The sequence below is a fragment of the Aulostomus chinensis genome, chromosome 1, assembly GCF_037954235.1.
Source record: "Aulostomus chinensis isolate RoL2024-O1b breed Wild chromosome 1, RoL_Achi_v1.0, whole genome shotgun sequence".
Taxonomy (NCBI): Eukaryota; Metazoa; Chordata; class Actinopteri; order Syngnathiformes; family Aulostomidae; genus Aulostomus; species Aulostomus chinensis.
In genome coordinates this window covers 44,347,826-44,419,914 of record NC_141320.1, presented here as the reverse complement: position 1 = coordinate 44,419,914, position 72,089 = coordinate 44,347,826, and the positions used below count along the sequence as shown (strand labels likewise).

The 72,089-nt window shown below is 42.2% G+C and overlaps 2 long non-coding RNA genes and 3 other non-coding genes across 5 annotated transcripts; 2 read left to right on the top strand and 3 right to left on the bottom strand.

Moving 5' to 3' along the window:
- Window positions 1–19,586: 19,586 nt before the first annotated feature.
- trnaa-ugc (transfer RNA alanine (anticodon UGC)) lies at window positions 19,587–19,658 on the top strand. Its single transcript has one exon. It is a non-coding gene; the product is annotated as a tRNA-Ala (tRNA).
- An 11,928-nt stretch (window positions 19,659–31,586) lies between these two features.
- On the top strand, window positions 31,587–31,659 carry trnak-uuu (transfer RNA lysine (anticodon UUU)). Its single transcript has one exon. It is a non-coding gene; the product is annotated as a tRNA-Lys (tRNA).
- Window positions 31,660–34,118: 2,459 nt separating this feature from the next.
- trnal-uag (transfer RNA leucine (anticodon UAG)) lies at window positions 34,119–34,200 on the bottom strand. Its single transcript has one exon. It is a non-coding gene; the product is annotated as a tRNA-Leu (tRNA).
- Window positions 34,201–52,536: 18,336 nt separating this feature from the next.
- Window positions 52,537–54,929, bottom strand: LOC147271808 (uncharacterized). The gene is made up of 3 exons (XR_015115798.1): window positions 54,817–54,929; window positions 54,067–54,513; window positions 52,537–53,977 (listed from the first exon to the last, which is right to left on the bottom strand). It is a non-coding gene; the product is annotated as an uncharacterized LOC147271808 (long non-coding RNA).
- Window positions 54,930–55,397: 468 nt separating this feature from the next.
- LOC147271807 (uncharacterized) lies at window positions 55,398–57,192 on the bottom strand. Its single transcript, XR_015115797.1, has 3 exons — window positions 57,126–57,192; window positions 55,595–55,732; window positions 55,398–55,472 (listed from the first exon to the last, which is right to left on the bottom strand). It is a non-coding gene; the product is annotated as an uncharacterized LOC147271807 (long non-coding RNA).
- Between the last annotated feature and the right edge of the window lie 14,897 nt (window positions 57,193–72,089).

Genomic DNA, 72,089 nt, shown 5'->3' with positions numbered 1-72,089 from the left:
AGCATCATTTTGAGTTTATGAGCAATTCTCACGACATCACTGTAGCATTGAATTGAGTTCATTAGCAACTCTTACTAAATGACTGTCAGCATCACTTTGAGGTTGTTCGAAACTCTTACTACATTACTGTAAGCATCACTGAGTTTCTTAGCAACTATCACTACATGACTGTTAGCATCATCTTGAGTTCATTAGCAATTCTTCCAACATCACAATCGCAATATTTTGAGGTTCGGAGCAACTTTTACTACATTACTGTCGCATTATTTTAAGGTTCGTAGCAACTCTTACTACATGACTGTCAGCATCACTTTGAGGTTGTTCGAAACTCTTACTACATTACTTTAAACATCACTGAGTTTCTTAGCAACTATCGCTACATTACTGTTAGCATCATCTTGAGTTCATTAGCAATTCTTCCGACATCACTGTCGCATCATTTTGAGATCTTTAGCAATTCTTCTGACATCACTGTCGCATTATTTTGAGGTTCGTCACAACTCTTACTACATGACTGTCACCATCACTTTGAGGTTATTCGAAACGTTCACTCCATTACTGTTAGCATCATTTTGAGTTAATTAGCAATTCTTACTAAATCACTGTCGCATCATTTTGAGATCATTAGCAATCCTTCTGACATCACTGTCACATTATTTTAAGGTTCGTAGCAACTCTTACTACATTATTGTTGCATTATTTAAAGATTCGTAGCAACTCTTACTACAAGACTTTCAGCATCACTTTGAGGTTATTCCAAACACTTACTACATTACTTTAAGCATCACTGAGTTTATTAGCAACTACCACTACATTACTGTTAGCATCATCTTGAGTTCATTCGCAATTCTTCCGACATCACTGTCGCAATATTTTGAGGTTCGTAGCAACTCTTACTACATTACTGTCAGCATCACTTTGAGTTTATTTGCAACTATCACTACATTACTGTTAGCATCATTTTCAGTTCATGAGCAATTCTCACGACATCACTGTTGCATTAAATTGAGTTCATTAGCAACTCTTACTAAATGACTGTCAGCATCACTTTGAGGTTTTTCGAAACTCTTATTACATTACTGTAAGCCTCACTGAGTTTCTTAGCAACTATCACTACATTATTGTTAGCATCATCTTGAGTTCATTAGCAATTCTTCCGACATCACTGTCGCAATATTTTGAGGTTCGTAGCAACTTTTACTACATTACTGTGGCATTATATTGAGGTTCGTAGCAACTCTTAGTACATGACTGTCAGCATCACTTTGAGGTTATTCGAAACACTTACTACATTACTGTAAGCATCACTGAGTTGATTAGCAACTATCACTACATTACTGTGAGCATCATTTTGAGTTCATGAGCAATTCTTCCGACATCACTGTCGCAATATTTTGAGGTTCGTAGCAACTTTTACTACATTACTGTCGCATTATTTTGAGGTTCGTAGCAACTCTTACTACATGACTGTCAGCATCACTTTGAGTTTATTAGCAACTATCACTACATTACTGTTAGCATCATCTTGAGTTCATGAGCAATTCTTCCGACATCACTGTCGCAATATTTTGAGGTTCGTAGCAACTTTTACTACATTATTATTGCATTATTTTAAGGTTCGTAGCAACTCTTACTACATTACTGTCAGCATCACTTTTAGTTTATTAGCAACTGTCACTGCATTACTGTTAGCATCATTTTGAGTTTATGAGCAATTCTCACAACATCACTGTAGCATTGAATTGAGTTCATTAGCAACTCTTACTAAATGACTGTCAGCATCACTTTGAGGTTGTAAGAAACTCTTACTACATTACTGTCAGCATCACTGAGTTTATTAGCAACTATCACTACATTACTGTTAGCATCATCTTGAGTTCATTGGCAATTCTTACTAAATCACTGTCGCATCATTTTGAGATCATGAGCAATTCTTCCGACATCACTGTCGCATTATTTTGAGGTTCGTAGCAACTCTTACTACAAGACTGTCAGCATCACTTTAAGGTTATTCGAAACGTTCACTCCATTACTGTTTGCATAATTTTGAGTTCATGAGCAATTCTTTCTAAATCACTTTCGCATCATTTTGAGATCTTTAGCAATTCTTCTGACATCACTGTCGCATTGTTTTGAGGTTCGTAGCAACTCTTCCTACATGACTGTCAGCATCACTTTGAGGCTATTCGAAACACTTACGACATTACTGTAAGCATCACTGACTTGATTAGCAACTATCACTACATTACTGTTAGCATCATTTTAAGTTCATTAGCAATTCTTCCGACATCACTGTCGGAATATTTTGAGGTTCCTCGCAACTTTTACTACATAACTGTCGCATTTTTTTGAGGTTCGTAGCAACTCTTACAACATGACTGTCAGCATCACTTTGAGGTTATTCGAAACGTTCACTCCATTACTGTTACCATCATTTTGAGATCATGACCAGTTCTTCTGACATCACTGTCGCATCATTTTGAGATGATTAGCAATTCTTCTGACATCACTGTCACATTATTTTGAGGTTCCGAGCAACTCTTACTACATCATTGTTGCATTATTTTAAGGTTCCTAGCAACTCTTACTACATTACTGTCAGCATCACTTTGAGTTTATTAGCAACTATCGCTACATTACTGTTAGCATCATTTTGAGTCCATGAGCAATTCTCACGACATCACTGTAGCATTGAATTGAGTTCATTAGCAACTCTTACTAAATGACTCAGCATCACTTTGAGGTTGTTCGAAGCTCTTACTACATTACTGTAAGCATCATTTTGAGGTTATTCGAAACGTTCACTCCATTACTGTTAGCATCATTTTGAGTTCATTAGCAATTCTTACTAAATCACTGTCGCATCATTTTGAGATCTTTAGCAATTCTTTTGACATCACTGTCGCATTATTTTGAGGTTCGTAGCAACTCTTACTGCATGACTGTCAGCATCACTTTGCGGTTATTCAAAACTCTTACTACATTACTGTAAGCATCACTGAGTTGATTAGCAACTATCACTACATTACTGTTAGCATCATTTTGAGATCATTAGCAATTCTTCTGACATCACTGTCGCATTATTTTGAGGTTCGTAGCAACTCTTACTACATTACTGTCAGCATCACTTTGAAGTTGTTCGAAACATTCACTCCATTACTGTTAGCATCATTTTGAGTTTATTAGCAATTCTTGCTAAATCACTGTCGCATCATTTTGAGATCTTTAGCAATTCTTCTGACATAACTGTCGCATTATTTTGAGGTTCGTAGCAACTCTTACTACATTACTGTCAGCATCACTTTGAGGTTGTTCGAAACATTCACTCCATTACTGTTAGCATCATTTTGAGTTTATTAGCAATTCTTGCTAAATCACTTTCGCATCATTTTGAGATCATTAGTAATTCTTCTGACATCACTGTCACATTATTTTGAGGTTCGTAGCAACTCTTACTACATTATTGTTGCATTATTTTTAGGTTCCTAGCAACTCTTACTACATTACTGTCAGCATCACTGAGTTTATTCGCAACTTTCACTACATTACTTTTAGCATCATTTTGAGATCATTAGCAATTCTTCTGACATCACTGTCGCATTATTTTGAGGTTCGTAGCAACTCTTACTACATTACTGTCAGCATCACTTTGAGGTTGTTCGAAACATTCACTCCATTACTGTTAGCATCATTTTGAGTTTTTTAGCAATTCTTGCTAAATCACTGTCGCATCATTTTGAGATCTTTAGCAATTCTTCTGACATCACTGTCGCATTATTTTGAGGTTCGTAGCAACTCTTACTACATTACTGTCAGCATCACTTTGAGGTTGTTCGAAACATTCACTCCATTACTGTTAGCATCATTTTGAGTTTATTAGCAATTCTTGCTAAATCACTGTCGCATCATTTTGAGATCATTAGTAATTCTTCTGACATCACTGTCACATTATTTGAGGTTCGTAGCAACTCTTACTACATTATTGTTGCATTATTTTTAGGTTCCTAGCAACTCTTACTACATTACTGTCAGCATCACTGAGTTTATTAGCAACTTTCACTACATTACTGTTAGCATCATTTTGAGTTTATTAGCAATTCTTGCTAAATCACTGTCGCATCATTTTGAGATCTTTAGCAATTCTTCTGACATCACTGTCGCATTATTTTGAGGTTCGTAGAAACTCTTACTACATTACTGTCAGCATCACTTTGAGGTTGTTCGAAACATTCACTCCATTACTGTTAGCATCATTTTGAGTTTATTAGCAATTCTTGCTAAATCACTGTCGCATCATTTTGAGATCATTAGCAATTCTTCTGACATCACTGTCACATTATTTTGAGGTTCGTAGCCACTCTTACTACATTATTGTTGCATTATTTAAAGGTTCGTAGCAACTCTTACTACTTTACTGTAAGCATCACTGAGTTTATTAGCAACTATCACTACATTACTGTTAGCATCATTTTGAGTTTATGAGCAATTCTCACGACATCACTGTAGCATTGAATTGAGTTCATTAGCAACTCTTACTAAATGACTGTCAGCATCACTTTGAGGTTGTTCGAAACTCTTACTACATTACTGTAAGCATCACTGAGTTTCTTAGCAACTATCACTACATTACTGTTTGCATCATTTTAAGTTCATTAGCAATTCTTACTACATTACTGCAAGCATCATTGACTTGATTAGCAACTACCACTACATTACTGTTAGCATCATCTTGAGTTCATTCGCAATTCTTCCGACATCACTGTCGCAATATTTTGAGGTTCGTAGCAACTCTTACTACATTACTTTCAGCATCACTTTGAGTTTATTAGCAACTATCACTACATTACTGTTCTCATCATTTTGAGTTGTTGAACAATTCTCACGACATCACTGTAGCATTAAATTGAGTTCATTTGCAACTCTTACTAAATGACTGTCAGCATCACTTTGAGGTTGTTTGAAACTCTTACTACATTACTGTAAGCATCACTGAGTTTCTTAGCAACTATCACTACATTACTGTTAGCATCATTTTAAGTTCATTAGCAATTCTTCCTACATCACTGTCGCAATATTTTGAGGTTCGTAGCAACTCTTACTACATGATTGTCAGCATCACTTTGAGATTATTCGAAACACTAACTACATTACTGTCAGCATCACTTTGAGGTTATTCGAAAGTTTCACTCAATTACTGTTAGCATCATCTTGAGTTCCTTACCAATTCTTCCGACATCACAATCGCAATATTTTGAGGTTCGTAGCAACTTTTACTACATTACTGTCGCATTATTTTGAGGTTCGTAGCAACTCTTACTACATGACTGTCAGCATCACTTTGAGGTTATTCGAAACTTTCACTCCATTACTGTTAGCATCATTTTTAGTTTATTCGCAACTGTCACTGCATTACTGTGAGCATCATTTTGAGTTTATGAGCAATTCTCACGACATCACTGTAGCATTGAATTGAGTTCATTAGCAACTCTTACTAAATGACTGTCAGCATCACTTTGAGGTTGTTCGAAACTCTTACTACATTACTGTAAGCATCACTGAGTTTCTTAGCAACTATCACTACATGACTGTTAGCATCATCTTGAGTTCATTAGCAATTCTTCCAACATCACAATCGCAATATTTTGAGGTTCGGAGCAACTTTTACTACATTACTGTCGCATTTTTTTAAGGTTCGTAGCAACTCTTACTACATGACTGTCAGCATCACTTTGAGGTTGTTCGAAACTCTTACTACATTACTTTAAACATCACTGAGTTTCTTAGCAACTATCGCTACATTACTGTTAGCATCATCTTGAGTTCATTAGCAATTCTTCCGACATCACTGTCGCATCATTTTGAGATCTTTAGCAATTCTTCTGACATCACTGTCGCATTATTTTGAGGTTCGTCACAACTCTTACTACATGACTGTCACCATCACTTTGAGGTTATTCGAAACGTTCACTCCATTACTGTTAGCATCATTTTGAGTTAATTAGCAATTCTTACTAAATCACTGTCGCATCATTTTGAGATCATTAGCAATACTTCTGACATCACTGTCACATTATTTTGAGGTTCGTAGCAACTCTTACTACATTATTGTTGCATTATTTAAAGATTCGTAGCAACTCTTACTACAAGACTTTCAGCATCACTTTGAGGTTATTCGAAACACTTACTACATTACTTTAAGCATCACTGAGTTTATTAGCAACTATCACTACATTACTGTTCGCATCATTGTGAGTTTATTAGCAATTCTCACGACATCACTGTAGCATTGAATTGAGTTCATTAGCAACTCCTACTAAATGACTGTCAGCATCACTTTGAGCTTGTTCGAAACTCTTACTACATTACTGTAAGCATCACTGAGTTTCTTAGCAACTATCACTACATTACTGTTAGCATCATTTTAAGTTCATTAGCAATTCTTACTACATTACTGTTAGCATCATTTTGAGATCATTCGCAGTTCTTCCGACATCACAATCGCAATATTTTGAGGTTCGTAGCAACTTTTACTACATTACTGTCGCATTATTTTGAGGTTCGTAGCAACTCTTACTACATGACTGTCAGCATCACTTTGAGGTTATTCGAAACTTTCACTCCATTACTGTTAGCATCATTTTTAGTTTATTCGCAACTGTCACTGCATTACTGTTAGCATCATTTTGAGTTTATGAGCAATTCTCACGACATCACTGTAGCATTGAATTGAGTTCATTAGCAACTCTTACTAAATGACTGTCAGCATCACTTTGAGGTTGTTCGAAACTCTTACTACATTACTGTAAGCATCACTGAGTTTCTTAGCAACTATCACTACATGACTGTTAGCATCATCTTGAGTTCATTAGCAATTCTTCCAACATCACAATCGCAATATTTTGAGGTTCGGAGCAACTTTTACTACATTACTGTCGCATTATTTTAAGGTTCGTAGCAACTCTTACTACATGACTGTCAGCATCACTTTGAGGTTGTTCGAAACTCTTACTACATTACTTTAAACATCACTGAGTTTCTTAGCAACTATCGCTACATTACTGTTAGCATCATCTTGAGTTCATTAGCAATTCTTCCGACATCACTGTCGCATCATTTTGAGATCTTTAGCAATTCTTCTGACATCACTGTCGCATTATTTTGAGGTTCGTCACAACTCTTACTACATGACTGTCACCATCACTTTGAGGTTATTCGAAACGTTCACTCCATTACTGTTAGCATCATTTTGAGTTAATTAGCAATTCTTACTAAATCACTGTCGCATCATTTTGAGATCATTAGCAATCCTTCTGACATCACTGTCACATTATTTTGAGGTTCGTAGCAACTCTTACTACATTATTGTTGCATTATTTAAAGATTCGTAGCAACTCTTACTACAAGACTTTCAGCATCACTTTGAGGTTATTCGAAACACTTACTACATTACTTTAAGCATCACTGAGTTTATTAGCAACTATCACTACATTACTGTTCGCATCATTGTGAGTTTATTAGCAATTCTCACGACATCACTGTAGCATTGAATTGAGTTCATTAGCAACTCCTACTAAATGACTGTCAGCATCACTTTGAGCTTGTTCGAAACTCTTACTACATTACTGTAAGCATCACTGAGTTTCTTAGCAACTATCACTACATTACTGTTAGCATCATTTTAAGTTCATTAGCAATTCTTACTACATTACTGTTAGCATCATTTTGAGATCATTCGCAGTTCTTCCGACATCACAATCGCAATATTTTGAGGTTCGTAGCAACTTTTACTACATTACTGTCGCATTATTTTGAGGTTCGTAGCAACTCTTACTACATGACTGTCAGCATCACTTTGAGGTTATTCGAAACTTTCACTCCATTACTGTTAGCATCATTTTTAGTTTATTCGCAACTGTCACTGCATTACTGTTAGCATCATTTTGAGTTTATGAGCAATTCTCACGACATCACTGTAGCATTGAATTGAGTTCATTAGCAACTCTTACTAAATGACTGTCAGCATCACTTTGAGGTTGTTCGAAACTCTTACTACATTACTGTAAGCATCACTGAGTTTCTTAGCAACTATCACTACATGACTGTTAGCATCATCTTGAGTTCATTAGCAATTCTTCCAACATCACAATCGCAATATTTTGAGGTTCGGAGCAACTTTTACTACATTACTGTCGCATTATTTTAAGGTTCGTAGCAACTCTTACTACATGACTGTCAGCATCACTTTGAGGTTGTTCGAAACTCTTACTACATTACTTTAAACATCACTGAGTTTCTTAGCAACTATCGCTACATTACTGTTAGCATCATCTTGAGTTCATTAGCAATTCTTCCGACATCACTGTCGCATCATTTTGAGATCTTTAGCAATTCTTCTGACATCACTGTCGCATTATTTTGAGGTTCGTCACAACTCTTACTACATGACTGTCACCATCACTTTGAGGTTATTCGAAACGTTCACTCCATTACTGTTAGCATCATTTTGAGTTAATTAGCAATTCTTACTAAATCACTGTCGCATCATTTTGAGATCATTAGCAATCCTTCTGACATCACTGTCACATTATTTTGAGGTTCGTAGCAACTCTTACTACATTATTGTTGCATTATTTAAAGATTCGTAGCAACTCTTACTACAAGACTTTCAGCATCACTTTGAGGTTATTCGAAACACTTACTACATTACTTTAAGCATCACTGAGTTTATTAGCAACTATCACTACATTACTGTTCGCATCATTGTGAGTTTATTAGCAATTCTCACGACATCACTGTAGCATTGAATTGAGTTCATTAGCAACTCCTACTAAATGACTGTCAGCATCACTTTGAGCTTGTTCGAAACTCTTACTACATTACTGTAAGCATCACTGAGTTTCTTAGCAACTATCACTACATTACTGTTAGCATCATTTTAAGTTCATTAGCAATTCTTACTACATTACTGTTAGCATCATTTTGAGATCATTCGCAGTTCTTCCGACATCACTGTCGCAATATTTTGAGGTTCGTAGCAACTCTAACTACATTATTGTTGCATTATTTTAAGGTTCGTAGCAACTCTTTCTACATTACTGTCAGCATCACTTTGAGTTTATTAGCAACTATCACTACATTACTGTTAGCATCATTTTCAGTTCATGAGCAATTCTCACGACATCACTGTTGCATTAAATTGAGTTCATTAGCAACTCTTACTAAATGACTGTCAGCATCACTTTGAGGTTTTTCGAAACTCTTATTACATTACTGTAAGCCTCACTGAGTTTCTTAGCAACTATCACTACATTATTGTTAGCATCATCTTGAGTTCATTAGCAATTCTTCCGACATCACTGTCGCAATATTTTGAGGTTCGTAGCAACTTTTACTACATTACTGTCGCATTATATTGAGGTTCGTAGCAACTCTTAGTACATGACTGTCAGCATCACTTTGAGGTTATTCGAAACACTTACTACATTACTGTAAGCATCACTGAGTTGATTAGCAACTATCACTACATTACTGTGAGCATCATTTTGAGTTCATGAGCAATTCTTCCGACATCACTGTCGCAATATTTTGAGGTTCGTAGCAACTTTTACTACATTACTGTCGCATTATTTTGAGGTTCGTAGCAACTCTTACTACATGACTGTCAGCATCACTTTGAGTTTATTAGCAACTATCACTACATTACTGTTAGCATCATCTTGAGTTCATGAGCAATTCTTCCGACATCACTGTCGCAATATTTTGAGGTTCGAAGCAACTTTTACTACATTATTATTGCATTATTTTAAGGTTCGTAGCAACTCTTACTACATTACTGTCAGCATCACTTTTAGTTTATTAGCAACTGTCACTGCATTACTGTTTGCATAATTTTGAGTTCATGAGCAATTCTTTCTAAATCACTTTCGCATCATTTTGAGATCTTTAGCAATTCTTCTGACATCACTGTCGCATTGTTTTGAGGTTCGTAGCAACTCTTCCTACATGACTGTCACCATCACTTTTGAGGTTATTCGAAACACTTACTACATTACTGTAAGCATCACTGAGTTGATTAGCAACTATCACTACATTACTGTTAGCATCATTTTAAGTTCATTAGCAATTCTTCCGACATCACTGTCGGAATATTTTGAGGTTCCTCGCAACTTTTACTACATTACTGTCGCATTTTTTTGAGGTTCGTAGCAACTCTTACGACATGACTGTCAGCATCACTTTGAGGTTATTCGAAACGTTCACTCCATTACTGTTACCATCATTTTGAGATCATGACCAGTTCTTCTGACATCACTGTCGCATCATTTTGAGATCTTTAGCAATTCTTCTGACATCACTGTCGCATTATTTTGAGGTTCGTCGCAACTCTTACTACATTACTGTCACCATCACTTTGAGGTTATTCGAAACACTTACTACATTACTGTAAGCATCACTGAGTTGATTAGCAACTATCACTACATTACTGTTAGCATCATTTTAAGTTCATTAGCAATTCTTCCGACATCACTGTTGCAATATTTTGAGGTTCGTAGCAACTTTTACTACATTACTGTCGCATTATTTTGAGGTTCCTATTAACTCTTACGACATGACTGTCAGCATCACTTTGAGGTTACTCGAAAGTTTCACTCCATTACTGTTAGCATCATTTTCAGTTCATTAGCAATTCTTACTAAATCACAGTCGCATCATTTTGAGATGATTAGCAATTCTTCTGACATCACTGTCACATTATTTTGAGGTTCCGAGCAACTCTTACTACATCATTGTTGCATTATTTTAAGGTTCCTAGCAACTCTTACTACATTACTGTCAGCATCACTTTGAGTTTATTAGCAACTATTGCTACATTACTGTTAGCATCATTTTGAGTCCATGAGCAATTCTCACGACATCACTGTAGCATTGAATTGAGTTCATTAGCAACTCTTACTAAATGACTCAGCATCACTTTGAGGTTGTTCGAAACTCTTACTACATTACTGTAAGCATCATTTTGAGGTTATTCGAAACGTTCACTCCATTACTGTTAGCATCATTTTGAGTTCATTAGCAATTCTTACTAAATCACTGTCGCATCATTTTGAGATCTTTAGCAATTCTTTTGACATCACTGTCGCATTATTTTGAGGTTCGTAGCAACTCTTACTGCATGACTGTCAGCATCACTTTGAGGTTATTCAAAACTCTTACTACATTACTGTAAGCATCACTGAGTTGATTAGCAACTATCACTACATTACTGTTAGCATCATTTTGAGATCATTAGCAATTCTTCTGACATCACTGTCGCATTATTTTGAGGTTCGTAGCAACTCTTACTACATTACTGTCAGCATCACTTTGAAGTTGTTCGAAACATTCCCTCCATTACTGTTAGCATCATTTTGAGTTTATTAGCAATTCTTGCTAAATCACTGTCGCATCATTTTGAGATCTTTAGCAATTCTTCTGACATAACTGTCGCATTATTTTGAGGTTCGTAGCAACTCTTACTACATTACTGTCAGCATCACTTTGAGGTTGTTCGAAACATTCACTCCATTACTGTTAGCATCATTTTGAGTTTATTAGCAATTCTTGCTAAATCACTTTCGCATCATTTTGAGATCATTAGTAATTCTTCTGACATCACTGTCACATTATTTTGAGGTTCGTAGCAACTCTTACTACATTATTGTTGCATTATTTTTAGGTTCCTAGCAACTCTTACTACATTACTGTCAGCATCACTGAGTTTATTCGCAACTTTCACTACATTACTTTTAGCATCATTTTGAGATCATTAGCAATTCTTCTGACATCACTGTCGCATTATTTTGAGGTTCGTAGCAACTCTTACTACATTACTGTCAGCATCACTTTGAGGTTGTTCGAAACATTCACTCCATTACTGTTAGCATCATTTTGAGTTTTTTAGCAATTCTTGCTAAATCACTGTCGCATCATTTTGAGATCTTTAGCAATTCTTCTGACATCACTGTCGCATTATTTTGAGGTTCGTAGCAACTCTTACTACATTACTGTCAGCATCACTTTGAGGTTGTTCGAAACATTCACTCCATTACTGTTAGCATCATTTTGAGTTTATTAGCAATTCTTGCTAAATCACTGTCGCATCATTTTGAGATCATTAGTAATTCTTCTGACATCACTGTCACATTATTTGAGGTTCGTAGCAACTCTTACTACATTATTGTTGCATTATTTTTAGGTTCCTAGCAACTCTTACTACATTACTGTCAGCATCACTGAGTTTATTAGCAACTTTCACTACATTACTTTTAGCATCATTTTGAGATCATTAGCAATTCTTCTGACATCACTGTCGCATTATTTTGAGGTTCGTAGCAACTCTTACTACATTACTGTCAGCATCACTTTGAGGTTGTTCGAAACATTCACTCCATTACTGTTAGCATCATTTTGAGTTTATTAGCAATTCTTGCTAAATCACTGTCGCATCATTTTGAGATCTTTAGCAATTCTTCTGACATCACTGTCGCATTATTTTGAGGTTCGTAGCAACTCTTACTACATTACTGTCAGCATCACTTTGAGGTTGTTCGAAACATTCACTCCATTACTGTTAGCATCATTTTGAGTTTATTAGCAATTCTTGCTAAATCACTGTCGCATCATTTTGAGATCATTAGCAATTCTTCTGACATCACTGTCACATTATTTTGAGGTTCGTAGCAACTCTTACTACATTATTGTTGCATTATTTTTAGGTTCCTAGCAACTCTTACTACATTACTGTCAGCATCACTGAGTTTATTAGCAACTTTCACTACATTACTTTTAGCATCATTTTGAGATCATGACCAATTCTTCTGACATCACTGTCGCATTATTTTGAGGTTCGTAGCAACTCTTACTACATTACTGTCAGCATCACTTTGAGGTTGTTCGAAACACTTACTTCATTACTGTAAGCATCATTGAGTTTATTAGCAACTCTTACTACAGGACTGTTAGCATCATTTTGATATCATTAGCAATTCTTCTGACATCACTGTTGCATTATTTTGAGGTTCGTATCAACTCTTGCTACATGATTGTCAGCATCACTTTGAGGTTGTTTGAAACTTTCACTACATCACTGCTGCATCAGTTTGAGATCATTAGCAATTCTTCCCACATCACTGTCGCATTACTTTGAATTTATTAGCAACTCTTGCTACATTACTGTCAGCGTCACTTTGAGGTTATTCGAAACTTTCACTACATGACTGTTAGCATCATTTTGAGTTCATTAGCATTTCTTCCAACATCACTGTCGCATTTTCTTGAGGTTAGTAGCAACTCTTACTACATTACTGTTGCATTATTTTAAGTATCGTAGCAACTCTTACTACATGACTGTAAGCATCACTTTGAGGTTATTAGCAACTTTCTCTACATTACTGTTAGCATCATTTTGAGTTTATTAGCAATTCTTCTGACATCACTGTCGCATTATTTTGAGGTTATTAGCAACTCTTACTACATTACTGTAAGCATCATGTAGTTTATTAGCAACTCTCACTACATCACTGTGAGCATCATTTTGAGTTCATTAGCAATTCTTACTACATCACTGTAACAAAGTTGTTTCTATGGCAGTTCCCAAAGAGGTAGAAAATGATCCAACACTGTATTTAGTTCATCAATGTACTTCTTTAATGTTAGTGACGGATCCGGGATCTCCTGCTCATGCATCCCAGGCAGAATCAATGACTTAGCTGCAAGTCACCTTTTTTGAACTCTTGAACATCTGGAAGTAGTTAAAGGGGTTTTACAAGGGGGTCCCACAAATCTCCTGAGCACCAGGATTAGTTGGTACCGTTCCGACACCAGGAAGGAACTCATAAATAGTGGAGATAACACAGATAGACATTCCAAGAACAATTGTCTTTTAGATCTACATAAGCTTATATCATGTATATGCTTGACTTGTAAGTATGCGTGAGTACAAAGTATTATTAAAAGATAATATATAAGACAACAGAAAAACACTGAATATCAGTCAATGAAGAGAGCTCTGGACCCAGGTGCTTCCATCTCGGAGGAATGAACAGCTCCCTTCCCTCCAGATACCTGCTGCCATACAAGAGACACAGCGAGGGGAACGTCAACCCCCCCCCCCCCCCCCCAGAAGAACAGGGTCCTGAAGGGCTTGAGATCCTTTAATAAGCCAAGAAAGGGATTCCAGTCATGTAAGTGATTTCCTTTAGAGTCCCAGATATTCTGAGGTCACAGAACTGTAAAATGCTAACATTCTAATCATGATCTTACTAATTAATTAGCAAAGGAAAGGAATCCGGCCATGTCAGGGATCTCCTTTTATTCTGTAGAATCTCGCTTAGTTTCTTTATTGTTTGAGCGTTCTCCTGTTCTATGTTTCTCTTATTTATCTTTTTTTGTGATTTAATGTGAGTTCTTCAGAAATGAGCTAATGGAAATATATGACTGTGCAGCTGAAGATGACCTGTTGGTTTCTATGTTTCTCTGCAAACGTCAGGCAGAATGTGGAAGAGCGTCACAGCTGAGACGATTAAAACCTTAGAGAATGTTTGCTCATGTTGTAAAAGTGCTATTCATGCAGAATAGGATGCTTATTCATGGACGTTAAAATATATTTGGGTCAAACCACAGGAGCTGAAGTGTGTACCCTCATGCTCCAGGTCTCAAAGTTGTAAACTTACTTTGTGGTTGGCAGATTGATGTTTGCGTATGTTAATTTAAATAATCTGAACTATTTGACCTCAACCTGGGCGACTATTCTGAGATTTTGAGAATTCTTGGATGTGACATGACTCTACCTCCAATCTGTATGTCCCCTCCCCACGGTGATCAATAGCTGACTGTTCCTCAGAAACACCAGAGAACTTCTGATTCTCTATGAGTGCTGTAACTTCTCTCTCATGCATGAATAAAGTGTGTAAGGTTTGAGAAAGAGACCACGCCTCCTTTCTGTTCACTGCTCCGCCGGACGACCCCCCCACGCAGGGCCACTTGACCACAATTAATGGCGACGAGGATGGGATCCTAAACACCTGAGGTTACAGACTCGATGCAACGACTCCACTGATCATGTAGACTGGTAGGAGAACACCTTTTACCAGTTACAGCAGCAGACTCCCAATAGCAAACCTACTCAGTCCTCCACCTCTGCTTGAGCAGCTGCTGCTGCCAATGATGATCTCCAAAGTCCTGTTCCGTCACTTGGTGAACTGTCTAAGCTTCCTAAAAGAGAGCAGAACTTGTCTGCCTCACTCTCTCCCACTGCTCAATGGAGCCCTGCATTTAGAAGAAGAACTAGAACCTGGAAACCTAGGATACCAGGACAAAAATGTGTTAAATGATGAAGGAGAAGAAGTGATTAATGAAGAGGATTGTATCCTAGAAGAGGTAGAGGGGTTGAAGGCCAAGACCAACAGGAAGAGGAAACTGGCACCCCAGACCTCAGACTCCACAGGGCCCCAGACCAGGACCGCCTCTGAACCTGTGGCATCCCCCTCAACAATAGGACAGCACTTCAGTGTCTTCCAGTGTGCAACAATGAAAATGAAAAACAGAAAGTTGTAACTGAATGCTCTCAAATAACTCTAACTGCTGAACCTAAAGTTGAATTATCAGTAGATGGAAAATCTGCTGAACTCTTAGGGGACACAGGTGCAACAGTTTCCACCATTAATAAGTCAGATGCTAACCGTGTAGGATTAGTTCCTACTTCTGAAAATATAAAAACAGTAGCAATTGCTGGAGTTACTATGCAAAGTCCATTGGAGCACCAGCCAAAGTTCAGTTTGGACTCATTTCATGAGAGCATCCATTTGTAATCACTGATAACTCACCAAGTAATCTATTGGGTCGGGATTTGTTCACCAAGTGGCGTGCAACTATTCATTGTTCTCCTGAAGGCGTTCATAGCACAGTCCCTGACCATGATTCTGAATGCTTCTTCAACATGCTACAGGCTGTAAATACAGGATGCTATTATTCTCTCATGTACTCCTTTTCAATCAGAAGCTGACGGTGTCCTGGATTCAGACGGATGATTTCTTAGCAGGAAAAGAAGACCTGCCAGATCATTCCAGGTTAACAGGTTTACAAGACCTCCATGTAACTCTACATGTTGATATGACAGGAACGGATGTTGCCTACTTCAAACTGTTAGACCCAAATATGGGATCACAATTCTCTGTGTTCTCAGATACTTTGGCAAGAACCCCAAAAGGTGTTTTCTATTTACCAAACGTTGGAGGTTTGGCTTTGTCACTGTTTCAGGTTGATAAAACCTCGCCCCATATTTCCGTGGCTGTTGTAGAAGGAATAGAAGCACAACGACTCGGCCCTGTAGCACATTACATGACTCACAATTCCCCAGAGGAAGGGTTTTTATGATGACATCATGTGTGTACATGTGTGTATGTATATATATATGTTTTGACTCTACACATGGACACAAACTGTCCTGTTGCATGTGGCTGTATTGTTATTGGAAGACAAGTCATGGCCAGATAGTTCATCAGTCGGGGTGGGGCGAGAAGATGAGGTTGCAGTATGTTAATTGGAAAATCGTGTGTGTCTGTGTGTGTGGTTGTGTGGTTGTGTGTTATGGTTCACAAAATAAAGGAAAGACGATTAAGTCCCATTTATGTTTATTATGATTGTAATTAATTTACCAAGAAAAGGGTTTCAGTCGGCTCACATAAATATCTGCAGCCTGAGAAATAGAATAACAGAAGTGTCCCAACTCTTGTCCTTGGATATCCGTCTATTGGCAAGATCACAAACTCACCTTGATGATACATTCAATGAGGATGCACTGGGAATCCAGGGGTACAATATTTTTACAAGAGACAGGAACAGCTATGGAGGAGGTGGAGCAGTTTATGTACAAAATCACATTCCAGCAAAAGAAAGATTGGATTTGATGGCTGCAATACTGAAGTGATCTGGGTGCAAATCAGTCTACCTCATGTTCAACCATTGCTTGTAGGGTGTGTCCAGACCACCAAGTGCAAGGTTTCATGTTAGATAGAGGACGCCATCTTGATCGAGACATTTATTTGCCTGGAGACACAAACATAGATTGGAACTGGTCCACTTCAAGAGAAGCTGCGATGCAAGAACATGTAATTGAACACAGATGGTGGAAAGATCAACAAGAGTGTTCTAGGAAAGATGGTGCGAAAGTGAAACATGCACAGACCACATACTCCCAAACTGGAGCTATTTCTGTTCCAAAGCATTATCTAGACCAGTGGGGTGTTCTGATCAGAACCGAGTGGTAACTGCAAGGAAAGGACATGCTCCTCTAAGAAAATATACAGTCAGGAATATGAAATCACCCTGGGTGGACACAGAACTAAGAGAAGCAGTGAGATGGAGAAATGAAGCAAAACAGGCAGCGATAATATCTGGTTTTGAATCGGATTGGCAAATCTATACAGAAATTAAGAAATTATGTTACTTCTCGGGCTGCACGGTGGTGCAGTGGTCAGCACTGTGGCCTCACAACAAGAGGGTTCCAGGTTTGAGTCCCGGCTCGGGCGTGGGATCTTTCTGTGTGAGTCTCCATGTTCTCCCTGTTCCTGCGTGGGTTCTCTCTGGTACTCCGGCTTCCTCCCACCGTCCAAAGACCTGCAATTGGGGACGAGGCTGATTGATTCTCTAAATTGACTGTAGGTATGAATGTGAGTGTGAATGGTTGTCCGTCTCTCTATGTTGGCCCTGCGATGGACTGGCGACCTGTCCAGGGTGAACCCTGCCTTTCGCCCGTTGACGCTGGGATAGGCTCCAGCCCCCCCGTGACCCTTAATGTGTAGGAATAAGCAGAAGAATCCGATGGATGGATGTTACTTCTCTTTCTTCTTTTTATTACTATTCACCACAACTGGGTTCCATTTGCAGTCGTTCAAAATAATAAAAACACAAGAACACACCTGAGGTTCCTTTTTAGCTGGAATTTTCCTTTCAGAGCTTTCAGAGTGAGGAGAAGGATTTTAAACTGTGTTCTGGATTGGTGATGTGGTCTCTCCTCCTAGTTCCTGTCTATGCACGTGCAGCTGCATTCTTGAGCAGCTGCAGTCTTGAAGGGGAGGTTCACTTTTCTGGACCTTTGGCCTTCCCAGCTCACCCAGGGTGCTCCCAGCAACTGGAGACAGTTTTGGACCCATTGGGTCTGGTCCTGCTGACGCTATCTGCAATGCTAGTGCTAGCGCGAGTAGATAGGCCTGCCATTTAAATACCATCTTACTCACTCCACAGCACATTCCAGGCGACTGAAATAAAACTCCAGAATATCAATTTAAAGTGTTTGTTGATAGAATCATTCTGGGGAGGAAACTTTTAGTACATTGCAGTTCTTTTTGAGGGACAAACCTCAGATTTCAGGTGAAATTTTACCTCTCCTCTAGTCGGTAGAAGTGGGCTCACGTTACAGCTTCAGAGGACTGATATGCTACTGACTGAATGTATTCCTCAGCCATTGATGAGTCGGCCGATATTTATCTATAATATATATTTATATATCCAGTAACTTCTACCAGTGCTGTCCTCTAAAACCAGGCTGAAACCCTCAAATCAACTCTTGCTATGGAGGAAGTCACTCAGCTGATTAGCAGCTGCTTTCTCCAGGATTTTAGAGAGGAGGGGAGGTCAGCTATCAGTCCATAGTTGGCTAGAACCTCAGGGTATCCACAGCTTCCCTGACCAGGACTTGAACCCTAGGCCGCAGCGGTGAGAGCACCGAATCCTAGCCACTAGACCATCAGGGACCACACTGAGCTCTCCAACAACAGACACTATAGACAATGACTCAAGAACACAGGACTCTGTTGTCTCAGCTTGAGATGCAGAGGGTCCACCAAGACCACCAGACACCTCAGCCCCCTAAAGACAGTCCACCCCCAGGATCCTGCCCCCCTCTGCTCCAACTCAGCCCTCCATTCATAACTGACTTTGTCTCAGTCTCTTCACAATGCCAGTCACTGAAACACTGACAATGTGATGGGGCTTCCTGTCTTTACTGCATTTTCTTCAAGGCTCACAACTGCTACTTCCTACAGTCGTTTCTACTGTGTACTTGTACTACCAGTTGTTATGAGCAACTGTGGATTTCTAAATATTCCAGTCCTCAGTTTGCAACTGTATTGTGATGATGGGTCAGTTTAGAGCTGTCAATCAATGTTAATAATTGATCTTAGCATCTGGAGATTATTTTAGGAACACAAATACTTTTACTTCATTCTAAGGATGAGCAGACGTTCAATATAATTCTCATTTCCTGGTCAAAGACTCCTGCTAGTCAGAGAGGATCTGGGCTGGATTGGAAAGCTTCTGAGAGGAAAACCTTCACTCTGGACTGGACTGAGAACGGAGCAGCCTCAGCTTCCTGGAGCCTGACTTGCCTCTGTGGTCTAAGGTTGTGTGGGCTGACATCACAGTGAAACTCCTGAGATCACAGAGCCTTTGAGATCACAGGCTGACTTCCTTTTTTCTCTAAAATGAAGAATAAAAATGTTGTGTCTGTGTTTGTGTTCCTGCATCAGTTAAACAGTGACTTTGACAGAGGGAATGTAGCTCAGTGGTAGAGCGCATGCTTTGCATGTATGAGGCCCCAGGTTCAATCCCTGGCATCTCCAGCTGGTCCTTTGGAGCCTTCATCTTAACAGCTAAATTGATCCTTAAATGTGACAACAGTTGATAACAAACTACCAGAAGAGAAACCAGTCTGTTGCATATCAAAGTATTTGTAGCAGGGTCAGTGTGACTGTGAGCCTTCATCGTCAGCATGAAGGAGCTGGTTTTATTTTTGCTGGGGACATCCCACACACAGCTGCTCTCAGTTCCAAATGTGTGTGTCCTCACTCCTCCGTCCTCCTGCTGCCCTCAGAATACAGACACAATTCAACCTGGCAAGTTTGGAGCATAGAAGTGCTCCTGAAGAGATGTGTGTCAGCCCACAGCTGGCTGTTCTTACCTGGAACCTCAAGATGAAACTGCTTCCACAGATTGGAAATGAATCTGATGTTGACTTTTGGACAAATCACCTGTTCATCAGTTCATCATCACTTCCATCCATTTTCTACTGCTTATCTTGTTATAGAAAGGAGTCTATCTGCTGTGTGACTGAGGCAGTTACTGTGAGCTGCTGCATGTCTCAGTGTGTGTGTTCGGGGGGGGCTGTGTGTGACTGGTCGGCTGCCAAGGATTATTGATGAGATCAATCATGATCAGCTCTGAGATCACGGCACAGAAGAAGGAGACTTTTTGATTTTTGGGGGTTCAGTTTCTAAGTCAGACACATCATCACAATTTGAAGTTTTCCTCCAGTAAAAAACAAAACAACACAAAACCAAACAAAAACATGATTTGACTTTTGATGTCTGCATTTTTTGGAAATTGTGAGTCCAACAAGCAGGAGGCCGTTTGAGCTTGGAAACTGTGAAGCATCACCAGTAACTGCTGGTTAATTTACAGGTGTTTCCTCCAAAAAGTTTAAAATGAACTCGATGCTGAATCCCTCGTCATCATTACTGAGCTGCAGAACTGGTCCATGCAGGAGGCTGAGCAGGTCTTCCTCTCTGGTCCAGTGTCTCAGACATCTGCTGCAATGTCTCAGAATACTGCCAGTGCAATGAAGAGAGTGTTGGCTGACTACAATGGCAATGCCAGAAAACAGCAGCATGACATTTTTGTAGATGTTTGCGTCCAGGTATGAAGGTAGAATGACAGGCCCAATGTACAGTAAAACATCCTAAATCCGGTTGCTTTCCACCTATCAAGTTCCCTCAGTGTTCAGGTTTCCTGGCAAATTCTACAGGAGTATGATTGCGTAAACCTGTCAAACAGTCAGACATCCGGTTGACAAGGCCGGCAGGTAAAGGGAATTTGAGAGGCCCCCTAAGCCAAATGTTCAGAAGTGTCCTTACAGCACCCAAGCACACTGAATGCATAAAATCACCTGGGACCTGAGATACCATCCCTATGCTTAAAAAAAACACGATGGCAGCAGATTGTACAATAAAACATTTTATCGTGCATTTTGTTCAAAACCTGACCATAAAATGGCTCGTCATTGAGAGTCTAAACATAAAGATAGGCCAGATGTGGCTGGAGCAGTTGCATTCCTAAAAGGCTCTAAAGAGCGAAGGATTCAGTTGGCTATCTTAAGGAATAGGGGGAACCGTATCCACAATGGTGACGTCCTCAAACAGGGAAAAGGACTGAAGGGTGACTGTCTCATTCAGGTTCAACCCTTTGTTAGACTCTATTAAGTCACTGACTCCCAAACTCTGTAATCCTCCTTAGTAGCTTTGGTTATTGATGATCTGCAATGGTTAGTGGGGGTGGAGCCTATCCCAGCAGCCTTCAGGTGAGGGGCGGGGTTTATCCTGGACAGGTCACCAGTCCATGGCAGGGCCAACACATAGAGACAGATTGATTATAAAAATGTTCATCCCCAGTTTGAAGTTAGAGACAGGATTTAAGTGTGGAAGGTTTTTGTATCTTCAATTTAATTCTAAGTGTTGTAAACTGTTTCTAACAAACTCTACTGTTCAACAGTCAAAATGTTTTCTAACCAAGCTGAATGCTCTCATATACTTTTCAAAGTTGAGTTTCTTTCATGTCCTCCTGAGATCAAAGACAGAATTCTAGGTACAAATAAATAAACAATAAAAGCCCTGATGACATCATCATCAATTCTGTCTTTGATCTGGAGGCTCTTGCTTTCTTGCTTCAAATAAAAACCATTGTTCGAGGGAAAAATCTGCATATAAACACACAAACAAACACACACACAGACACTCTCTCACACACACACACTCACTCACACACACACACACACACACACACACACACACACACACACACACACACACACACTCCCAGTCACTAACCCATATTTTCATCACTTAAACACCACTGGAGTATTGAAAGAGATTCCACATGTTGGTCAACCAGAGAAGCTCCAACTGGTGAAGGTCATCCAACCCTGCATGAAGGTCAACCTCCATCATCTGCTGCTCATTAGCAGGGACTTAGCTCCAATGGTAGAGTGCTAGCTTAGCATGTGAGAGGTAGAGGGATCCATGCCCTCCTTCTCAGAATACTTTAACTTGTTCTGTTGATCAGAGGAGCTGCTGGGTGATGAATGCTGATGTTTGTCCACTGCTGTGATAAAGTGTCCCCTGTTACTGAGATGAGGACGAACACCTGCTCAGGTCAAAGCTGCAATCAAACCAGGGACTCTGAACCTCCCACACAGTGAAGGAGTTTGTCCTGCAGGTTGATGGACGCTTTGAAATTCCTTCAACATTGATTACTTTCCTGTCTCCTGCTGAATCAGCATCCAGAACCTGGTCAAGAGGAGGCTGAGAGCTCAGGAGGTGATGTGACGGCTGGTTGGACAACTCAGCAGTTGGTTTGAATTCTGATTTCCACCTCTTTTTATCAGATTCACATTTCAAAACAACCAGGTTTATTTGGCTCCTTTCTTTTAGCAGAGGATGGTTTTGATCCATCAACCGCTGGTTCTGGCCCAGCTCTCTTCCTCTGCTCCTCTCTGCTTGACCATCTATTGAACAGGTCTTGATTTAGGAGAGCAGGATTGAGACAAGAACAGGAATGTGAGTGTTGAAGGTTCACAATTTGGCTCTGAAGCCTCAGCAGGTAAAGATTCATCTCTTATTTCAGAGGTGATTTGAAGAATTCATTGTTGCTGAACTGTTGATGCTTCAGTCTCTGGACGTTCACTGGTGGAATGTTTGTGGGTCAGAGGTGAAAAGAGGACAAGTGATGTCATCACCTCCAGCTGAGACCTGCCAGGTGGTCCTGCTTCATTCAACTCTGGTGCCTCTGCCACTGTCCTGACTGGTGAGGCTGACAGCAGGTTCTCTCTCATCTAAACTCTCTGTTTACAATGGAGGCTGAAATCCTTGTGATTGGTGGTTCAGTCATCAGGTCTGTTGAACTCCCAGGTGCCATCACCTGCTGTCTTCCTGGTGCCAAAGTTGTGGACATTATTGAATGTTTGAGGGTCAGAGGTGAAAAGAGGACAAGTGCACCTGTTGTGTGTGATGGGGCACCAGCATGGAGGAAGTTGTCAAACATTTCCAGCTAAACAGCAGGAAACTTCATGTAAAGAATTAAAATGATTTACTTCAGTGTTTAACTCCCAGGCCTCTGTAATAAAACCCAAGGAACAACTGACCACCTCACCATGACTTCACCCTGATAACCAGGAGGTAACCTGGTAGTCAGAGCAGCGGTGCTCAGGGCTGTGGACTCAGAGGAGGGTTCTTCTTCTGGTCCTGGGGTTGAAGACATCAGCAGCCTTGTTGGAGTCAACTGGGATGTTCCTCTCAACAGACAGCAGCATTAAATCAGAGAGCCTGTCTGCTCCATGGCTCCTCCTGAGCTGGTCCTGGATCAGCTTCAGTTTGGAGCGTCACCGTTACACTGGAGCAGAGGTCACTGGCAGTGCTGCATATACTGGGAGGAGCCTGTGGCTCTGGGTACACTGTGCCCATGTTGTTGGCTTGAAGGCAGCTCAGCGTTACTGCACATTGTTGAGTGACAAAAACAGCCAACACCTCCAGCACAGAGAGGAGAGACCTGCCACACCTCTCCAGAGACCTGGGACATGATGGCAGTGGTGGGATTTGAACCTACACCTCCTCAGAGACTGGAGCCTTAATCCAGCACCTTAGACCACTCAGCCACACTACCTTACTGAGCTGTTTCGTGAGTTGGTCTGCTAAAGGCATGTTGAAGAGGAAGTAACAATGATTTCAAACTTATTCTGAAGGGTGACCCCTTCCCTCCACGGTCACAGGAAGTGACGACAGCGCCGCTAGAAGAAGCCAGGAAAGAAATGGAAAAAGGACTCAATTTAAACAGAGCCTTTCTACCTCAGCAGCCATGCTAGCAAACCCCCTTTTGTCTGGTTTGGACAGACAGACAGACAGACAAACAGACAGACAGACTACTTTATTAATCCCTTTTGGACGTTCCGCGAGGGAAATTCCACTCTCCTCAACATACATTCACAGCACTGTTACAATAGATTAGACTAAAAATAGCAAAGAAGAGAAAACAAAGACTATATATATATATATATATATATATATATATATATGCATATATACACGTGCCTGTGCCTGTGTGTACCTGGATGGTTATGTATATATGCATAGTGACAGGAATAATCATAATATTAATTGTTCTTAATTGTTATTATAACAATAATAATAATAATAACACTAATAATGATGATGATATCATATAATAATGGTGATGATGATATAATATAATAAAATATAATAGTTATAATAATAATAAAAATAATAATAATAATAATAATAATAATAATAATGTACAGTCTCTTATATTACACGAGTGTCCGGTTGTTATTGGGTTAAGCTAATGGTGCTCAGCCCTCTCCTACAGTCCTTCTGTTGGCCCTCCCCCCCTCCAGTGAGGAGTTTAACAGTTTAATGGCTCGGGGGATGAAGGAGTTCTTCAGTCTGGTTGTTGTTTGGTGACTGTGGATGAACACACAGGAGAAGTTGAGCATGAATCTGTGTTCCTGTTCACTTGAATACATGCAGGAGCAGCAGGTGGAAATACTACTGTTTATTTTTGTTCTGATTTCAGAACTGTTGACACAACGGTGTCAGATTAAAGCATCTCCACCTTCCAGATGCTGGTCTCCTTCTGGGGTCCTGACTGACCTCCATCTTGTGTTCTGGATCCACCTGAACCCAGCAGCTCCAGATCCCTTCACTCCCTTACAGGGATAGAAAATGGCTGCTGGATGGAAGTCCCCCAACTGTGGCTGTTCTGAAACTCTTCTCCTCAGTCACTCCTGAGTTGACACTGAGATGGAAACTCTGGACCAAGTCAGATCAGCTGTTCTGAACCTGATACTCAATCAGTTGTGAGTATGTTCACCTTGAGTGTCACATGTGTACAACCATGACAAAATGACATCATCAATGGAGCCCTGATACCACGAATCACCATGACAACAACAAACAAAATAACAAGTTATTTCACTTCAATTCACTGAAACAAGACCTTCATATATTTATGATGACATCACCAATATGAGCCTTCCCAGTCTGTCAGGGGGTAGAATTCAGTCACCACCAATGACATCAGAGTCAGAGTTTAGAGATCAAAGACAGACATTAAAGTCTCTCTGATAAAACAAAAATATAGTGTAGTACACTGGAAAAGAATATTGCAGTATATTAAATATGATGTTTCCATGGAGGGGCAGTTTGACTTTTTATTCTTGGATGCATTTATATTTTAGAATCAGAAAGGCAGTTACAATGACATCATCAAGACAAAACCTGGTGTTACAAAGGTGAGGTGAACAATTTTAACAGTCAATCCCAAATTTAGGCCTGAAGTTAGAAAATAATATTAGCTGGCTAGCAACATTAGCTAGTTAACGTTAGCAAGCTGGTGATATTTAGCACCATCAACTAGTTAAACAAGGTCAACAGCTGTTATGATGATGGTCACATGATTTAACCTTCCTCCTGTGTGACCTGTTGGAGGTTTTAAATGCAGCAAAGAAGCACATCAATTTGTTGACTGCATCAAGTCTTTCTGACTTTGTCAAGAACCTCTAGTTAAACCAAATCAAACCAACAAATGTTGTTCACTGAATGATCAAATAGTGAGGGTCTGTCTGGACCAGTTATCAAAATAAGATGATAAAGCAACATACAGAGCCAAACCTGGAGTCAGAAGTGCACTGTCAGCAACACTGCCAGCAGCTCCTCTCCCAGTCATGGGAGCTTCAGGGACTCTCATCAGCCTCGTTCTCCCATCGACCTGCACAACAACACAACAAACAAAGACCATCCTTGATGTGTCTGCATAGAATGCATTTGTGTTGTGGACCCACATCCACCAAGAGTGCAACAGCGTCCTCCTCAGCAGCCCTGCCTCAACACCAACCAGAACAGCCACAGCCACAACCCCACTCAGGATCTGGTTCCAGAAGAAAGAGGTGTCAGGACTGCCCAAGCAGTCAGGACAGCAGGACAAATGGATTGTGCTTCAACTGCAGGAAACATCTCTGCAGAGAACACACAGAAGTGTCACACATGCATCTAAACACACACAATCAATCAATATTTCCATGGATAAGGAAGCCTGACAAGGTCACCAAGAGATGGAAACAACTTGGAGGATAGAAAACTGTTTTAGTTTATTTGACAGCTGATTGAAGACGTGGGTCAAAACTGACCGTTACCATAGAGATGGGAACAGAAAGCTGACACAAGAGGAAGGTTCCAGCTCTGAAAAAGGAGTTTGATCAAAATCTTGAACTGACAGCAGAAATATCCTTTTGTATGTTGACCTTTGTTGACAGAAGTCACTTTAGCTTGGCAGTGAAAAGAATGGCTGCTAGCTTGACAAAGAACTGCACAAACCAGGTTCAAGCTGGACTTTGGACCCTGGTATCTGCAACGACTCCATCAACTCCTAATCTAGTAGCTCTGCTGGGTCCAACTATTTTACAGAACATTTGACAGACCTGTGGAGCAGTGAGGACACACAAGAGTTGATCACATGATCCACTGAAGCGCCATTTTACCTGCCACTGAGGTCACCAACATGAGCTGGAGTTGGGACTCTTGAACTGAACCTGGTATCACAGCAACACCTACTGCTGCAAAATGGAACAGCAACATTGAACCCAAGTACAGGATTGGAGGGAGACTGATGGTCGCTGTTTGGGTTTTTGAAGAACAAGGAGGGCGTGGCTTCAAGTTGGATTCTCAGAGACTATTTCCCCAACCTCTACATTGGAATCTACACTGTCATCCAGTCATGTGACTGAAGTCATCCAGTCATGTCAGTGATGTCACTCTGCAGGACTGTCATTGCCGTCACATTCTAGAAAAGAATCCAGACTCCACATTTATGGGGCAGTTTTGGTCTTTAAACACTTGACAGTTCCAGGAGATTTAGTCTGGCTCAAGATCTTCAGATCAACCCAGGACAGAAGGCTATGACTCCATTGGATTGTGTAGTTGGAGCATTCAGAGATCTGGTGGATCTCAGTAGGAGCTGTATTTATCCACTGAATGATCCTGGTCAATGTGATCCTGCTCCTTCATCTCTAAGGCTGACAGAGCAGGAAGACCTGACTGAGAAGAAAGCTGCCCTTGAGCAGCTTCAGTCTCTGTGTGACAACACACAGACAGAAAACCAGAACTTGAGGGAACAAGTTTCTACTCTTGAACGTGAGAATAAAAGAGCAATCCAGGAGCTCCAGAACCTCACTGCTGTGGTGGCCAACCTCAAAACGGTCCAGGACAAGAACCAGACTCAGATAGAAGATCTGAACGCAACAGTCCACAGTCTTCAGTGTGAGGGGAGGAAGGTTGATGGAGAGAACAATGAGCTCAGAAAAGAGCTGACCCAGGTTCAGTCTCTGAGGGAGAGTGAACAGATGGAGATGAAATGTCTTGAGGAAGACCTGACTGAGAAGAAAAGTGCACTTGATCAGCTTCAGTCTCTGTGTGACAAGAGATGGACAGAAAACCAGAAATTGTGGGGACAGGTTTCTAGTCTTGGACAAGAGAAGATTATTGCATATCAGCTGGTAGAGAACATGTCTGCCATGGTGGGCAACCTTGAATCTGTGAGGGAGGAGAACCAGACTCAGATCAGAGACCTGAACACACAACTCCACAATCTTCAGCTTGAGGTGAAGATGGTTTACAAGGAGAAGTGTGACCTCAAGTGTGAGCTCAACTCCATCCAGGCAGAGAAGAACAAAATGAGAGAAGAACTCACTGAGAAGAAGATGACTCTTGAACAGCTGAGATCTCAGAGTGAGGAGAGAGAGGAAGAAAATGGATGTTTGAGGAGACGAGTTTCTACTGCATCTCAGGAGACAGAGACCTTCACTGCAGAGTTGGCCCACCTCGAATCAAGGAAGGACCAGGACCCCACAAAGAGTGAGAGTCTGAACGGTGTAGTTCAGAGTCTTCGATGTGCAGTGAGAACAAAAAAGAAGAAAAGGAACAGTGCTCAGTGGGAAATCCTGGGAAATCTTCATGATTTAAAAAGCTGTTTGAAAGAGGAAAATCATGACCTTCAAGTGAAGGTCCAGCAAACTTCTGAAGAGCAAGCAGACTCTCCCCTACGTCCAGCCAGAGAAGAGCAAGCAGACTCTCCCCGACGTCCAGCCAGAGAAGAGCAAGCAGACTCTCCCCGATGTCCAGCCAGAGAAGAGCAAACAGACTCTCCCCTACGTCCAGCCAGAGAAGAGCAAGCAGACTCTCCCCTACGTCCAGCCAGAGAAGAACAAGCTGACTCTCCCCTACGTCCAGCCAGAGAAGAGCAAACAGACTCTCCCCTATGTCCAGCCAGAGAAGAGCAAACAGACTCTCCCCTACGTCCAGCCAGAGAAGAGCAAACAGACTCTCCCCTACATGCAGCCAGAGAAGAGCAAGCAGACGCTCTCATATGTTCTTCTGCAGAGGAGCGATGGGATTCTGCTGCATGTCCTGCAACTGAAAAGCAGAATGATGGGGGCACCCTGGAGACTGGACCTGCTACGGGTCAAACCAGAGGTCTACTGAGCCGTGAGACATCTGGTGTAGAAGATGCTCTGTTTATGTTCATAGTTTCTTCTTTGTGTGCTTTTCCTCAACTTTGTTTTCTTTGTTTGTTATATATGATGATACCTTGATCACCACAGCAGTTGATCCCAGCTTGATTAGCTGAGTGCTTTGCAGTCTAAAGCACTTTAGTGATACCTGTGGGGTCCCTTATCCTCACTGACCACAGGGATTCAGCCTCAGTGAAGGAGAGTGAACCTTCCAGGTTGCAGCTCCTAGACTCTGGAACGCTCTCCCACTGGACATGAGGACGCTGAGGACGCCTTCAGAAAGAAGCTAAAGACCCATTTGTTTAGTAATATTATTGTTCATGATGGAATCGTCCCTCTGTACCTGCCCACACAGGTCAAGAGGTCAACTGATTCCCTGTTTAAAACAGCTCTTCATCACATGGATGTCCATCCCAACAGTCAGAGCTCACAGATGCTCCTATTCCTTCCAGTGGGAGGCGCTACGAGTGACTGATGAGGGTCAGGGGGGTCAGGCTAGTCCAGATAGTGGGTCTGTATGAGGTTGTTAGGGAGGGATAAGGTAGTGGCAGAGTTCAGGCTGTAGTTGTGCTCCAACAGTTGAGACAGGGCAGGACAAAAAATGACATCCTGATGGCGTTAGGAGTGATTCTTACAAGAACCAATCAATAAAAGTGGGTGGTGACCTGCTCATGTGACGCTTGTGTTGATGATTACTGGGTCTCCTCCATGCTCATTTATCATGAATGAATCCCTCTGAGTAAAACACCTGATGACTCCTGAGTTGGTTCACAAAATGTGTGAATGTGTGTTTGTGTGTGTGTGTGTGTGTGTGTGTGTGTGTGTGTGTGTGTGTGTGTGTGTGTGTGTGTGTGTGTGCAAGTGTGTGTGTGTGTTCCAACTGGAAGGAAACTGAATAATAACCAGACTAACTTTTGTCATGGACCAAATCTGGTTGACTCACTAAATTCATAACTGAAGTGATTATTTAATCAATAAACAGAACATTTGTCAAAAGTCATGATCAAATTAATGGAAAATCTGAGCAACGAGGGTTTAAAAATGTTCCAATGAGCCAAACCAATGTTGACAGTTAAAAGAAGCCAATGTGGGAGGATTCTTTCTGTCTCAGCAGTAAAGACTAATCCCACAGCTCACGTGAAGCATCAGGTCCTCTGTGAGAGGTGGGAATCCAACCAGGGACCTTTGGATCCACACCAGTCTTCCCTGACCTCATAGAAACTGGAACATTTTAACAAATAAATTCAAATTCAACTCAGCAGCAACTCTAGAACAGTTGCTAACTTGCTAATTCCTGTTAGCTCCAGATCAGACAATGCAGGCTCACCTTCACGCTTGGTTGTACGACCGCCACCAGTTGAAGCTTCTCTGGTTCAACAAACTCTGGGGACTCAAGACACAAGTCAGCACCGGTGCAGGTCCAGATCCAGATGTTAGCTGAGGGGGACAATGGCTTAAGGGAGCTCCAGGTAGCTGGTTTGAACTGGTCCCTCATCTCTGTGAGTAGAAACCATCTGAGGTGGAGGGGGAAGATCTGCTTTGACCTCCTGATCTCCCAGTAAAGCCAGTATAGATGTTGAGCTTGGAGGAGTTGATGGCCTCCTTCATCTTCTTGTTGGAGATGTTTGCTAAACTCAGCACCACCACAGATCAGAGGAACGTCCACTGTCAGCTGGACACTGGAGTTTCTAGTGACCTGCAGGATCTTAGTTGTGGTGGCAGCAGGCCTGTTCCAAGAGCTTTGCTCACATTCATGATCAGGCTTCATGATGGTTCTGGACCACTGAGTGATAGAAGCTGATCCTGGGGGTGGACTGTCTTTAGGGGGCTGAGGTGTCTGGTGGTCTTGGTGGACCCTCTGCATCTCAAGCTGAGACAACAGAGTCCTGTGTTCTTGAGTCATTGTGTATAGTCTCTTTTGTTGGAGAGCTCAGTGTGGTCCCTGATGGTCTAGTGGCTAGGATTCGGCGCTCTCACCACCGCGGCCCGGTTTTGATTCCTGGTCAGGGAATGATTTATTTAGAGGTTGAGGGAGAGGTGATCAGGTGGTCCACATGATGGTGGAGGTGATGAACTGTGAATCCATCATGGCTCCACTCTCACCCCCATTGTAGTGTTCTTGGTTCACTCTGCTATGGCCCCATGTTGAAGGGTGACTGTCTCATTCAGGTTCAACCCTTTGTTAGACTCTATTAAGTCACTGACTCCAGCAAGGACAAACTCTGTAATCCTCCTTCGTAGCTTTGGTTCCTTGCAGCACAGAAAGTCCATTCACTGATGTAGGAACTGGAAAACTTAGAGCTCCGTTCCTTCCTCCATTGAGCAGAATGAACAGAGAGCAGTTCCTCCTACAGTTCTCAGAAAGTCTGAGGGCACCAAAGAAAGGAGAGAAATGCAATCAATGTTGAATTCATTTACATTTCTTATATTTGATCAAAGATAGAACTTAATAAGCTGCCATCGACCTTGATGACCAACTCCTTCACTGTGTAGTTCAAAGTCCCTGGTTTGATTTGTGTCAGGACTTCAGAAGCTCCAATCCTCTCTCAGGTCCAGTGAGAGTGGAAGAGATTATAAATGACAGAAGCAGGGCCCTCACTCAGAACTGAACCAGCTCAGTTGGGAGAGCCTTAGACTGAAGATCTAAAGGTCCCTGGTCCGATCCCAGGTTTCAGCAGAGGAGCAGCATTGACTTTACTTTCCAGTGGAGGAACTGCAGACATGAAGGAAACTAACATCTTGTCCTGTGCATTCTTGTGACATTCAGGACATTTTTGGAGCCTCTTGTTGGATTTTGCCACAGAGAATCAGAGCCAATCAAAAGCATGGTGGACTTTAACATGGAGGACTGAACAAGTCAAGAAAGCATCAGTTTGACCTTCACAGGTGTTTCTTTTCCTGTCTCAATGCTGTAGAAAGAGCCTGAGTAGCTCAGACGGTAGAGCATCAGACTTTTAATCTGAGGGTCCAGGGTTCAAGTCCCTGTTCAGGTGCTGTGGAGGTTCCAGTGTTTGACAACATGGTACTGGATGAAGTTTAGTGTTGAACAAACTGTCAACATTAAAAGTAGAAGTGTTCTTGTCTTGCCACTGTGAGACAGTCGCTAGAAAAGTGACCACTAATAATTTCATGTGGCATGCAATTAACAAAAGACCACAAATAACACTGGTCAAGTCAGTTTTATTTGTATTGCACCAAATCACAACAAAAGTTCTCTCATGACTCTTTACTAGTAGAGCAGGTCTAGAACCAAACTCCTTCAATGAACCTCCACCCAACAATTCTCCATCAGCAGCACATCCTGCAACAGCAGCGACAAAAACCTTCCTTTTAACAGACAGGAACATCGAGCAGATCCAGGATCAGTGGGGACGGCCTTCTGCTTTGACCAGTTGGAGGGAAAGAGAGCAGGAGAGCGGGGCAGAGACAAAGACAGATAATGGAGGAAGACAGATATGCAGAAGGAAAGAGAGGGACAGAGATAAAGAGAGAGAGAAGTGAAGAGACTGATGGACAGACGGTGAGCAGGTGGAGCTATGGGTGGCAGCTTGAGCCTCTTCAGGTCTGCAGCCTCCTCCAGCAGCACCCACATCTGGGATGAGGGGAGCCTGAAGGCTCTGGAGAAGGAGACGAGTTAGTAATACATATGAGTATGATTTATGTATGACACATATAGGAGGACAGAAAGGAGGAGAGAGAAGCCCAGTGCACCATGGGAGATCCCCCAGCAGTCTAAGCCGATAGCAGCATATCTAAGGGCCAGCCTAAGCAGCCCAACTGTAAGCCTGATCAAAAAGGAAGGTCTTTCGTCTGCTCTTATAGGTCAAGAGGGTGTCTGCATCCTGGACTGAAACTGTGAGACGGTTCCACAGGAGGGGAGCCTGATAGCTGAAGGCTCTGGCTCCCAGTCTACTGTTAGAACTCTAGGAACCACCAGTAACCCTGCATCCTGGGAGTGAAGGGTTCTAGCTGGATAATATGGAACTATGAGCTCTGTCAGGTATGAAGGAGCCTGACTGTTAAGGACTTTGATGGTAGAAGGAGAATTTTGAATTCTCTTCTAAATTTGACAGGGAGCCATGCAGAGAGGCCAGTACAGGAGAGACATGGTCTCTTCTACTAGTTCTAGTCAGGCAGCAGTGTTCTGGACCAGCTGGAGAGTCTTTAGGGACCTCCTGGTGCAGCCTGATAGGAGGGAATTGCAGTAATCCAGCCTGGAAGTGACAAAGGCATGGACTAGTTCTTCTGCATCTTTTTGAGACAGGATGTGTCTGATCTCAGCAATGTTTCACAAATGAAAGAAAGCAGTCCTAGAAATTTGCTGAATGTGGGCATGAAAGGACAGATCCTGATCAAAGAGAACTCCTAGGTTCCTTAGGGTGGTGCTGGGGGCCAAGGTGATACCTTCCAGGGTACCTGTCTCATTAGATAAACTTGTAAAGTGTCATGAGATAACTTCTGTTGGGATTTGGCACAAAATAAATAAAATTGACTTGACTTGATAGAATTAAATTTAAAGTAGAAAACTCTTCCCTCTTCAATCCTGTCCCTCAGTGTTGTAAACTGTTTCAAACAAATTCTACTGTTCAACAGTTCAAGTGTTTCTAATGAAGCTGAATGTTCTCCTCTACTTTCCTCAATTGGGTTTCTTTCATGTCCTCCTGAGATCAAAGACAGAATTCTAGCTACTGTCAAAGCCCTGATGACATCATCAGGAATTCTGACTTTGATCTGGAGACTCTTGCTTTAATCTGAATTTGATCCGGCTAATGTTTTAGTTTAGGTTGCATGATACCGACCACCTCATTTCTCCTGATGGACTGGTGACCTGTCCAGGGTGAACCCTGCCTCTTGAACAATGTCACCTGGGATCGCCCCCCCCCCCCCCGTGACCCTTAAAGGATAAGAATAGAAAGTGGATGGATGACTTCTCCAGTAACGTCCTGCTCACATTGGTCTGTCTTCATTTTGACTCCTCCCACTGCCACAATGACCAGCCTTTATACTCTTGGTGACTGGGGCCCTGGTTGCTGCAGGCCTCAACACCAGCCTGTGGTTGTGAGCAGGGCAGAACAGAACTGACAGTATCTCCCATGCAGGACCTGGGTCAGCGCCTGGTGCCAGCTGGGGCACCGCTTTAACCTGGACCCCTGGAAGATCTTCTCCAGGAACTGGTCTTTTTCAATCGAAACAGCGTGAAACGTCAAGTAAAGAAATAGGATTATTTAATTCACAATGAGGCCTCTGTCATAAAACAAAATGAACAACTGACTACCTCACCATGACTTCACTCTGATAACCAGGAGGTAACCTGGTAGTCAGAGCAGCGATGCTCAGGTCTGTGGACTCAGAAGAGGGTTCTTCTTTCGGTCACAGGTTTGAAGATACCAGTGGAAGAGAAAGGAGAGGCAGTTAGAGACCTGCCACACCTCTCTCGAGACCTGGGACATGATGGCAGTGGTGGGATTTGAACCCACGCCTCCTCAGAGACTGGAGCCTAAATCCAGCGCCTTAGACCACTCGGCCACACTACCTCACTGAGCTATTCTCTGAGTTGGTCTGCTAAAGGAGTGTTGAAGAGGAAGTAACATCATGATATAAAACTTATTCTGAAGGGGGACCCCTTCCCTCCACGGTCACAGGAAGTGACAACAGCGCTGCTAGAGGCAGGAAAGAAATGGTAAAAGGACTCTATTTGTACAGAGCCTTTCTACCTCAGCAGCACTCAAGGAGCTGAACAATGTCCTCTCATTCACACACACTCACACACTGATGCTGAAGGCTGCAATGCAAGGAGCCAACCTACTCATCAGAAGTATTTAGGGGTTCAGTATCTTACTCAAGGACACTTTGACATGGTCACCAGGGGTAGTGAGGATGGAACTGGACACTGGTATCTGCAATGACTCCATCAACTCCTAATCTAGCAGCTCTGCTGGGTCCAACTATTTTACAGAACATTTGACAGACCTGGAAAAAGGAGTTTGATCAAAATCTTGAACTGCCAGTAGAAATGTCCTTTTGTATGTTTACCTTTGTTGACAGAAGTCACTTTAGCTTGGCAGTGACAAGAATGGCTGCTAGCTTGACAAAGAACTGCACAAACCAGGTTCAAGCTGGACTTTGGACCCTGGTATCTGCAACGACTCCATCAACTCCTAATCTAGCAGCTCTGCTGGGTCCAACTATTTTACAGAACATTTGACAGACCTGTGGAGCAGTGAGGACACACAAGAGTTGATCACATGATCCACTGAAGCGCCATTTTACCTGCCACTGAGGTCACCAACATGAGCTGGAGTTGGGACTCTTGAACTGAACCTGGTATCACAAGGACACCTACTGCTGCAAAATGGAACAGCAACATTGAACCAAGTACAGGATTTGAGGGAGACTGATGGTCGCTGTTTGGGTTTTAGAAGAACAAGGAGGGCGTGGCTTCAAGTTGGATTCTCAGAGACTATTTCCCCAACCTCTACATTGGCATCTACACTGTCATCCAGTCACGTGACTGAAGTCATCCAGTCATGTGACTGAAGTCATCCTGTCACGTGACTGAAGTCATCCTGTCATGTCAGTGATGTCACTTGGCAGGACTGTCATTGCCGTCTCATTCTAGAAAAGAATCCAGACTCCACCTGTGGCTCCATGATAACTGATGGACCTCTGGTTGGAGGCTGGACGATGATGTTTGGACTTGAAGGAAAACTCCTTGTCCAAATTCCATTGTGTTCAAATTTAAAGTCCCACAATAAGAAGTAGCTGAATCTGACAGGTGAAGGTTTGGAACTACAAGATGGTGATGTTTTCTTGACTTGATGCTCTGACTGTCAGGGTGGATGACAGCTTCTTCTGCTGCTGCATCTGAGTGGCTATGATTGCAGGTTTTACCTCCCAAGGTTGTTTGGTTCCAGGGGACATTTTAGAATTCCAGTCCCCAACTTTGGCTGTTCTGAAACTCTTCTCCTGAATCACTCCTGAGCTGCAGCAAGAACAAATACCAGTGCCAACCAGATCAACTTAATGGCTGTTTTTGTAGTGATTTGGTTCTAAACAAATAAAACTGACTTGACCTGATTTGGTGCCTCATGAGGAGAAAATTTGGGCACAAATGTTGGACAAGAGTGTTTGTGGAGGGGTGTTTTTTGTTGTTGTTGCAGTGTTGTAAATCGCTGTAACTGCAGCTAAAAGATTGAACTTTCTCCAAATCTCCTCAAGATGGTTTCCAATGACATCAGTTGTCACAAGAGGAAGTCTGCATTTAAACACACTCAGGTGTGCCCAGCTATTCTTATGAGAACATTGGATCAAGTTCATTCTATGTGCAGCCTAACCTTAATCTTAATCTTAATCTTAACCAACTGAATCTTAATCTTTATTTCAAACTAAACTCAATCCAGACCTTCACTCTGAAAGAACTCACAAACTGCATTGAGCTGCATCAGGGCCGGTCTTTGGTCCCCATGAGGACGAGGACTCCTGATTAGTGTTGATGATGGAAATGGTCTCCAACACCATAAAACAAGAAATACACACACGTGTAAACACACACAGTGACCCCGCATGTCGTTTCTGTCCAATTTAAATTTTCATTCATTACCCAGAACCTCTCAAAAGCCCTGAAGAAAAATTGAATATTTGGTGTTTGAAAGCCATAAATCACATCCATATCATCTCGTCCATCTCAGTCTGACCTCATCTTTGTTTGTTGTTTTTTAAAGAGGGACAAATTGGTACTTGGTTAAAAAAGCACTCTGGGAAAATCATCCTGCTTTCAGGGAGGTCTTTGGTGAGTTTGCTAACAATGCAGAGAACCATGACGGAACCAAGCACAAGGCTGCTGCCCTCTACATCACAGCTACACTTTGGAGTCTGTTTGAACTGAATGGGAAGGGTCTGACATCATCACACCAGTACGACAACAAGTGACCCTGAAACAAAGAAAACCTTCACTGATGAGTCCATGGATCTCATTGATCTGTGCCATTTCCTGATCTTCAGGTTCTGTCTTTGATTTCTTTCTTTGATGTCTAAATTCTGTGCTTTGGTGTCTTTCGTCAGTCTTTGAATTTCGGTTAATAATAAAAAAGAAGTCCCAGCATATTTCTGCAGACCATAGATAGGGATTTTACCAACTGCACCATAGCAACCCTCTTGCTGTCTGCTGCTGTGCCATTGAAAAGTAAGACAGCCTGGAAAAGAGAAAAGGCTCATATTGGTGATGTCATCATAAATATATGAAGGTCTTGTTTCAAAGTAACTTGTTATTTTGTTCTTGGTTGTCATGGTGACTTGTGGTATCAGGGCTCCATTGATGATGTCATTTTGTGGTGGTTGTGCACGTGTGACACTCAAAGTGAACACACTCAGTTGATTGGACCAACTCAGATCAGCTGTTCTGAACCTGATACTCAGAGTTTCCATCTCAGTGTCAACTCAGGAGTGACTGAGGAGAAGAGTTTCAGAACAGCCACAGTTGGGGGACTTCCATCCAGCAGCCATTTTCTATCCCTGTAAGGGAGTGAAGGGATCTGGAGCTGCTGGGTTCAGGTGGATCCAGAACACAAGATGGAGGTCAGTCAGGACCCCAGAAGGAGACCAGCATCTGGAAGGTGGAGATGCTTTAATCTGACACCGTTGTGTCAACAGTTCTGAAATCAGAACAAAAATAAACAGTAGTATTTCCACCTCACACTCCTGCATGTATTCAAGTGAACAGGAACACAGATTCATGCTCAACTTCTCCTGTGTGTTCATCCACAGTCACCAAACAACAACCAGACTGATGACCTCCTTCATCCCCCGAGCCATTAAACTGTTAAACTCCTCACTGGAGGAGGGGAGGGCCAACAGAAGGACTGTAGGAGAGGGCTGAGCACCATCAGCTTAACCCAATAACAACCGGACACTCGTGCAATATAAGAGACTGTACATTATTTTTTTATTTATTATTATTATTATTATTATTATTATTATTATTATTATTATTATTATTATTATTATTATCATAATTATTTTATTATTTTTTATTATGAGCATTTATTATTTATGAGCATAATGTTTGTAATGAACAATGTTTGTAATGCTTGTTCATAATGTCTGTTTGCTCATAATAATTATCATGAGCATTTATTATTTTGTATTATTATTATTATATAATTCTTGTTACTACTGCTATTATTATTTTATTATAACTATTATATGTTTTATATTATATCATCATCATTATTATATTATATCATCATCATTATTATTGTTATAATAACAATTAAGAACAATTAATATTATGATTATTCCTGTCACTATGCACATATACATAACCATCCAGGTACACACAGGCACCCGCACATGTATATATGCATATATACATATATACATATACATATATATATATACATATATACATATACATATATATATATATATATATATATATATATATATATATATATATATATATACATATACATATATATATATGTATATGTATATATATATATACATATATACATATACATATACATATATATATACATATACATATATATATATATATGTATATGTATATATATATATATATATATATATATATATATATATATATAGTCTTTGTTTTTTCTTCTTTGCTATTTTTAGTCTAATCTATGGTAACAGTGCTGTGAATGTATGTTGAGGAGAGTGCAATTTCCCTCGCGGAACGTCCAAAAGGGATTAATAAAGTAGTCTGTCTGTCTGTCTGTCCGTCCAAACCAGACAAAAGGAGGTTTGCTAGCATGGTATGCTGAGGTAGAAAGGCTCTGTTTAAATTGAGTCCTTTTACCATATCTTTCCTGGCTTCTTCAAGCGGTGCTGTCGTCACTTCCTGTGACCACGGGAGGGAAGGGGTCACCCTTCAGAATAAGTTTGAAATCATTGTTACTTCCTGTTCAACATGCCTTTAGCAGACCAACTCACTGACCTGCTCAGTGAGGTAGTGTGGCTGAGTGGTCTAAGGTGCTGGATTTAGGCTCCAGTCTCTGAGGAAGCGTGGGTTCAAAGCCCACCACTGCCATCATGTCCCAGGTCTCTGGAGAGGTGTGGCAGGTCTCTCCTCTCTGTGCTGGAGGTGTTGGCTGCTTTTATCACTCTGGGTAGAAAATGTCCTGAAAGAAAACCTTCACTGATGAGTCCATGGATCTCATTGATCTGTGCCATTTCCTGATCTTCAGGTTCTGTCTTTGATTTCTTTCTTTGATCTCTAAATTCTGTGCTGTGGTTTCCTTGGTCAGTCCTTGAATTCTGGTTCATAATAAAAAAGAACTCCCAGCATATTTCTGCAGACCATTGATAGGGATTTTACCAACTGCACCATAGCAACCCTCTTGCTGTCTGCTGCTGTGCCATTGAAAAGTAAGACAGCCTGGCAGTCAACAAACTGGGCTCAACAGAAAAATGTCAACTAAAGATGGATTAAAGACCAGGAGGAAATGTAACCAACCTACAAAGATGGAGGGGAATTGAGACCCACATGTTTGCCATCCTTGATGAACTGTCCACTGGTGCAGGGGATGAGGTCATGGCGATGATCTGGGAGCCAGTCCTGGATGTTAAATGCCCTGATGATGGACAGTGCAGTGGCAAAATGTCTGGTCCACTGACTGAACTCTGCCACAAATGAGGAACAACAGTCAGCAAGGAGTAGAAACAAAGAGGAGAAATGGAGAGAACAGAAAGAATGAGAGATCATGGAGGAAAGAGGCTGATATTTGCAAGTGTCCTGACTACAACACAGCAATCTAGAGAAACCATGACCTGGATTACTGAGGACCTCCACTGGCAGTTCATTTCTGTTGATCATAGGGCCATGCTGGGTGAGGCAGGAATGAATCCTGGGACTGAGGTTGTGGAGCAATGGTCACCTTTCCTGCTGAAACTGTCAATTCTTCTGCTTGGTTCTCTCCACAAAACCAGTCCCTTAACGGAGCTCAAACCCCAGTTACAGCTGTGGGAGCCCAGAATCTGACACACTGGACCATCAGGAACAGCTTTGTGCTTTCAAACAACAGAGACGACACTCAAGAACTCAGGGAACGCAGGAATCTCTGGCCTCAGCTGACATGTTGAATTTCAGCAACATTTCATGATGCTGAGTTTAGCAAACCAATGAGAAGATGAAGGAGGCCGTCAACTCCTTCAAGCTCAACATCTCCACTGCTTTACCCAGGAGGTCAGGAGGTCAAAGCAGAACCTGCACCCCCCACCTCTGATGTTTACTCCACACAGAGATGAGGGGTCGGTTCAGAAGAGCGAGCAGGAGTCTGGGCAAGTCTTTTCATTCAGTCCCTGGTTGAAACAATTGTCTCCACCAACTTCAGTATGGGTCTGGACCTGCACAGGTTCCAATTCCTGTCTTGGTCCCAAGGCTTTGTTGAACCAGAGAAGCTTCAAGTGGTGACGCTCATTCAACCCTGCATGAAGGTCAACCTGCATCATCTGATGCTCATTAGCAGGGACTTAGCTCCAATGGTAGAGTGCTAGCTTAGCATGTGAGAGGTAGAGGGATCCATGCCCTCCTTCTCAGAATACTTCAGCTTGGTCTGTTGATCAGAGGAGCTGCTGGGTGATGAATGCTGATGTTTGTCCACTGGTGTGATAAAGTGTCCCGTTACTGAGATGTGGATGAACACCTGCTCAGGTCAAAGCTGCAATCAAACCAGGGACTCTGAACCTCCCACACAGTGAAGAAGTTTGTCATCAAGATTTATGGCAGCTTTGAAACTTCCCACCATCTCCTGAATGTGGAGCAACTTGTCCTGCCAAAACTGTCCCCTCTTCCATTCTTAATAACACCTGTCCTGACTGGCAATCAAGCTAGGCTGCAGCGGTGAAAGCGCTGAATGCAGCCAGGATACACAACGACTCAAGCAACACAGGAATCTGTTGACTCAGCTGGAGAAGCAGACTTCTTTACTACTAGTAAAGAGTCATGATAGAACTTTGTTGTGATTTGGTTCAAACAAATAAAATGACTTGACTTGATTTGGTGCCTCAGGAGGAGAAAATCTGGGCACAAAAGTTGGACAAGAGTGTTTTTGGAGGTTGTGGATCAAAGTTGTATTGATATACAACACATAGAATCAAACAATGTGAAGCAGGCTAATGAACAATAAATCAAATATAAAAATGCTTTATTTTAAGATCTAGAATATCTTGTGAATATCTGGAGCTTCATTCCAGCAGCAGACCTCCTCAGGTGATGACTTCATATTTGACATGTTTACCATTCAATGAGACTCATTGTCAGTCCATTGAAATCTACTGGTGTTCCTGGTGAGTTGATTTAACAACATGAGCTGACAGAATCTACGTTCAGGTAGGAACCACCACATCCAGGGGTCTGGACCTTTGAGCAGGCAGAGCCATCAAAGTAGCAGACTAAGCTAGCAGACGTTACCATCAATGGTAGAGCAGAGTGGTGCAGAGGAAGCGTGCTGGGCCCATAACCCAGAGGTCGATGGATCGAAACCATCCTCTGCTAAAAGAAGAAAAATAAAATGAACCAGTGTCTTTAGAAATGTGTGTCTGTTAAAAAGAGGTTCATAAGGATTTTGTCTTCCTCCACAATCACCAACCATTGTGAGAGTTAACAACAGTCCACTTTCTGACTGAAGCAAAAGTAGACTTCAAAAGGTTTTTCTGATTCAACATAGCAGCTAAATTTCCATTTCCTGAACAGGACAGGTTAAAAAAAAGGGAATGTCATGACTTCCTCTGTATGTTAGAATATGAACGACTAAAAATATTCATGCCCAGTTTTAAGTTAGAATTAAACTGAAAATACAAAAATCTCCCCTCTTCAGTCCTGTCACTCAGTGTTGTAAACTGTTTCAAACAAATTCTACTGTTCAACAGTTCAAGTGTTTCTAGTGAAGCTGAATGTTCTCCTCAACTTTCCTCAATTGGGTTTCTTTCATGTCCTCCTGAGATCAAAGACAGAATTTTAGGTACAAATAAATACACTATCAAAGCCCCCTGATGACATCATCATCAATTCTGACTTTGATCTGGAGGCTCTTGCTTTAATCTTGGCTTTGATCTGACTAATGTTTCCTGACAGGTTGCTGTTTGCACTCCAGAGCAACCAGTAGTTGATCCTATCAGACCAGTCTGATAAAAGAAGCTTTTCATTATCAGTGGAATCACTGGGGAAAAAAAACTCCTCCTGTCAGATGAAGGCTTCACTGTGTTGAGGAGGGTTTGTTCAGATGATTCTGGAAGAATAAATCAAAACCTCATCATTGAACATGAACATTAATCACTGATGACTGTTTTAACTGAACCTACTGGATACTGTGGTGCCTGATGAGGAGACAACTTGGGTACAAAGTTGCAGAAGAGGGTTTTGGAGAGGAGATTTAGATGAGATGGTTTCCAAATCAAATCGGTTGTTACAAGGGAAAGTCTGCATGGAAACACACAAACACACACACACACACACACACATACACACACACACACACACACACACACACACACACACACACACACACACACAGAGTCCTACTGACTAACCCATGTTTTTCTTCACTTAAACCACCACTGGAGTATTGAAAGAGCTTGCATGAGACACCATCAACTTACATTAAAAACCGCTGACTGCCTTTTATCCTCTCCTGGCTGCAGGAAATTAGACAGACCAGCCCATAGCGGGGCTGCACGGTGGTGCAGTGGTCAGCACTGTGCCCTCACAGCAAGAAGGTCCCGGCTCAGGCGTGGGATCTTTCTGTGTGGCGTTTGCATGTTCTCCCTGTTCCTGCGTGGGTTCTCTCCAGGTACTCCGGCTTCCTCCCACTGTCTAAAGACATGCAATTAGGGGACGAGGCTGATTGATACTCTAAATTGACCGTAGGTGTGAGTGTGAATGGTTGTTCGTCTCTGTATATTGGCCCTGCGATGGACTGGCGACCTGTCCCCAGGGTGAACACCGCCTCTCGCCCGTAGATGCTGGGATAGGCTCCAGCCCCCCCCCCCCCCCCCCGTGACCCTTACTAGTAAGGAATAAGCAGAAGATGACGATGGATGGCCCATAGAGTGGAGGTGAGACCACAACCATGCTCTACAATCAATATTTACATCAAACCAGCACCATCTCAACAACTTAACCTGACTAAATATATACATGATTACAGACTACTACACCAACTCAATAATACATCCACATGCATAATCATTCAATGAACCTTGCCTGTGATTGTACCCCCTCCCCCATCTGGGAGCAAAGGTTTGCACCTACATCTCCTAAGGAGCTTCCTTGGGCCACTCTCCCCTTTTGGCTCCACCCCCTTTAAGGAAACCACCAGGAAGAGGTGAGGACTGACCGTGACGCCTGAAACTGCCACATTTACATAAGACAAACTAGATCAACACTAAATACCAGGCCTTGCACAGTGATTCCCACTGACTGACACTGGGGTCTTCATTTTCCACAGGCAGGATGGCCGGTCCCCCTGTACTTCCCAGGTCCCTCCCTGGAACACATGGCATAGAAAATGTTTCACATGTTTTCCGATTCAATAAACCTGACCATTAACATGTGTGTGTGCCTATAATTTACATAAACTGTTAATACCAAGACAAATGCTACCTTCAATTAATCATTGATGTCATGGAACCCTTGGTCTCCATTACATTGGTCAACCAGAGAAGCTTCAACTGGTGACGCTCATTCAATCATTCATGAAGGTCAACCTGCATCATCTGCTGTGCTCCTTAACAGGGAATTAGCTCAAATGGTAGAGCGCTCGCTACGCATGTAAGAGGTTGAGGGATCGATGCCCTCATTCTCCAGAATACTTTAACTTGTTCTGTTGATCAGAGGAGCTGCTGGGTGATGAATGCTGATGTTTGTCCACTGCTGTGATAAAGTGTCCCCTGTTACTGAGATGAGGATGAACACCTGCTCAGGTCAAAGCTGCAATGAAGTCAAGTCATCACCCTGTAAAGCACCAAATAACAAAAGTTACACTTTACAAGTAGAACAGGTCCAGTTCAACACTCCTTAAATGAATTTACACCCAACAATTCTTCATGAGCAAGCAAATCCTAGCTTGGGCCCAACTTTTCTTGACGCTCTCCCAGATGCATGGGAGCTGCTGGGGAAGCGCTAGTTAGGCCTAAGCTAGGAGCTAAGCTAAGGCGGTCTGCACCAGCTAGTGAGGGCTGGCTAGCTCTCGCAGCTTTTGGTGCAGAGCCGCTGCAGGTCCAATTCAACATCGCTAAGCCTCACCTCCAACACAACAAGAAAACTACATTTAACACACTTATCAGTATCACTAAAGGAGGCAGAGGAGGAACAAAACATGTGGCACTCTGAGCAGGAGAGAGGAGAACAAGAGGGAGAAGCCATCGTTAGCTTAGCGTGTTTACAAGGCAGAAAGACTGTTGCTACCAGAATGATGGTCTTTTAAACTTCAGCCAAATAAAGCAAGTAGGTATTTATTTTTGGTGGGTAATTAGTCAATGAAATAAGGAATCAGCAGGGAGGATCACACTTTAGCGAGCACAATGAAGCAAGGCTCTACGTTCAGCAACACAGAAAAAGGAGTTGAGGTCAAACGCTTCCTGCAACCAAGGTCAAAAATCCAGGACGGACGAAGGGGAGGACAACAAAGACAAAGACACAAGAAACAGAGATAATAACCATAAACTCCATAACAACCATAACAAATATAACCATACAGAACAGATATAACAAATATAACAAGAAAAGCATTAAAAAATATGTCACCTCTGGTCAAATACCCTGATTTGCATTTGTGTCTGTCAGCATTTTCATTTTCATGTTAAAGCCTCCAGAATGAGGGGAGGGGTCAGGGGCAGTTTTCTGTGTTGTCTGCAAACTGAATTACAGGAAACCTGAACTTCCACAGGCAATGTATCTAATTGATGAATAATTGTTTGATCTATACATAGACAACTTGTAGTTATTGCTCACACACACACACACACACACACACACACACACACACACACACACACACACACACACATTTTGTGAAACAACTCAGGAGTCATCAGGTGTTTTACTCAGAGGGATTCATTCATGATAAATGAGCATGGAGGAGACCCAGTAATCATCAACACAAGCGTCACATGAGCAGGTCACCACCCACTTTTATTGATTGGTTCTTGTAAGAATCACTCCTAACACCATCAGGAGGTCATTTTTTGTCCTGCCCTGTCTTAACTGTTGGAGCACAACTACAGCCTGTACTCTGCCACTTATCCCTCCCTTCCAACCTCATACAGACCCACTATCTGGACTAGCCTGACCCCCCTGACCCTCATCAGTCACTCCTAGTGCCTCACACCGGAGGGAATAGGAGCATCTGTGAGCTCTGACTGTTGGGATGCACATCCATGAGATGAAGAGCTGTTTTAAACAGGGAATCATTTGACCTCTTGACCTGTGTGGGCAGGTAAGGAGGGACGATTCCATCATGAACAATAATTTTACTAAACAAATGGGTCTTTAGCTTCTTTCTAAAGGTGTCCTCAGCGTCCTCATGTCCAGTGGGAGAGCGTTCCAGAGTCTAGAAGCTGCAACCTGGAAGGTTCACTCTCCTACAGTGAGGCTGAATCCCTGTGGTCAGGGAGGATAAGGGACCCCACAGGTATCACTAAAGTGCTTTAGACTGCAAAGCACTCAGCTGATCAAGCTGGGATCAACTGCTGTGGTGATCAAGGTATCATCATATATAACAAACAAAGAAAACAAAGTTGAGGAAAAGCACACAAAGAAGAAACTATGAACATGAACAGAGCATCTTCTACACCAGATGTCAAACGGCTCAGTAGACCTCTGGTTTGACCCCTAGCAGGTCCAGTTTCCAGGGTGCCCCCATCATTCTGCTTTTCAGTTGCAGGACATGCAGCAGAATCCCATCGCTCCTCTGCAGAAGAACATATGAGAGCGTCTGCTTGCTCTTCTCTGGCTGGACGTAGGGGAGAGTCTGTTTGCTCTTCTCTGGCTGGACGTAGGGGAGAGTCTGTTTGCTCTTCTCTGGTTGGACGTAGGGGAGAGTCTGTTTGCTCTTCTCTGGCTGGACGTAGGGGAGAGTCTGTTTGCTCTTCTCTGGTTGGACGTAGGGGAGAGTCTGTTTGCTCTTCTCTGGCTGGACGTAGGGGAGAGTCTGCTTGCTCTTCTCTGGCTGGACGTAGGGGAGAGTCTGTTTGCTCTTCTCTGGCTGGACGTAGGGGAGAGTCTGCTTGCTCTTCTCTGGCTGGACGTAGGGGAGAGTCTGTTTGCTCTTCTCTGGCTGGACGTAGGGGAGAGTCTGCTTGCTCTTCTCTGGCTGGACGTAGGGGAGAGTCTGCTTGCTCTTCTCTGGCTGGACGTAGGGGAGAGTCTGCTTGCTCTTCTCTGGCTGGACGTAGGGGAGAGTCTGCTTGCTCTTCTCTGGCTGGACGTAGGGGAGAGTCTGCTTGCTCTTCTCTGGCTGGACGTAGGGGAGAGTCTGCTTGCTCTTCTCTGGCTGGAGGTAGGGGAGAGTCTGCTTGCTCTTCAGAAGTTTGCTGGACCTTCACTTGAAGGTCATGATTTTCCTCTTTCAAACAGCTTTTTAAATCATGAAGATTTCCCAGGATTTCCCTCTGAGCACTGTTCCTTTTCTTCTTTTGTGTTCTCACTGCACATAGAAGACTCTGAACTTCACCGTTCAGACTGCCAGTCTTTGTGGGGTCCTGGTCCTTCCTTGATTCAAGGTGGGCCAACTCTGCAGTGAAGGTCTCCTGAGATGCAGTAGAAACTCGTCTCCTCAAACATCCATTTTCTTCCTCTCTCTCCTCACTCTGAGATCTCAGCTGTTCAAGAGTCATCTTCTTCTCAGTGAGTTCTTCTCTCATTTTGTTCTTCTCTGCCTGGATGGAGTTGAGCTCACACTTGAGGTCACACTTCTCCTTGTAAACCATCTTCACCTCAAGCTGAAGATTGTGGAGTTGTGTGTTCAGGTCTCTGATCTGAGTCTGGTTCTCCTCCCTCACAGATTCAAGGTTGCCCACCATGGCAGACATGTTCTCTACCAGCTGATATGCAATAATCTTCTCTTGTCCAAGACTAGAAACCTGTCCCCACAAATTCTGATTTTCTGTCCATCTCTTGTCACACAGAGACTGAAGCTGATGAAGTGCACTTTTCTTCTCAGTCAGGTCTTCCTCAAGACATTTCATCTCCACCTGTTCTCTCTCCCTCAGAGACTGAACCTGGGTCAGCTCTTTTCTGAGCTCATTGTTCTCTCCATCAACCTTCCTCCCCTCACACTGAAGACTGTGGACTGTTGCGTTCAGATCTTCTATCTGAGTCTGGTTCTTGTCCTGGACCGTTTTGAGGTTGGCCACCACAGCAGTGAGGTTCTGTAGCTCCTGGATTGCTCTTTTATTCTTCCGTTCAAGAGTAGAAACTTGTTCCCTCAAATTCTGGTTTTCTGCCTGTGTGTTGTCACTCAGAGACTGAAGCTGCTCAAGGGCAGCTTTCTTCTCAGTCATGTCCTCCTGCTCTGTCAGCCTTAGAGATGGAGAAGCAGGATCACATTGACCAGGATCATTCAGTGGATAAATACAGCTCCTACTGAGATCCACCAGATCTCTGAATGCTCCAACTATACAATCCAATGGAGTCATAGCCTTCTGTCCTGGGTTGATCTGAAGATCTTGAGCCAGACTAAATCTCCTGGAACTGTCAAGTGTTTAAAGACCAAAACTGCCCCATAAATGTGGAGTCTGGGTTCTTTTCTATAATGTGATGGCAGTGACAGTCCTGCTGAGTGACATCACTGACATGACTGGATGACTTCAGTCACATGACTGGATGACTTCAGTCACATGAGTGGATGACTTCAGTCACATGACTGGAGGACAGTGTAGATGCCAATGTAGAGGTTGGGGAAATAGTCTCTGAGAATCCAGCTTGAAGCCACGCCCTCCTTGTTCTTCAAAAACCCAAACAGCGACCATCAGTCTCCCTCCAATCCTGTACTTGGTTTCAATGTTGCTGTTCCATTTTGCAGCAGCAGGTGTCGCTGTGATACCAGGTTCAGTTGAAGATTCCCAACTCCAGTTCATGTTGGTGACCTCAGTGGCAGGTAAAATGGCGCTTCAGTGGATCATGTGATCAACTCATGTGTGTCCTCACTGCTCCACAGGTCTGTCAAATGTCCTGTAAAATAGTTGGACCCAGCAGAGCTGCTAGATTAGGAGTTGATGGAGTCGTTGCAGATACCAGGGTCCAAAGTCCAGCTTGAACCTGGTTTGTGCAGTTCTTTGTCAAGCTAGCAGCCATTCTTTTCACTGCCAAGCTAAAGTGACTTCTGTCAACAAAGGTCAACATACAAAAGGATATTTCTACTGGCAGTTCAAGATTTTGATCAAACTACTTTTTCAGAGCTGGAACCTTCCTCTTGTGTCAGCTTCCTGTTCCCATCTCTATGGTAACGGTCAGTTTTGACCCAGGTCTTCAATCAGCTGTCAAATAAACTAAAACAATTTTCTATCCTCCAAGTTGTTTCCATCTCTTGGTGACCTTGTTAGGCTTCCTTATCCATGGAAATATTGGTTTGAATATTTAGTTGTGGGCCTCTGGACCTTTTTTTAGTCACTAAACCCTCAATTTCAGTTAAAAAAAATGGTAAAATGAAACTCAAGAAAATCCTAGAAATAAACCAAAGGTTGTTGTGTTTCCTGACCGTTACTGAGGGTGTTAGAACACATCTCTGACATGGACTGGTTTGATTTAGTTTTCATTTTAGTATCATTAACTATTGGAACATCCATGGTGTTATGGGTCAGTTTAGACCCTCATATATTTACTTCAAGAAAAAGAGAAAAAAGTCTCTTTTTCAGAAACAGAACTTTAATCCAAACACAAAATGAAAAGCAGAACAAGCCAGAACCCAAAATATGGATTTGGAAGGTCAACAAACAACAACCAGTCAAGCAAACCAAACCAACAGAAACCAGTTACTGGTTCAAAACCAGTAAAAAACAAAAACAGAGGAAAAGTCTCTGTGTGTAAGAACATGCGTGTGTGTGTGTGTGTGTGTGTGTGTGTGTGTGTGTGTGTGTGTCAAAAACTGACCCACTTCTTTTGCCAACATGAGCCCACAGTGGTGGTGTCTCTAAAGAGGTGGAGCTCTGTCCTTCACCTGCTAGGTTCCAGCAGGCAGCTCAGGTCTAGTTTTCTTCACTGAGCCTCCATGATGAGTTTCCTCTGAGAAGTTCTTGTCCAAGGTCCCAGCTGGTAAAACCATTGTCACCAGTGATATTGGGACCCTGCAGTCCAGTGGTCTTATCAGGACCACACTGGACCTGCCGTCTTTGTTTGTTGTGTTGTTGTGCAGGTCGATGGGAGAACGAGGCTGATGAGAGTCCCTGAAGCTCCCATGACTGGGAGAGGAGCTGCTGGCAGTGTTGCTGACAGTGCACTTCTGACTTCAGGTTTGGCTCTGACTGTTGCTTTGTCATCTTATTTTGATAACTGGGTCCAGACAGACCCTCACTATTCGATCATTCAGTGAACAACATTTGTTGGTTTGATTTGGTTGAACTAGAGGTTCCGGACAAAGTCAGAAAGCCTTGATGCAGTCAACAAGTTGATGTGCTTCTTTGATGCATTTAGAACCTCCAACAGGTCCCACAGGAGGAAGGTTAAATCATGTGACCATCATCATAACAGCTGTTGACCTTGTTTAACTAGTTGGTGGTGCTAAATATTGCCAGCTAGCTAACGTTAACTAGCTAACATTGCTAGCTAGCTAATATTATTGTAACTCGGTAAAAGCAACAATACTTGGGTTCAACTCAAGGAGCGAGGGGTAATTAGTGCAAGACAGTTATTGTAATTTTCTTTTCACAATGGCAAGAGTAAGACAAGCTTCACTTCACACAAGAAAAATAAAAAAATAAGCATCCCTTCACAGCGTCATGCTGTTTAATGTCACTGTCCTTCTGTCCGTCTGTCTGATGTATATGTATGTGCTACCCGGGTAGTGTGTCATGTTTTATTGTTTTTCTATGTGCACGCTGCGTGGCTTAGATCTTATCTGCTCCACGGTAATGCTGAACTGAAGAATTTGGATCCTCTTGAACCCTGCCTCTCGTCACACAGTGGTCCTGGTTGAGATCGACGCTGTCAGTCTCCAGAGTGCAGATGCAGCAATGGAGTAGAATAAAAAAAAAACAATCTACCATAACAGGAAAAAAATTGGTTATCTATCTCTAATTACTGTACAGTATACTCTCTTTTTCTCTCTTCACTTCATGTAACAGCCAGTAACAGAAAATAATAACTATATCCTGAGACATTAAAATCCCTCAGACATCGTTACATTTGTTACAGTATAAATCATGCTACACAATATCTCTATCTCTAATCATGCTTCCTCAAGTCACATGACTTTTACTCAGTATCATTTCAACATCAACTCTTACATATTAATATTGCAACAATTAAAATCTCACATCTACAAATCATGAATACCTCTCAGCTCTATGACATTGAACAAGGCACTTAAGGCGCCTATGAAAACACGGCAAAACTACCGTTCCCGTATGAAAATGAACACAGCTCTAAGATGCAAAACTTTTAACATATTTATCCATTACAACAATTTGGTGCATTTACAACTTACTCCGATTGTTTTTTTTTCCTTTCTTTAAGATTATAACAGAACAGATCTCATATTGCTGAATCATAGCTGAACTGAGAAACAGTCATTACATGTCCGCTAGCAACATAGCGGCTAACTAGCACACTCACCGGAGTTCTCGATCGTCTCAATACCGGTAATAGGAAACATCCTCCTGTCACAGCGGTCGGAAACTCTTTATAACGACTCTCAATCGTGTAATTGACTCAAAGTATTAAAAAAAATTAAGCAGTAAAAGAAACAAGCCATAAAGAAAATAACTGTTCGTCTCAACGGAAAATCACGAAAAGTCTCGCGGTCTCTTTTCGGCAGTTGATCCCAGCATGCATTGCGTCTACTGCAATCTCTACTCACCACATTTATACAGTGCCCTCTAGTGGTGATTCTATGGCATTGCATGAATTTACAACAAGAAAAAAAAAAAAGTTCAATAAACTCAAGCCAAATTTTTATGGGGGTTACACTTGGCATAGACTTCTACCAGACTGAGGGGTGTGTAAAAATGTCACAAAAGAGATATGTGGAAAAGATACTGAGTCGCTATGACATGCAAGAGTGTGGGACTAGGGAGACACCATGTGAACAAAAACTAGACTACAACGAAGAGGCACCTAAAATGAAAGAAATTTAGCTTAAAGAAATTTGCAGGGGTCATGTTTGGTGCATAATTGTTTGTTTGTTTGTTTTTTTATGTTCGTTGTGAAAACTAACTGCCCGTTTTTTGTTCACTTATTTTATGAGGGTTAAACAGTTAACAGTACATTCATAAGTGGGAGTGTTGAGTATTGTGATATGATTGACTGTAACTGTGCTACTGTTCATGTCACTGTCACTGATGTGTGACGTCACTGTTCTGCATGTAGGGGGCACGCACGTGCCAAGTTCTCTCTCTCTCTCCCCTTCTGCCTCGAGCTGGATGATCACGGGTGACAGCTCCGTTCAAATAAATATGCCAAAAGAGGCTGCAAGGATATTTCCTTTATTAGCAAGTGTTGCTTATTAGGTATACATGCAAAGTTTAACACAAACCTTAAAATTATGCTACAGTGATGTCGTGAGAGTTGCTACGAACCTCAAAAATGCTGACAGTGATGGAGTAAAAGTGACTAAAATCTCAAAATGATGCTTCAGTGATGTAGTAAGAGTTGCTACTATCCTCAAAGTGATGCTACAGTAATGTGGTGAGAGTTGCTACGAACCTCAAAATGATGCTGACAGAAATTTAGTGAGAGTTTCTACTTATCTCGAAATGAAGCTACAGTGATGAGGTGAGAGTTGCTAAAAATCTCAAAATCTCAAAATGATGCTACAGTGATGTAGTGAGAGTTGATTAAAACCTTAAAATGATGCTACAGTAATGTAGTCAGAGTTGCTACTAACCTAAGAAATAATGGTCCAGTGATGTAGCGAGAGTTGCTACGAATCTCAAAATGATGCTCCAGTGATGTAGTGAGAGTTGCTCAAAACTTCAAAATGATGCTGACAGTGATGTCGTGAGAGTTGCGACTAACCTAAGAAATGATGCTCCAGTGATTTCATGACAGTTGCTTAAAACCTCAAAATGATGCTACAGTCACGTAGCGAGAGTTGCTGCTTATCTCAAAATGATGCTAAAGTGATGTAGTGAGAGTTGCTACGAACCTCAAAATGATGCGACAGTGATGTAGTGAGAGTTGCTCCTATTCTCAAAATGATGCTGACAGTGATGTAGTGAGAGTTGCTACGAACCTCAAAATGATGCGACAGTGATGTAATAAGAACATCCCTTCCAGCCTTGTCTGAAAAATGTTCCTGATCCCAGAGAAAGAGGCTCCAAGGAGGAAGAAGGCAGCAAAGCTCCAGGAGGCCAAGGAGAGGGCAAAGGTGGAGGCTGAGCCAAAGGAGCCAGTGTGGGTCCACAACTATGAAGTGTGGAAAAAGGAATGTGACGACTGATGGCCAAGGTGAAGAAGGAGAACAAGGAGGTGGATGCTGAGTGGCAGGCCAGGAACTTTGTGTGGAAGGCTGAGCTAGAAGACACAAAAACATTCCTGAAGGTCCTTGAGGCCCGGTGGAAGAGGGAGGAGCAGGACAAGAAAGAGACGGAGCAGGTCCTGAAGGAGGCTCGCCAGGAAGTGAGCAACTCTGATGCTCAGCAATGGGATGAGGACAAAGACCAGGACAAAGAAGAAATGGTCCTGGAGGCCCAGGAGGACCTGGAGACGGAGAAACAGGATAAAGAGGAGGGCAATAAAGAGGCAGAGGAGGTCCAGGAGGCCAAGCTGACAGCCAAGGAGGAAGGACATGAGGAGAATGGGACAATGTCATGGACACAGAAAAACTGACATGTAGGGAAAATAATACAGAGGCAGAGGAGGTCCAGGAGGCTCACATGCCATTTGAGGAGGAAGGGCATCAGGAGGAGGAGAAGACTGTCAGGGAGACAGAGCAGGAAAACCAAACGCGTGGAGGAGGGACATCAGAAGAAGAAGGTGAAGCCTGGACGTCTAAGAAGGTGGATTTCATCTCTTTTTACTCCCCACAAGAGAGCAGAGCGTCATGAGGCAGAGCAGGTCCTGAAGGAGGCTGGACAGGAAGTGAGCCTCTCTGATGCTCAGCAATGGGATGAGGACAAAGACCAGGACATAGAAGAAAGGGTCCTTGAGGGGATGGTCCTGGACAAAGAGCTGGCGAAGGAAGAGCCCAAAGAGGTGGTGGGGCTGGTGAGGGAGGAGCTTCAGGAGACAGTGAGAAAGACCAGGAACACCAAACAAGGAGGGACATCGGCAGAAGGAAGTGAAGCATGGACCTTTAGTGGAGTGCTTCTTATGTCTCTTTTGTCTGTCACCATAAAATCTGAAAATTAAACTCATTTTTCCAATAATTGTATCACTGATCACTCTTAATTGCATGTGATGGGTGGTGTTTTATTTTTTATTTATTTTTTGGTACTGAAAACATCTCCTGCCTCTGGCCTGTTCTGCCGTCCTTGTGTTCAAAAGGCCGTCTTCATGTGTCTCCACCAACACTCAGGCTGAATCCATGATCTCAGCATCAGAATCAAAGGAAGGTCAATGGCTCTGTTGTGTCACAATAATAGAAACATACTAAATGCAGCCAACTGGAAAGCTCTGGGCCCCAAACTGGGTTTCATGGCTCCTGTGAGTGAGGGTGTGGCTGGTTAGGTGGTGTAGTTTTGTCCTACTGGACACTGGCATTGCCATCTTGACTTGTGGTTCTACTGTGCACAGCTGGATGTTCCCACATCCTCATAAAACAAGGGAACAGAGGCTGACAGGTAAGGACAAGGACACATCTGCTGCTTTGACATCTACAGATTCCACACCAAACACTCAAGAGTTGGCAGGTGGAGCTGCCAACACAGAGGAAACAAGCCTGGTGTCTCAGTCCAAGCCCAGATCAGGTCAGGAGACACAACAGCCCAGGAAGAACTCCCATTTCAGGGGTTTCCAAATAAAGACCTGGGATTTAAGAGTCCAGTCCTGCTGCAGTACTGAGAGAATGATTGTCTTCTGATTGAAGCCATACTTCACCACCAAAGTGGACTTTTCCTTACAAGCACTCACAAACAGGTGTGCTGAGGTCACAAAGACATGTTGTCACTTTTGATCAACTTCATTGTGAGGTCCCACTGAAGGAAGAGCCAGACACGTTTTTAGCTTGAGGCGAATGGAGAACGATGCCTTACAACATTAAACTTTCAAAATAAAAAAGATTTACAAACTCTCCAGGTCCTCCATCGTCTAGAATAAATATCTTCTTTATCCAGTTGGATGCTCGGGAAAAAAAACAACACTTGAAAGAGCAAATACATGTTTGGGGGAATTCTAGCTTTAACCATGACAGTGAGGACATTAAACTCATTGTTGTACTGGTTACCGTCATGGTGGGAGGGCTGGTTCTTGGTCTGCTTGAGCCAACTCTGATCCTGGACTACTATTCCTGAGTCATCACCCCTCACCTGCATTGTCCGCTGACAGCGTCACACCTGACGTCTGGGGAAGGGATTCCAGGACGGGAGCAGTTGCAGGCCTCACAGCCAACCACTGGGTGGCAGCCAAACGTCTGGGGCTCACTGGGTGCCCTCAGGACGGAGGGTCCTGGGAGGACAGATCCAGTTGCCGGTCAGCGGTTCACATAACCTGGTACCACAGTTCCAGGCTGAAGCTGGAGAGAGAGAGACAGACAGGAATGAAATGATCTGGTGAAAGACAAACACTGGCTCAGCCCAACATTGATGTTTCTTCCTGGGATTGTTGTGCTGTTGACCAGCAGTCACATGACACACAGTTTAGTTTGCTCACTGAATTGGCTTCAGAGAACCCCGCCTTTTTAAAGACTATTTTGGTGGATGTCCTTTGATGTTCAGCTCCAAGCTGTCCTCTGATGGTTGGACAGGTTGGTTTGGTCTGTCCTCTCACTCATCATTAAAGCCCTTATTACTCATCCTTCATCCAATCTGACACTCACGTCTGCAGAGGGGAATCCCCAGCAACCCGCGGCCCACATGGAGCAGTCTCGGCCAATCACGTGGGGCCTGCCGACCACCAAATGGCTCGCAGGTGTCACTCTCAGCTCCAACCTCATGGCAGGCACAAGGCAGGGCGCCGTTGGTGAGGACAGCCCAAAGAGACACAGCTGAGCTGAGACAGAATGGAGATGAAGGACAGGAGGGACGACAGAGAAAAAGGAAACGTTAGCGAGACATTTTAGGAAAATTAGTTTAGTGGGGAAAAGGTTATTAGCCAAACTTGCTAAATGGAAGGACAACAAAAAACAAAGATCTTCAAAAGAAAATTAGCACAAAATGAAACCCTGCAAGAGAAAGTAAATCAAGAACTAAATATTCTTGAGGCTCAGGTCTTTAGTTCCAATGCTTGTAAATGACATCTGAATGCATTCACAACCCAAATCTGAGCAGACAGAAGCGTCCCAGTCAGGCCCAGTTTAGTTCCTCTAGAACATTCAGGGATACAGAACAGGGACCAACTCAGGCTGAGAGACACCGACTTGACATGAAAGCTGTTGAGGCCACAGTTGCTGATGAAGTGGTCAGATTTCTCCAGTGGTTCTTGGTTCAGGGAGCTGGAGCTGGAGCTGCTCTCAGGCACCACCAGGACGTAATCCTGGAGAGACAGAAGGAAGAAGTCCAGGCCTGACAGAGGAGAAGGAGGCACAGAGTAGAAACAGCAGATACGTGTCAGGAAAGGGAGAGGGTATCAGTCCAGCAGAGGAGCAGGAAACCTACCACCACAGGGCTCTGCCTGCAGGAACCTGCAGGTGAGGACGACCTGGTGGTCCGGCACATCCAGAATGATCTGGTTTTCGGACACCGGCACGTTTCGGCAGCCGTAAGCGTGGGGACAGAAGGAGGCGTTGGCGTGGCCTGAAAGACAAAAACAACCATCTTCATTTTAATGTTTCTCAAACAGCCGGAGCAGGAAAGCCAAGATGAATCAAAGATCCTCCACCCTGCCAGATCCGACCCTGGTAATGTAGACCTGCACAGGGTGGGTGGGGTGGAGCGGCTGGTGGTGGTGGAGGATGAAGACGTATCTGCCCAAAGCCTGGACACGGTGGAGTCCACCGCAGCGTTCTGAGTAGAAGGATGAGAGCGATGTTCAATGCTACATGTTTTCTTTGCTGAACCGCCGATGTTTCCAATCACGAATCTCAGTCATGAGATTTGAACATCATGGAGGAGTTCAAAAGTGTCAAACTGGGCCGGTCTCCATTTTATGAGTCCGGAGACCGAAGATAAAACTACAAGTCACTGGTTCAGATTTGACTCGTCTGAATCCAAACACAGCAGCGTTCTTCCACCAGGCCAGAGGAGTTGATCATGATAACAAGATATCTTCATGCTACTACAACACACAAACTCATCACAAGAAAAGACTTCATGGTGGAACAACAAATCTCCTCCCAATGGGAAAAACATTGAGTTGAACAATCAACTTTTCCATGATGACATGGAGAGCTTGGCAGCAGCAGCAGGCTTCCATTGGGGGCTGATATGCCAGCTCCACTTAGCCTTCTTTGGAATGGTTTCACCTGGAGTGATGCTGTTATTGAGACCTTTTATCCGGAACAACACCACCTGCATGGAGACTGAGGACTTCAACAGATGCAGATGTTGACCCAGAATAAATCTAAATATTCCAGATGTGTTAAATCAATCCAGCAGCAGTGGTGGGAGCGTCGTAAACTCACTCCCTCAGCAGCCGTCAGCCTCCGTACCTGCACGGAGTCCAGCCTGATGTGGTCTCTGTTGTCTGCTCCCAGAGGTGGTCTGTCACCTCTGAACCAGGGGGCTCATCTCTCTGGTGGGAGGGCAGTGGAGGAGCTGCAGCGGGGGAGGCCAGGATGGGCTCCTGTAGGAGGAGCTCTGGCCCTCCTTCAGCACCAGCCAGTTGGAGGGAGTTTGGAAACGTGAGGGGACACAGGAGGAGCTACAGGGGGAGGGAAGGTGGATCAGAACCGTTCTAACAAGAGCGCTGAGGGGACACAGGAGGAGCTACAGGGGGAGGGAAGGTGGATCAGAACCCTTCTAACAAGAGCGCTGAGGGGACACAGGAGGAGCTACAGGGGGAGGGAAGGTGGATCAGAACCCTTCTAACAAGAGCGCTGAGGGGACACAGGAGGAGCTACAGGGGGAGGGAAGGTGGATCAGAACCGTTCTAACAAGAGCGCTGAGGGAACACAGGAGGAGCTACGGGGGGGGGGGGGGTGGATCAGAACCATTCTAACAAGAGTGCTGTCCCACTAATGTTCCTCACCAGAATCCACCTGTCAGGGGGGAACCGTCCATGGGTGCTGATGCAGCGGACTGAAGGTTCAACGTAGTCCATGCTGATCTGGTCTTCAGGCACCATGTAGACTTTGTGCTAAAAACACCAGCAAAAAAAAAAACAAACACAAAATGGGGAGAATTTTAACAAAATTATGCAAATGAGCTGAAGATCAAAATACAAAAAGTAAATCAAGGTTTTTTTCAAATAATTGCCAGCTATTTAGCTCAGAGAAGGACAAATGTCAATCAAGATGTCAGAATGGAACGATCCCACTGGCTTCTGGTCAAGGGAACCATGGAGATGCTAACTTCCTGTTGGACTATCAGGGTGTCTCATCCCTGACATGCTAACTTCCTGTTGGACAATAAAGGTGTCTCATCCCTGACATGCTAACTTCCTGTTCGACTGTTAAGCCTGATTTAAGCCTGATTTATGCTTCTGAGTCGCGTAGTCGCCGTACCTACGCCGTAGCCTGACACGGGCCTCCAAAATATCCTGCCGACGCGTCGCGTCGACGCGTGGTGACGTCAAGGTTGAGGACTGTGATTGGTCCGCTCAGAAGGTCATTTCCGGTTCAGTCGCTGCACAACAACACCACCATTTTCAAAGTTTCTGTGGTGAAAGCTTCAAGAAAAAATGGACCAAGCCGAAGAAAGGATTATTCGGGGCACTAGAAAGACTGGCAAATGGCCAACAATTGTTGTATGTGACCGGAAGAAAACCAAGGAATCCGACAAGAGCCCCGTAAACAATACAAAGACAAAGCCACACCCCCTAGCGGCTTGGCGGTGAATTGCAGAGCAACGCGTTCCCTCGACGCAGAATAAACCAGGCTTTTCAGTCGCAGCTGTTTTACGCCCCCGTGCCAGATAAGGACCCCATCGGGCAGTGCCACTCTGGAGGGAGCGCGTCTCACAGTCAGTCAGCGGAACCATGCGGATCCGGGCCGGAGCTGTGGGAAGGAGCGCCAATTGTATCGGGTTGTTGTTTTCTGGACTGCAGCAGAACAGGAGCAGCCGGGACTGGAATGTAGAAGTAGGTTATCTTGAAGTTGACTAAGTTATGGTGAACGATATTGTGGTTCAACACTTTAATGAGCTTTAAGGCAAACATATTTCATGAGGAAACAACGCCGGAATTGGACGGATTTCAGCGGCACACAACAACGTATCCGATACACCTTATTGGAAACCTGGTGGTCTAAGACTAAGAAACACCAGTCACCATGAAGAAAGGAACTTTTAGCTGAGTACTCATGTTCTTTTCTGCAGGTTGAATGTGGCATTTGTTGGACAGAAGCGTCTCATCTCAACAAAAGCACCTCTTCAGTGCTGAGGCATGATGGGGCCAGGCATGAGAATGAAGTCCCAGATCCACCAGGATGAACTCAGGTATACAGCCACTCTCCAACTGACTCACAGTTGCTTCATTGATCATTAATTCCTCTTCATTTCTTCTCTCCTTCATCTTGAACCATCCAGCTTCCAGGAAGCAGATGCTGGATGAGGCTCTGCTGAATTTCATCCTGAAGAACTGCCAGCCCCTCAGCACTGTTGAGAGGGAAGGTTTCAGGGAACTGGTTCAGGTCCTTGAGCCTCATATGTTTGCCAACCAGAAAGGTTTGTGTGGAAATGATCTAAAGCAGTAGTTGATATCTCCAGTTTATTTCATCTCTAATTTCAATGTATTGATTTACTCTGGGTGTCATTTTCAGACCATCAAACAAACGGTGGCCAAAAAGTACCAGGAGGAACGGGAAGGAGTGAAAAAGGAAGTCCAGCTGCCATGTGGACATCTGTGGACATGGAGGCTCCCTTGGCTCTGACCTGTCACTGCATTCATGAGAATGAATGTGTTGGGAGTGCAAGACTTTCCACAAAGTCACCCTGCATCACTTTGAGGTTCGTAGCAACTCTCACTACATCACTGTAGTTTCATTATGAGCTTCATCGCAATTATCACATCACTGTCGCATCATTTCGTAGGTAAGTAGCAACTCTCATTACATCATTGTAGCATCATTTCTTACGTTCGTAGCAACTCTCACTACATAACTGCCACCTAATTTTGAGGATCGTAGCAACTCTCACCACATCACTGTCGCATCATTTTGAGGATCGTAGCAACTCTCATTACATAACTGTCGCATCATTTTGAGGATCGTAGCAACTCTTACTACATCACTGTCGCATCATTTTGAGGATAGTCGCAACTCTCGCGACATTACTGTAGCATCATTTTGAGATTCGTAGCAACTCTCATTACATCACTGTCGCATCATTTTGAGGATCGTAGCAACTCTTACTACATCACTGTCGCATCATTTTGAGGATAGTCGCAACTCTCGCGACATCACTTTAGCATCATTTTGAGATTCGTAGCAACTCTCATTCCATCACTGTAGCATCATTTTGAGGTTCGTAGCAACTCTCACCACATCACTGTAGCATCATTTCTTAGGTAAGTAGCAACTCTCATTCCATAACAGTAGCATCATTTTGAGATTCGTAGCAACTCTCACCACATCACTGTCAGCATCATTTCTTAGGTAAGTAGCAACTCTCATTACATCACTCTAGCATCATTTGGACATTTGTCGCAACTCTCATTACATCACTGTAGCATCATTTTGAGGTTCGTAGCAACTCTCACCACATCACTGTCACCTCATTTTGAGAATCGTAACAACTCTCACTTCATCACTGCAGCATCATTTTGAGGATCGTAGCAACTCTCACTACATCACTGTCGCATCATTTTTAGAATAGTCGCAACTCTCGCGACATCACTGTCGCATCATTTTGAGATTCGTTGCAACTCTCATTACATCACTGTAGCATCATTTTGAGGTTCGTAGCAACTCTCACCACATCACTGTAGCATCATTTCTTAGGTAAGTAGCAACTCTCATTACATCACTGTAGCATCATTTTGCGGTTCGTAGCAACTCTCACTGCACCACTTTAGCAATATTTTGAAATTAGTATCAACTCTCACCACATCACTGTAGCATCACTTCTTAGGTTAGTCTCAACTCTCATGACATCACTTTAGCATCATTTTGTGGATCGTAGCAACTCTGACTACATCACTGTCGCATCATTTTGAGGATAGTCGCAACTCTCATTACATCACTGTAGCATCATTTTGAGATTCGTAGCAACTCTCATTACATCACTGTAGCATCATTTCTTAGGTAAGTAGCAACTCTCATTACATAACTGTAGCATCATTTTGAGGTTCGTAGCAACTCTCACCACATCACTGTAGCATCATTTCTAAGGTAAGTAGCAACTCTTATTACATCACTTTAGCATCATTTCTTAGGTTTGTAGCAACTCTCATTACATCACTGTAGCATCATTTCTTAGGTTTGTAGCAACTCTGATTACATCACTCGAGAATCATTTGGACATTTGTAGCAACTCTCCTTACATCACTGTAGCATCATTTTTAGGATAGTCGCAACTCTCACTAAACCACTTTAGCATTATTTTGAAATTAGTAGCAACTCTCACCACATCACTGTAGCATCATTTCTTTGGTAAGTAGCATCTCTCATTACATCACTTTAGTGTTATTTTGAAATTACTATCAACTCTCACCACATCAGTGTAGCATCATTTCTTAGGTTTGTAGCAACTCTGATTACATCACTGTAGCATCATTTCTTAGGTTTGTAGCAACTCTCATTACATCACTCTCGCATCATTTGGACATTTGTAGCAACTCTCGTTACATCACTGTAGCATCATTTTTAGGATAGTCGCAACTCTCACGACATTACTGGAGCATCATTTTGAGATTCCTAGCAACTCTCATGACATCAATGTAGCATCATTTTGAGGTTCGTAGCAACTCTCACCACATCACTGTAGCATCATTTATTAGGTAAGTTGTAACTCTCACCACATCACTGTAGCATGATTTTGAGATTCGTATCAACTCTTACGACATCACTGTCACCTCATAGTGAGGATAGTTTCAACTCTCACCACATCACTGTAGCATCATTTTGAGGATCGTAGCAACTCTCACTACATCACTGTCGCATCATTTTGACATCTGTAGCAACTCTCATTTCATCACTGTAGCATCATTTCTTAGGTTAGTAGCAACTCCCATGACATCACTGTAGCATCATTTTGAGGTTCGTAGCAACTCTCACCACATCACTGTAGCATCATTTCTTAGGTAAGTAGCAACTCTCATTACATCACTGCAGCATCATTTTGAGGTTTGTAGCAACTCTCACGACATTACTGGAAGTATCAGTTTTAGGTTCGTAGCAACTTTCACCACATCACTGTAGCATCATTCTGCGGTTCGTAGCAACTCTCACTACACCACTTTAGCATTACTTTGAAATTAGTCTTAACTCTCACTACATCACTGTAGCATCACTTCTTAGGTTTGTCGCAACTCTCATTACATCACTTTAGCATCATTTTGAGGATCGTAGCAACTCTCACGACATTACTGTAGCATCATTTTGAGGTTCGTTGCAAAGCTCACTAAATCACTGTCGCATCATTTTGAGGATAGTCGCAACTCTCATTACATCACAGTAGCATCATTTTGAGATTCGTAGCAACTCTCATTACATCACTGTAGCATCATTTCTTAGGTAAGTAGCAACTCTCATATAACTGTAGCATCATTTTGAGGTTCGTAGCAACTCTCACCACATCACTGTAGCATCATTTCTTAGGTAAGTAGCAACTCTCATTACATCACTTTAGCATGATTTTGAAATTACGATGAACTCTCACCACATCACTGTAGCATCATTTCTTCGGTTTGTTGCAACTCTCATTCCATCACTGTAGCATCATTTTGAGGTTCGTAGCAACTCTCACCACATCACTGTAGCATCATTTCTTAGGTAGATAGCAACTCTCATGACATCACTGTAGCATCATTTGTTAGGTTTGTACCAACTCTCATTACATCACTCTGGCAGCATTTGGACATTTGAAGCAACTCTCATTACATCACTGTTGCATCATTTTGCGGTTCGTAGCAACTCTCACTACACCACTTTAGCATTATTTTGAAATTAGTAGCAAATCTCACCACATCACTGTAGCATCATTTTGAGGTTCGTCGCAACTCTCACCACATCACTGTAGCATCATTTCTTTGGTAAGTAGCATCTCTCATTACATCACTTTAGCGTTATTTTGAAATTACTATCAACTCTCACCACATCACTGTCAGCATCATTTCTTAGGTTTGTAGCAACTCTGATTACATCACTGTAGCATCATTTCTTAGGTTTGTAGCAACTCTCATTACATCACTCTAGCATCATTTGGACATTTGTAGCAACTCTCCTTACATCACTGTAGCATCATTTTTAGGATAGTCGCAACTCTCACGACATGACTGGAGCATCATTTTGAGATTCCTAGCAACTCTCATTACATCACTGTAGCATCATTTTGAGGTTCGTAGCAACTCTCACCACATCACTGTTGCATCATTTCTTAGGTAAGTAGCAACTCTCATTACATCACTGTAGCATCATTCTGCGGTTCGTAGCAACTCTCACTACACGACTTTAGCATTATTTTGAAATTAGTATCAACTCTCACCACATCACTGTAGCATCACTTCTTAGGTTTGTCGCAACTCTCATTACATCACTTTAGCATCATTTTGAGGATCGTAGCAACTCTCACGACATTACTGTAGCATCATTTTGAGGTTCGTAGCAACTCTCACCACATTACTGTAGCATCATTTATTAGGTAAGTTGCAACTCTCACCACATCACTGTCAGCATCATTTTGAGATTCGTATCAACTCTTACGACATCACTGTCACCTCATAGTGAGGATAGTTTCAACTCTCACCACATCACTGTAGCATCATTTTGAGGATCGTAGCAACTCTCACTACATCACTGTCGCATCATTTTGACATTTGTAGCAACTCTCATTTCATCACTGTAGCATCATTTCTTAGGTTAGTAGCAACTCCCATGACATCACTGTCGCATCATTTTGAGGTTCGTAGCAACTCTCACTACATTACTGGAAGCATCAATTTGAGCATCGTAGCAACTCTGCTTACATCACTGTGGCATCATTTCTTCGGTTATAAGCAACTCTCATGACATCACTTTAGCATGATTTTGAAATTACTATCAACTCTCACCACAACACTGTCAGCATAATTTCTGAGGTTAGTAGAAACTGTCATAACATCACTATAGCATCATTTTGAGATTCATAGCAACTCTCACCACATCACTGTAGCATCATTTCTTAGGTAAGTAGCAACTCTCATTACATCACTGTAGCATCATTTTGCGGTTCGTAGCAACTCTCACGACACCACTTTAGCATTATTTTGAAATTAGTAGCAACTCTCACCACATCACTGTAGCATCACTTCTTAGGTTTGTCGCAACTCTCATTACATCAATCTAGCATCATTTGGACATTTGTAGCAACTCTCCTTACATCACTGTAGCATCGTTTTTAGGATAGTCGCAAGTCTCACGACATTACTGGAGCATCATTTTGAGATTCCTAGCAACTCTCATTACATCACTGTAGCATCATTTTGAGGATCGTAGCAACTCTCACGACATTACTGTAGCATCATTTTGAGGTTCGTAGCAACTCTCAACACATCACTGTAGCATCATTTCTTAGATATGTAGCAACTCTCATTACATCACTTTAGCGTGATTTTGAAATTACTATCAACTCTCACCACATCACTGTCAACATAATTTCTTAGGTTAGTAGAAACTGTCATAACATCACTGTAGCATCATTTTGAGATTCGTAGCGACTCTCACCACATCACTGTAGCATCATATTGCGGTTCGTAGCAACTCTCACTACACCACTTTAGCATTATTTTGAAATTAGTATCAACTCTCACCACATCACTGTAGCATCACTTCTTAGGTTGGTCTCAACTCTCATGACATCACTTTAGCATCATTTTGTGGATCGGAGCAACTCTCAAGACATCACTGTCGCATCATTTTGAGGATAGTCGCAACTCTCACGACATTACTGTCACATCATTTTGAGATTCGTAGCAACTCTCATTACATCACTGTAGCATCATTTTGAGGTTTCTAGCAACTCTCACCACATCACTGTAGCATCATTTCTTAGGTAAGTAGCAACTCTCACCACATCACTGTGGCATCATTTTGAGGTTCGTAGCAACTCTCACTACATCACTGTCGCATCATTTTGAGGATAGTCGCAACTCTCACCACATCACAATAGCATCATTTCTTAGGTAAGCAGCAATGCACTCTAGCATCACTTCTTAGGTTTGTCGCAACTCTCATTACATCACTTTAGCATCATTTTGAGGATCGTAGCAACTCTCACTACATCACTGTAGCATCATTTCTTAGGTAAGTAGCAACTCTCATTACATTACTGTAGCATTATTGTGAGGTTCGTCGCAACTCCCACCACATCACTGTAGCATCATTTTGAGGTTCGTAGCAACTCTCACCACATCACTGTAGCATCATTTATTAGGTAAGTTGTAACTCTCACCACATCACTGTAGCATGATTTTGAGATTCGTATCAACTCTTACGACATCACTGTCACCTCATAGTGAGGATAGTTTCAACTCTCACCACATCACTGTAGCATCATTTTGAGGATCGTAGCAACTCTCACTACATCACTGTCGCATCATTTTGACATTTGTAGCAACTCTCATTTCATCACTGTAGCATCATTTCTTAGGTTAGTAGCAACACCCATGACATCACTGTAGCATCATTTTGAGGTTCGTAGCAACTCTCACTACATTACTGGAAGCATCAATTTGAGCATCGTAGCAACTCTGCTTACATCACTGTGGCATCATTTCTTCGGTTATAAGCAACTCTCATGACATCACTTTAGCATGATTTTGAAATTACTATCAACTCTCACCACAACACTGTCAGCATAATTTCTTAGGTTAGTAGAAACTGTCATAACATCACTGTAGCATAATTTTGAGATTCATAGCAACTCTCACCACATCACTGTAGCATCATTTCTTAGGTAAGTAGCAACTCTCATTACATCACTGTAGCATCATTTTGCGGTTCGTAGCAACTCTCACTACACCACTTTAGCATTATTTTGAAATTAATAGCAACTCTCACCACATCACTGTAGCATCACTTCTTAGGTTTGTCGCAACTCTCATTACATCACTGTAGCATCATTTTGAGGTTCGTTGCAACTCTCACCACATCACTGTAGCATCATTTCTTTGGTAAGTAGCATCTCTCATTACATCACTTTAGCGTTATTTTGAAATTACTATCAACTCTCACCACATCACTGTAGGATCATTTCTTAGGTTTGTAGCAACTCTGATTACATCACTGTAGCATCATTTCTTAGGTTTGTAGCAACTCTCATTACATCACTCTAGCATCATTTGGACATTTGTAGCAACTCTCACTACATCACTGTCGCATCATTTTTAGGATAGTCGCAACTCTCGCGACATCACTGTCGCATCATTTTGAGATTCGTAGCAACTCTCACCACATCACTGTAGCATCATTTCTTAGGTAAGTAGCAACTCTCATTACATCACTGCAGCATCATTTTGAGGTTTGTAGCAACTCTCACGACATTACTGGAAGTATCAGTTTTAGGTTCGTAGCAACTTTCACCACATCACTGTAGCATCATTCTGCGGTTCGTAGCAACTCTCACTACACCACTTTAGCATTACTTTGAAATTAGTCTTAACTCTCACCACATCACTGTAGCATCACTTCTTAGGTTTGTCGCAACTCTCATTACATCACTTTAGCATCATTTTGAGGATCGTAGCAACTCTCACGACATTACTGTAGCATCATTTTGAGGTTCGTTGCAACGCTCACTAAATCACTGTCACATCATTTTGAGGATAGTCGCAACTCTCATTACATCACAGTAGCATCATTTTGAGATTCGTAGCAACTCTCATTACATCACTGTAGCATCATTTCTTAGGTAAGTAGCAACTCTCATATAACTGTAGCATCATTTTGAGGTTCGTAGCAACTCTCACCACATCACTGTAGCATCATTTCTTCGGTAAGTAGCAACTCTCATTACATCACTTTAGCATGATTTTGAAATTACGATGAACTCTCACCACATCACTGTAGCATCATTTCTTCGGTTTGTTGCAACTCTCATTCCATCACTGTAGCATCATTTTGAGGTTCGTAGCAACTCTCACCACATCACTGTAGCATCATTTCTTAGGTAGATAGCAACTCTCATGACATCACTGTAGCATCATTTGTTAGGTTTGTACCAACTCTCATTACATCACTCTGGCAGCATTTGGACATTTGAAGCAACTCTCACTACACCACTTTAGCATTATTTTGAAATTAGTAGCAAATCTCACCACATCACTGTAGCATCATTTTGAGGTTCGTCGCAACTCTCACCACATCACTGTAGCATCATTTCTTTGGTAAGTAGCATCTCTCATTACATCACTTTAGCGTTATTTTGAAATTACTATCAACTCTCACCACATCACTGTCAGCATCATTTCTTAGGTTTGTAGCAACTCTGATTACATCACTGTAGCATCATTTCTTAGGTTTGTAGCAACTCTCATTACATCACTCTAGCATCATTTGGACATTTGTAGCAACTCTCCTTACATCACTGTAGCATCATTTTTAGGATAGTCGCAACTCTCACGACATGACTGGAGCATCATTTTGAGATTCCTAGCAACTCTCATTACATCACTGTAGCATCATTTTGAGGTTCGTAGCAACTCTCACCACATCACTGTTGCATCATTTCTTAGGTAAGTAGCAACTCTCATTACATCACTGTAGCATCATTCTGCGGTTCGTAGCAACTCTCACTACACGACTTTAGCATTATTTTGAAATTAGTATCAACTCTCACCACATCACTGTAGCATCACTTCTTAGGTTTGTCGCAACTCTCATTACATCACTTTAGCATCATTTTGAGGATCGTAGCAACTCTCACGACATTACTGTAGCATCATTTTGAGGTTCGTAGCAACTCTCACCACATTACTGTAGCATCATTTATTAGGTAAGTTGCAACTCTCACCACATCACTGTCAGCATCATTTTGAGATTCGTATCAACTCTTACGACATCACTGTCACCTCATAGTGAGGATAGTTTCAACTCTCACCACATCACTGTAGCATCATTTTGAGGATCGTAGCAACTCTCACTACATCACTGTCGCATCATTTTGACATTTGTAGCAACTCTCATTTCATCACTGTAGCATTATTTCTTAGGTTAGTAGCAACTCCCATGACATCACTGTAGCATCATTTTGAGGTTCGTAGCAACTCTCACTACATTACTGGAAGCATCAATTTGAGCATCGTAGCAACTCTGCTTACATCACTGTGGCATCATTTCTTCGGTTATAAGCAACTCTCATGACATCACTTTAGCATGATTTTGAAATTACTATCAACTCTCACCACAACACTGTCAGCATAATTTCTGAGGTTAGTAGAAACTGTCATAACATCACTATAGCATCATTTTGAGATTCATAGCAACTCTCACCACATCACTGTAGCATCATTTCTTAGGTAAGTAGCAACTCTCATTACATCACTGTAGCATCATTTTGCGGTTCGTAGCAACTCTCACTACACCACTTTAGCATTATTTTGAAATTAGTAGCAACTCTCACCACATCACTGTAGCATCACTTCTTAGGTTTGTCGCAACTCTCATTACATCAATCTAGCATCATTTGGACATTTGTAGCAACTCTCCTTACATCACTGTAGCATCGTTTTTAGGATAGTCGCAAGTCTCACGACATTACTGGAGCATCATTTTGAGATTCCTAGCAACTCTCATTACATCACTGTAGCATCATTTTGAGGATCGTAGCAACTCTCACGACATTACTGTAGCATCATTTTGAGGTTCGTAGCAACTCTCAACACATCACTGTAGCATCATTTCTTAGATATGTAGCAACTCTCATTACATCACTGTAGCGTGATTTTGAAATTACTATCAACTCTCACCACATCACTGTCAACATAATTTCTTAGGTTAGTAGAAACTGTCATAACATCACTGTAGCATCATTTTGAGATTCGTAGCGACTCTCACCACATCACTGTAGCATCATATTGCGGTTCGTAGCAACTCTCACTACACCACTTTAGCATTATTTTGAAATTAGTATCAACTCTCACCACATCACTGTAGCATCACTTCTTAGGTTGGTCTCAACTCTCATGACATCACTTTAGCATCATTTTGTGGATCGGAGCAACTCTCAAGACATCACTGTCGCATCATTTTGAGGATAGTCGCAACTCTCACGACATTACTGTCACATCATTTTGAGATTCGTAGCAACTCTCATTACATCACTGTAGCATCATTTTGAGGTTTCTAGCAACTCTCACCACATCACTGTAGCATCATTTCTTAGGTAAGTAGCAACTCTCACCACATCACTGTCGCATCATTTTGAGGATCGTAGCAACTCCCACTACATTACTGTCACATCATTTTGACAATTGTAGCAACTCTCATTTCATCACTGTAGCATCATTTCTTACGTTAGTAGCAACTCCCATGACATCACTGTAGCATCATTTTGAGGTTTGTAGCAACTCTCACTGCATTACTGGAAACATCAATTTGAGCATCGTAGCAACTCTGCCTACATCACTGTAGCATCATTTCTTCGGTTATAAGCAACTCTCATTTCATCACTTCAGCATGATTTTGAAATTACTATCAACTCTCACCACAACACTGTCAGCATAATTTCTGAGGTTAGTCGCAACTGTCATAACATCACTGTAGAATCATTTTGAGGATTGTAGCAACTCTCACAACATCACTGTAGCATAATTTATTAGGTAAGTAGCAACTCTCATTACATCACTTTAGCGTGATTTTGAAATTACTATCAACTCTCACCACATCACGGTCAGCATCATTTTGAGATTAGTATCAACTCTTACTACATAACTGCCACCTCATTTTGAGGATCATAGCAGCTCTCACCAGATCACTGTCGCATCATTTTGAGGATCGTAGCAACTCTCACTACATCACTGTCGCATCATTTTGAGGATAGTTGCAACTCTCGCGATATTACTGTAGCATCATTTTGAGATTCGTTGCAACTCTCATTACATCACTGTGGCATCATTTTGAGGTTCGTAGCAACTCTCACTACATCACTGTCGCATCATTTTGAGGATAGTCGCAACTCTCACCACATCACAATAGCATCATTTCTTAGGTAAGCAGCAATGCACTCTAGCATCACTTCTTAGGTTTGTCGCAACTCTCATTACATCACTTTAGCATCATTTTGAGGATCGTAGCAACTCTCACTACATCACTGTAGCATCATTTCTTAGGTAAGTAGCAACTCTCATTACATTACTGTAGCATTATTGTGAGGTTCGTCGCAACTCCCACCACATCACTGTAGCATCATTTCTTAGGTTTTTAGCAACTCTCATTACATCACTGTAGCATCATTTCTTAGGATTTTAGCAACTCTCATTACATTAATGGAGCATCATTTTGAGATTCCTAGCAAGTCTCATTACATTACTGTAGCATCATTTTGAGGTTCGTAGCAACTCTCACCACATCACTGTAGCATCACTTCTAAGGTTTGTCGCAACTCTCATTACATCACTTTAGGGTGATTTTGAAATTACTATCAACTCTCACCACATCACTGTCAGCATCATGTTGAGGATAGTCGCAACTCTCACGACATTATTGTAGCATCATTTTGAGATTCTTAGCAACTCTCACAACATCACTGTGGCATCACTTCTTAGCTAAGTAGCAACTCTCATTACATCACTGTAGCATGATTTTGAAATTACGATCAACTCTCACCACATCACTGTAGCATCATTTCTTAGGTTTTTAGCAACTCTCATTACATCACTCTAGCATCATTTTCTGATTCGTAGCAACTCTCATTACATCACTGTAGCATCATTTTGAGGTTCGTCGCAACTCTCACCACATCACTGTAGCATCATTTCTTCGGTAAGTAGCAACTCTCATTACATCACTTTAGCGTGATTTTCAAATTACCATCAACTCTCACCACATCACTGTAGCATCATTTCTTAGGTTTTTAGCAACTCTCATTACATCACTCTAGCATCATTTGGACATTTGTAGCAACTCTCCTTACATCACTGTAGCATCATTTTTAGGACATTCGCAACTGTCACGACATTACTGGAGCATCATTTTGAGATTCCTAGCAACTCTCCTTACATCACTGTAGCATCATTTTGAGGTTCGTAGCAACTCTCACCACATCACTGTCGCATCTTTCTTAGGTAAGTAGCAACTCTCATTACATCACTGTAGCATCATTTTGCGGTTTGTAGCAACTCTCACTCCACCATTTTAGCATTATTTTGAAATTAGTATCAACTCTCACCACATCACTGTAGCATCACTTCTTCGGTATGTAGCAACTCTTATTACATCACTTTAGCGTGATTTTGAAATTACTATCAACTCTCACCACATCACTGTCAGCTTCATTTTAAGATTCGTATGAACTCTCACAACATCACTGTCACCTCATTTTCAGGATAGTAGCAACTCTCACTACATCACTGTCGCATCATTTTGACAATTGTCGCAACTCTCATTTCATCACTGTAGCATCATTTCTTAGGTTAGTAGCAACTCCCATGACATCACTGTAGCATCATTTCTTCGGTTACAAGCAACTCTCATGACATCACTTTAGCATCATTTTGTGGATCGGAGCAACTCTCAAGACATCACTGTCGCATCATTTTGAGGATAGTCGCAACTCTCACGACATTACTGTCACATCATTTTGAGATTCGTAGCAACTCTCATTACATCACTGTAGCATCATTTTGAGGTTTCTAGCAACTCTCACCACATCACTGTAGCATCATTTCTTAGGTAAGTAGCAACTCTCACCACATCACTGTCGCATCATTTTGAGGATCGTAGCAACTCCCACTACATTACTGTCACATCATTTTGACAATTGTAGCAACTCTCATTTCATCACTGTAGCATCATTTCTTACGTTAGTAGCAACTCCCATGACATCACTGTAGCATCATTTTGAGGTTTGTAGCAACTCTCACTGCATTACTGGAAACATCAATTTGAGCATCGTAGCAACTCTGCCTACATCACTGTAGCATCATTTCTTCGGTTATAAGCAACTCTCATTTCATCACTTCAGCATGATTTTGAAATTTCTATCAACTCTCACCACAACACTGTCAGCATAATTTCTGAGGTTAGTCGCAACTGTCATAACATCACTGTAGCATCATTTTGAGGATTGTAGCAACTCTCACAACATCACTGTAGCATAATTTATTAGGTAAGTAGCAACTCTCATTACATCACTTTAGCGTGATTTTGAAATTACTATCAACTCTCACCACATCACGGTCAGCATCATTTTGAGATTAGTATCAACTCTTACTACATAACTGCCACCTCATTTTGAGGATCATAGCAGCTCTCACCAGATCACTGTCGCATCATTTTGAGGATCGTAGCAACTCTCACTACATCACTGTCGCATCATTTTGAGGATAGTTGCAACTCTCGCGATATTACTGTAGCATCATTTTGAGATTCGTTGCAACTCTCATTACATCAGTGTGGCATCATTTTGAGGTTCGTAGCAACTCTCACTACATCACTGTCGCATCATTTTGAGGATAGTCGCAACTCTCACCACATCACAATAGCATCATTTCTTAGGTAAGCAGCAATGCACTCTAGCATCACTTCTTAGGTTTGTCGCAACTCTCATTACATCACTTTAGCATCATTTTGAGGATCGTAGCAACTCTCACTACATCACTGTAGCATCATTTCTTAGGTAAGTAGCAACTCTCATTACATTA